This window comes from Paralichthys olivaceus, chromosome 19 (assembly GCF_024713975.1).
Source record: "Paralichthys olivaceus isolate ysfri-2021 chromosome 19, ASM2471397v2, whole genome shotgun sequence".
Taxonomy (NCBI): Eukaryota; Metazoa; Chordata; class Actinopteri; order Pleuronectiformes; family Paralichthyidae; genus Paralichthys; species Paralichthys olivaceus.
The window spans coordinates 7,922,468-7,977,310 of record NC_091111.1 but is presented as its reverse complement, the minus strand read 5'-3'; the positions used below and the strand labels follow the sequence as shown (position 1 = coordinate 7,977,310).

The following is a 54,843-nucleotide window of genomic DNA, read 5'->3' as shown; positions in this document are numbered from 1 at the left end:
CATACATACTTAATCACCACGCCTCAGGCAACGATCACACACTACTCAACTGCAGCTTTTACACATGATTTAGTTTTCAATTTACTAAGCTTGTGATACTTCTTATTCAGAGTTTAGGAGACATACACTGCAGCTGGTGTTTCTGCCTCACAACCTAACTTTAGAGGGCGAGATAGTTAGCTTAGCATAAAGACTCAAATAAGGACAAACTTTGTTGTGTTCAAAGGTAAGAAATCAGCCTAATATCACATCTAAGAAGCTGCTTTCAGACATGCACTGAACACAAGTGTCCAAGTCAGTTGCTACCGGCATATTCCTCCCAGCCCACGAGTAAAATGTCCAGAAAATTTGTATTGATGTCATTTCCAAAAATTCGACCACCAACCTGCCTCCTGTAAACTTTATATCGCCGCGAGAGAAGTGGCAGATAAAACATTTGCTTCCTGTGGCAAAGCAAATCGCAGCTTGGCTCTGTGTGAACTTTGACCAGCGATATTCACTTCACATTCACATATGTGTGACTGGGCCCTAAGCTCCTCATTTGTTGTTGGGTAAGAGAAACATATTGAGTTGTGGGGCACACAATCTATTTAAAACCAGAAACTTATACAGATCTAAACTGACAAAGAATAACATGTTAACTCATGAGCTTCAGCTTTGCGTTATTTCACACAGAGCCATACTAGCTTCCTTTCCTCATGCTAAGCTAAGCTCACATTTTCTGGCTATATCACATATTGAGCGTACAGTCATGTGAGTGGTATTGATCTCGTAATCTAACTCAAGAGAGAGAAGAAGCTTATTCCCAAACTATTCCCTTTGTGAAAGACTACAAATAGAAATTGCGTCGACCATAAAACTCTGTACAAGCATTGAAATAGAGGAATGTGGGAAGGTGGAGTTTTGTTGGAAATCTATGGCGCTGATCACCAAAGGAGAGCACAACCCTCTCGATCCGCTTAATAGAGGCACTAATGACGAGCCCCATTAGTTGAATGTATGCTTTTATCGCTCTGCCCTTAGATGACTGTAGCGTTTCATTAGACATGTCTGCCTCATATCTCACTTTGCACCCAGAGGAAACTGTGAAGGGATTAATTTTATGATGGACCCCCTGCCTCCTCCTGCCTCCTTCCTCCTCCTACTCCCTCCCTCCCTTCATCCCTCCCTCTACACTCAGCTCCCAGCCAGAGGGACCCAGGAGGAATAGTGTCTTTGTCGTCCTGCCGAGTTTTTTTCGGAGTTGAGGAACAAGAGGAGTTTAATCCTCATTGTCCAGGAGACTGCAGAGGGTGGTGGGGCTGGGGGGTGAGGGGGGTCCTTCGGCTGTAAAATGATCCAACTGGCCCCAGCTAATCCCCTCCTAACCCCCCCCACTATTGGGCCTGACCCCCCTCCCGGCCTTAATTCACGCCCCAGCCACTACCACAGTATCACACTTTATAAGAACACAGATCTGTAAAGAGATTGGACTGAATGTGCACTTTAAAAACACACGAAATGAAAAGGACGGTGACACAAATCGGACGGTGTGTGATCGTCTCGAGTTTTCCTCTGTTGCAGGAGAGAAACATCATTCTTAGTTATGCAGTGGGTGGTTTAAGTGGGGTATGTTTAAGTGGGATTCAACTTAATCACCTACACACGAGCTTATTAATGGAAGGAACCCATCTTCTACTCTGCATAGGGATCCTCCACTACAGAGGAGGTGTCTAATCAACTGGGATGAACACACACACACACACACACACACACCATTTTTTTAACCATGATAATGTGTGTATTGTGATTTATGCATGTGTGTCTATGTGTGTTAAAGTGACAGGAAAACAAGAAACAGCCTCACAATCATTACCATGAGTAGCCATCATGATGTATGTGTCCATGAAAAACCATGTGTGTGTGTGTGTGTGTGTGTGTGTGTGTGTGTGTGTGTGTGCGTGTGTGCGTGTGTGCCTGTGTGTTTGTGTGTGTAGGCCTATAAATGTGTGTATGAGAGAGGTGGGTTGACAAAAATGAAAACAAATAAATAGCCTGGTGTTATTGTTGTTCTCATTAGCTGTAGGATTAGGCAGGACAGGGCCGGACATCTATTTGACGTTAAGTCTTTCTCTAACAAGACGGATGCTCTACAAATCTTCTTTGAATTTTCCTACCTTCCACGTAGCCCTCCTCCCCTCCCTCCCTCCTTCTTGATCTCTCTCCCTCTCTCCCATTCTGTCTTTATTTCTCCTCTGTCTCTCTCTCCCCTCCTCTCTTTCTTTTTCTCCTGCACACCTCCCTGAGTGACAGCTCAATACCCGGCTCTCCCAGGCTTATCTAGCCTCAGCAGATGGTTGACTTGGATCACTGTTCATACGCCACGATCTGGGCCGGTGATAAAGACTGTTACAGAGGGAATATACGCTATCTCTCCATTGCTCGCTCTTTCTTCCTTTTTATTTCTCATCCCCTCATCTCACATTGATCTCCCCTGTTGTTTTCTCCCCCTCATTCGTCTCTTTTCAACTCTTTTGAGTCTCTCCATCTCTACCTGGACCTCGCCGCTCGTCTCCTTGTCACGTCCTCCACCTTTCTCAGCAGTGCTCTTTGTCCCATGCCACCCACTCCCCCCCTCAAACCTCCCGTCCGTTTCTCCTCATCTCCCTCCATCCCTCCATCCTCTGTGCATTGAATCTGGTGCTGCGTGATTGTCTCTGCCTCCCTGCTGGGCTGGCGCCTGTCTAAAGGGCCCCAGGACCCTCGCGCACTGAGGGAGCTCCAGCCATGCCAGAGATGCCCCTCTCTCCTCTCCTCTCCTCTCCTCTCCTCTCCTCTCCTCTTCCCCCCTCTCCTCTTCTCTCATCTAATCTACCTCTCCTCTCACCATTTATCTGATCTCTCTTCATCTCCACAGGATAGAAGAAAAGGTCAAACTGGGTCTTTTCTGCTCCTTTTCTGGTTTTCTGAAATCAAAGCTTCACATTAATAATAGATGTTGTCTGATTTTTTAATTTTACATACAGCTATAAAAGACGCCACTTATGTTACATATGTTTAAAACTAATTAACAATAAGTAAACAGCCAAACATCAAAGTGCTGCAGCCCAAAGCTTTACTCGACTCACATCTACTGTTTTCATGCGTTTCATTTACGCGATCACTGCATTTAAACAACTGAGGTACCCTTGACAGACTTGAAATGCCCATTTTATGTTCGCTTCACTTGTGCAGAGTGGTCATTTGATGTCCTCCGCCAAACAACAAAGCAAAGAGAGAGGGTATAGCTGCTACTCGTGGATGAAGAAAGGGGGGAACTGGGTGCTGCGGGTGCGATATGAATGAGAACATACAACTGAGCACCTTGTGAGGCAGCAGGGAAAAACACTGCACATACACAGGCCATGCATAAGATCTGCTCTGTGTGCCAATATGGTAGGGGATGGTGAACATGAGAAAAATCATATCATATATAATCTACCCACTGATTCTACAAAAAAAAATTCTGTCGGCATGTGGAATCTATATCTTGCAAACTGCTCATCTTATCGACTTCACACTTGTGTATTGTTGATGTACCAGGGAAGTGCAGTGTTTGAGTGACTTTGGTGCAATTTGAATACACAGGCGACCAGCTCTCTGTTGCAGTCTGTGGGGACTGGGAAGTGTACCTTCAGTCTGCAGGCCGAGCTGAAAAATTTTTTTTTTTGTCTTTGGACAAACTACAGCAACTAGGTCAAATCACGGGTCAAAATCACATTCAGATTTTGATTTCGAAACATTTCATGATATCAGACTCACACAGAAATTCACGGGTTCAGATGTGCATCATGCCAACCACATTCATAGAATCACTTTCTCCTCATCAATTTCACTACAAAGTAAAAACAAAAATGTTCGTTGTGTTGCTTTTATTTTGAAAAGTTGTGATCTTGAGTCTGAAGATTGTGTCTACACACCCATCTGAAATAGCCTACATGCATGACAGTTAAGTAACAGAATCAAATTTCTAAATGAGCCTCACACGTTAATAGTAATGAAGCTAATTCTGAATAAAAATATTGACTTTAAAATCTTCATTGTTGATAAGCCAGGTAGGATGAATGCATTTTTCTAACTTTACTCAATTTCAAAGCACACAAACAATAATAAGTGATAGTACATTGTAGAACTGTTTGAGGAGGACTCACTAATGACAAGGAATAATTCTGAAGTAGTTCTGGAGCTTTAACACAGGACAAGAGTTCATTCCAAACCAGCAGGTTTAGAAATGGACTCTACACAAATAAGAACAATGATGCCAGCACAGTGGTATAAGGAGCCGCCATGTGGTGGAAACCTCCTCTGCTGTGATTCGATGCTCTCTCTCTCTCTCTCGCTCTCCCTCTCCAGTCTCCAGACAATTTGCAGCCGTCTTAATCTGAACGGTGGAATCTGGCAACTACTCTGGAGCACCTGCATCCGTCCAGCCTGACCCGCTTTTGTTCTGGTCCGACCCCCTAACTTTAGCCCCTAATTAACCCAACAGAAACTAATTAAATGCAGCTCTAGTGGACCAGACGCCAGACTTTTAAAAAAAAGAAGGAGAAGAGGAGGGACACAGAGAAGTGAGCAGAGTGATGGGGAGCAATCTAATGTGACAGGCAAGAAGAAGGGGGTAAAAAAAAAAAAGGATAGCGATCCAAAGCTTGGCCTGCAACCACTGAGACAGAGATTCACATGAGGAGGGTATTTGGATTTCAGTGTCATCCTACATCCAAACTAGGTTTTTGTTTGAAAACACATCAACTCTGATCTGGATACGCCCGGCGTTCACACTACTCCACTAATGGAGAAGTTTGGAAACACTGCTTGAAAATCTGGGGCCGCATTTATGTCTAGACGGGAAGAAACTAGAGAAACATGGACGTAGACATTAGTCCCAACTACCAGTTTAGAATGCAACATGGATAAACAAATACAATTTAAATTCTGGATTTTATAATGATACAACTGCATGCATATGTCAGAGACGATCTTTAATTAGAACAATTCCTGTTATCACTGGCCAGGGGCATGTGAGTGGTCATGTGATAAGCGTTTTCAGGCTTGTTACTATAGACATGGATCAAAACTGATACTGAGCCAAAACTCTTGTGGACGGTGATTGTTCTCTTTTGACAATGGCGTTTTTCAAATGAAAATATGAATGTAGCCTCAGCCTGGGTTGTCCCAAGTGCTCTCCATACTGACCTTGTACTTCTCAACACGCTCTTTTTCTCAAGGTATTTTTGGGGTTGTTCCTCAGAAACGAGTTTGGATGCCAACTGCTGTAATCACAAGCACACCAGGTCACATGACGCAACCCACACCCTGGAGATATTTGGAAAAGAGAGAGACGAGAAGCAGTGTCGAATGAAAGGAAAAGGAGGAGGGGAAAATAAAAGGATGATGAGATGGCGGGCGGGGGGGGAGGTATAGAGAAAAGGTACAGGACGGGATTGTGCGAAAGAAGATATGTGAATATGGGTTCAAACCAGCCAAGTGTCTCTGGCAAGACACTGCTGCTCCTCGTCCCAGGCAGGCACGGCTCGCTAAGTGATAGAGGAAAGTAATTAAGAGAAGGCTGCTCAAGTAGATAGGCCTGTAAAGGAGATTTGAAGAGGGGGAACTGATTGTGCATGTCTGATTCCCGGTCTTCAGAGAGTTCTCAGCCCCAAGGCTTAGCTTTCAAAGAGCTGTCTTTCTCCCCCGTCTTTCTCTGCGTCTCCTGCGCTGTGACACGGCCTATATTTATAAACAACATATACATATATATATATATATATATGTCTATAGGAAATTCTCATGTGCTCATTGTAGCTGAAGGTAGAATAGAAAAGAGAAAACAGGAGGTATCAGCATTTCACTTAGTTATATCTATCTATGTATCTTTTTATCTATCCATCTATCTATGTGACCTTGTATACCATGTGAACCTTGAGTTCACCATGTGATCCACCTCTGAGTGCATGGAGCTGTTTGAGGATGTGATAGATCAACACTGCCACTTAGGATGAACTACACAACCCTGCAGATAAACTTTGAAATGAAGTGTAACTTTTGATTTACACATCAAGTCCCATCAATTAGTTTATTTGTTTTTATTTTATCACAGATGATATGATGAGCACTCAGAGGGTACAGGTTTCCCCTGTATCTCTGTTTCCTTCTTTTGGGAGCATCAGTAGAGGAAACCCATCTGTAGTTGGAAACAGCACCTTATCTTATATCTCAACTAAACTGAGTTTTTGGAGAAAAATATTATCAACATATCACCTCTACTAACCCAATGCAAAGCAGGATTTAAATTAACTGATTGGTGTTAAAGTATATGAAGTATCATGTAACTGTGGGAAGTAGTGGAGTGTAGTGCTGAGTCTGTGATCTGGATATTATTCAATGTAAACCTGCATTTACTCTGCAGGATGAAGCCGTGAACTGAGCAGAAAAAGGAAACTGATCTACTGGCGACATCTACTGGAGAAACTGAAGTAAAGATGAACACATGTCATCTTTCCACATACATTCTAAAACTGGCGCCCTCTGCGGGTGAAATACCTCCCAGCTCTTGAGTTAGAGTAAAGTTTAAAGCAGCACAAACGCAAAATTTTAAATCAATATACAGCTGAAAATTATGTAAAATTAGAATTGAAATTCTGCCAAGTATGTAGGCATTTAAAGTCATCTTTCAACTGAGCTGTCTTTGCCAGAATTAAATGATAACAGTGAGATGAAATTCTGAAATTTTGTAAAAGAAACAAACACATACAGGAATAATGTGAGCAAATACAAACGTGAAAGGTCACATGTCAATGTAAAAATCGTTGTTGCATGTATTTCCATTGATTTTGTTCCCACTCTTGATTTAGAGATCACGCTGTCCTGTTATGAGAAGAATACAGATACAAAATACAAATTAAAAATTATTAATTCAACGATGTTATTCAAGGAATTAGTAAATTTAAACTCCTCGCATCTGTCATGCGTTACACCACTGTCGTAAAACGTCTCGCGCTGCTGTTGCAATGGCGTTTGCTGCGACAGCGCTTTGCGGCAGCAGGGGAACCGAGGAGAAAGCAGCGACTGCCGTCGCCAGCGGAAACGTTGTCACCTCCGACCCCCTCGGATTTATGCAATATTCGGCGAACTGACGTGTATATGTTTGGTTTATCTCTTCGCCCTGTGGATGAGATCGTGTTCGACGTTTTCCAAGCGTGAATCTCCACCTTAATGCGGTGGGATGGCCACAGTGCCGACTGGGCCTAGTAACGCACTGCCTGCATCCGCGGCTGAAATTCCTCCTTTCCCCGGGGCTGGGAGCGTGGAGCCGGCGGGGGAGGACGGAGAACCGGCCTGCCACGGGGAGGGCTGTATACCCGCCGGTACAGGGAAGACGTCAGAGCCGGTAAGCGAAGTGAGAGGGTCGTTGAAGAAGAAACAGAAAAACATGCTAGCGCGAGCTAGCCCGGCGCCGCTGCACCTTAAAATGCAAGCCCGAGAGCAGCAGCAATTAAACGGCTTGGCGAGCCCCTCAGAGGACGCTAACAGCCACCAACACCCAGGAAACCGACCTGACAATCCGAGACCGTCCATGGACAACTGTGACAGCAGCAGCAGCGGCAGCAGTGAGGAGGCTCCGGCCGCTAGAAACAATAGTGAGCATTGCCAACACGAAGGCCACAGCCCCTTCTCCAAAAACGGCAGTCTCTCTCCCCTGGTTAACAATAGCGTGAACGGGATACCCGGTTTCTCAAGAACCGAGGAGACCCACGGTCACCTCGGGGACGAAGGGAAAGAGGAGTTCGACCACACGGAGCCGCCGAGACCGCCGAGCGACGAGCCGCCGGACGCTGCGGGGCCCGGCGGGGATGAGGGCACCGCTGACCCGGATCAGCAGCAGCCGCCGGCCGCAGAGCTGGCCCGGCTCGACCTGAACAGCTCTCCCGGTCGAGTGGAGGAGGAGAGTCACGGCATCCGATACGTCCGCTACGAGTCTGAGCTGCAGATGCCGTGGATCATGAGATTGATCACGAAGGACTTGTCTGAGCCTTATTCAATTTACACGTACAGGTACTTCATCCACAACTGGCCGCAGCTCTGCTTTCTGGTGAGTGTGACGCTGGAATCTGAAGACCATGTCTGTTTTCACTCTCTAACTTCGTTCACCAAGACACAAACAAGGGCCATCCCCTCCTGTTCCATGACTCTACAGGAGCTGGGTGTGAGCACATGCTCGTAGCTTCCCATCACCTGTCACCTCTCAGTGTGTGTTAGCCTATACAACAAACGCCTCTTATTCAAACACACGTGTTAAAGTCTCAGTGACAGCACATTGCTTTGTGTAGCCTAAGTATGTGTTGACAACCACATTTCTGCCACAGATCCGTCATAGGTTTGTGGTTTTTAGTTTGACTGAATCATACCAGTGTTCATCACTTCTGTCCAGTCATCTGTGTACAGCAAAGTAACCACAGTGTTTTACAATCCTTGTTTCAGTTTTTTAGTTTTGCTTTAGGAGGCATTTCCTCTTGTACCTGCAGTGTCCACTCACTTAGGGCTTTTCTACTTTTTTACAAACACCTTCAACAAAGAGTTTATCATCGGAGCCTCAAGGTCATAAACTTCCTAGTTCCAGTTTGTCTAGTACACTGCATGTGACACAAGAGGAAGTGCTATGAAATAAAGGTCAAAGGTCAGCTCAGAGACCCGGCAGAACAGTCACATTGACAGGAAATGTAGAGGAATTGTCGTTTGCTTTCAGCAAACTTTACTGTAGACATTCTGGAGACTAGTGTTGTCATGATACCAATATTATTCCTGATAACAGTAACTCATTTGCATTTTCAGAATGGTTCCTCAGTGAAAAACAAACAAAAAAGCAGGACAAGTTATGGAAGACAAGACATGGCAAAGAGAGAACCTCATTAAAATCTACTTTGACTAAATAGAAGACTAGAAAATCTATTCATTAGAGCACAGACCTGTGTCAAGGAGTCATCTGTGTTCAGTTTACTTTAGTGCACTACTTTAAATGTGCAGGTTAATAATCCTTGATTGAGCTTTATCAACATTAAGTTCCAGACTTTCAGTCAATTTAATGTTCAGTATTTTCATTTGTTTTGCATTGTTTTACATTATTTTATTTCTCATCGATATTGGTATGTTTTTAACAATAAATTACCACATTAAAAACATACATTTTAAAAGGATGGTATTCAGTAATCTAATCCATCCCCTATACTTGATTTGTGATATCTCTGAGAGCACTTTCTAGAAAGAATTAATAACAAAACTCACATGCTTTGGTAACAGTACCAGCACTGACTTTGAGTAAATGGATCAATCATGACTGACTCACAGTATATTTGAGGACAAGAGTATGATGTCATTCTGTTACCTCACATTCTCTGACCTGTCTCTGTTTTGCCAAGTTGGTTCCTTTGTTCTGCGTAGGTTTCTTTTACATATGGACCTTCATAGTGTCGAGGCACTTGTCCTGACTGTCAGCTCTGTCATCAACATAATTCCACATTTCACTTGCTTCGGTTTTTGGTATTAGCAACCATGCCTCTCATCTTATTGATAGCATTAAAGCTACGAATGGTTGAAACGCCTACTCTGTCTGCAGCGAGGGGAAGCAGAGAGCTAAACACACCCGTTTCACATTAAAGTAATTCATAGGAAATACAGCTGTTATTAAAACAAGGCATTCTTAAAGTAATGGAATAGAGCTTTGTACCATGTTTAATGCCAGCAGATTGCAATACTAGTCTGGTGTTGGTACACTGAGGAACACTACAGAAGACCTAAGTGCTGTGTGCTCGTGTGTTTGTCTTGCAGGCTATGGTGGAGCAGGAGTGTGTCGGAGCCATCGTATGTAAGCTTGACATGCACAAGAAGATGTTCCGTCGTGGCTACATCGCCATGCTGGCCGTGGATTCAAAACACAGAAGGAAAAGCATCGGTGAGTCTGAGTACAACTGAAATGCAGTACAAAAGATGGATGACATAATATCAAACATCTATTGTTTGTTTCATTATGTTGCAAATAACAATCTATTCTGGTAATTTTTCTCATTTGGATAATGCTTTGTGTTCGTTCTCACGGCACATATGCAGCCAGAATGCAGCAAACATTGAAGAAATTGAAAGCAACACATGGTAACTTGAACAGGACAAGGACCCTCTTTTTGGGCACATACTCGAAATATGGGCTACGTCTGACACAGCCCAGAAAATCTGTAAATTATGTGTCAGACTGCTTCACAATAGAGTCAAACACCACTAGCCTCTTTTTACCATCTACGCAAGAGTCAAGACAAACAGTAGAGACAGTCTGCAGTTGAGAGCAACAAAAGTTCCGACTCAGATGTTGCATGAGGCATTTGCCTGCAGCACAACATATGGCAAATAATCACAAAGATGGAAGCAGATAACAGCTGCTGTTTCAACTTACATCTGCTCAGACATGGCCCCAAATTAACATAGTCATGAAATGAGGGTTTCATGACTTGGTGGTAAAACTCGACCAAAGATGCACAATGTCAAGTAGAAAACACTTGAAGTTGAGTTGCAAAGATTATATCAAGAGAGACGCGCCAATGAAGAAGCATTTTAATGTTGTATAATTATTAGGTTATATTAGGATCAGAGAATTTGGTCATGTCACGCTGTTCTAATGCAGAACAAGTTGTGCGAAAGTATCGTTCATTCTTTATTTGACCACCAAATCTTTTCATGCAAATGTTCCATTTAAATAATATATACACTGTGTGCTGATGTCTAACACTTAGCTTTAAACTGAAGTGCCATTTTGTTTACCCTTGATCTTGCTTAGAACATCAGACGTCAAGTTAGACGAGCAGAAAAACCCAGTGCTATTCATGCTGAAGTCTGTGTTTTGTTGAAGTGAATGTTGTCAATGACTCAGATTCCTCTGTTTCAGGCACTAATCTGGTGAAGAAGGCCATCTATGCCATGGTGGAGGGAGACTGTGACGAGGTAATCTACGAAGACATATTGTGACTGAAGGACAGCTCATCCAATTTACATTCCATACTTTTTCAATACATATTTGAATAGGAAATGGTCTGTATTTATATATCTCTTTGATCAAAGCACAATTAACATTCACACACACACACACACACACACATTCATACAGTGCTAATAAACGCAGCACTTTTTCTTTAACACACCATTCATACACTGCTGGCACAGCCGTCAGGGGCAATTTGGGGTTCATTATCTTGTCCAAGGACACTTTGGAATGCAGACTAGAGCAGGGGATCGAACCACATCTGCTTAGAGAACCTCCTGCTGCGTTGTGCATGTGTGAAAGGCAAACTCTGGGTGAAATTCAATTGTAGCCAATTCTCTGGATTTTACCCACAGGTCATGTGTGGAAAAACTAGAAAACAATTATTTCTAATACTGAAAATGCATAAAATAACAACACATTGGAAAATGATTGATTGATCCTCAGCTCATGGTTTATAGCTTATTTTGTGCTCCCAAGTACTTGTAGGTGGATGATTAATTTCAGGTTTTTCAGGAGTTTGATTTTCCAACTGCTTTGCATGTAAATGCCTTTTAACTGATAATCAACCTTCCCTGAGTGCATCGGCAAAGAAAGCCTGTTAAACCTTATCTTCTTGATACTGCATTCCTAAGTAATTCCATATCTTAGACTGGAGTTCACTGTAATGGATCACCTATCTCAAGCATTTTATCATGTTCTGTTATTAATCTGTTTAAGTAGCTCTTTATTATGTTAATATTAAATAAATGCGACAATACAGCGCTGTAATAAAACCACAGACAAGACCAAAATGGAACCGATGACTTGTCTACAAACACCCTGGTCAGAATCTTTCTCAGTACACACAGCTTGGCTTTGTGGAAACACTATGGATACCTACTGTCTCTGCCTGTAGTTTACCTCGCTATTTCCTTATATTCTAAACCATAGGGATGTCATTCTGACTCTGATATTCCTTCATATCTGTCTGACTTGTCATATGTCTTAAATTTCAGTCATTATTCCTAAAAAGTCTTAAGTGAAATCTGCAAAATCTTAGTTAACTCGTGTTAAGGTGCAAAACCAACCTCTTCTGTGTCTCCCCAGGTTGTATTGGAGACTGAGATCACCAACAAATCAGCCCTGAAGCTGTATGAGAACTTGGGTTTTGTCAGAGACAAGCGGCTGTTCAGATACTACCTGAACGGAGTGGACGCGCTGCGGCTCAAACTGTGGCTTCGCTAAAGGAAAGAGGAGGGGACGGGGGTGGAGGGACGGGACAGCAGGTGCTGTTCACCTCCTACACGATCAGCTTGACAGCCTCAGCTCTGCCCTGGTCATTTCACTCTTTATATACACAAACACACACAATTCATACGCACACATACACACACACACACACCTGTGCACAACCCTGAGGAGTATGCACATAGGTATGCATAGACGTGCAGACACATCCTCTTTTTGTCCTTGACTTCTGAACAACTGTTGTTTAGGCAGAAATGGACTGAAATCCCACCTGATGTTTTCGTGAAGGGGCCCCTGATACTTTCTATGACGAGGAAGGGGCAAGTGAGGGCGGTCTCTGGGATGACCTTGAGTAGGGGGACTTCATGACCTTTTGACCTTCAAGCTCGAATGCCGCAGCGCTCAGAACAGGGGTTGTGAGGCAGCTCAGGTGAGGACGTGTGTCCGACTCAAAGGGGGACACAGCGCCGCACCAACTCCCTCTGCAGAACACAGGACAAGACTTAAAGGAAACAACACCATGTGAAACAAGGACGCAGGCCGCTACAACAGACTGGGAAGAAAATAATTGTTGAGTTTATTTTTGTGTTTCTTTTTTAACCTTGTAAGTATGACGGGGGATGGATAAAGCTATAGTATGACTGAGTGTTTGTACTTTATCATGGTTTTGGGGGTGGGGTGGGGGGTTGGGAGCAGGTAATTGGCTTTTTGTGTGTGTGTGTGTGTGTGTGTGTGCATGTGTACGTGGTGTGGTTGGTTTTTCGCTGTGAGCAAAAGAACACGTTTGTGTGACTGTGTGAGCGCATGTTTGGTTGGAGTTGTGCATACCATTGTGCGTTCTTGTTTCCCCATCCTGTCTCCATCACCCTCCAGGACTGAACGCCTGTAAAGATATGCATGCATTTATTTTAATGTGAGCGCAGGACTAAGTGTGAAGAGTGTGTGTTGATTAAACCCAGACTGAGGCCCACCCTCCTCCGACCCCTTCCTCTGTTTGGTGTAAGCATGTTGGTGCAGAGCAGTTGATCGAAAACAAATCACTCCATTAGCACCTCAAATGTTTGCCCGGCTGGTGGATCAGCCGCCTCTTTCGCTTCATCGTCTTTCCCCAAGTCTCTCCTTTTCAAACCGTGACGGAGTGTGGGTGACGAGCCTATTTTTTAATCCTCCTATTTTTGCAGATCAGAACTTGTTTTCCCTAAATGCACTGCCAGCTGCTGCAAAATTCCCAAAAAGGAAAAAAGTTTGTCTTTTCAAAGATGTTTCTTGCCAACAATGGTGCAGTCAAACTTTCCTAGCCGTCTCAGTTTACTCCTTTATAATAATCGTCTGTTTCTCCTCTTTGCAAGTGCCACTCTATCCATCAGAACTCTCAGCCACGACTGCTGCGGTCAGCCCGCTAAGAGGCGACACGCAGAGCAGCGTCGGCCCCCGCTTCTCGTCTGCCCTCAGCACCAGACGGGAGGCAAAGTGTTACATATGCTGGATTGCTGTTTGAGTATGCTGTGTGTGCGTGTGTGTTTATCTCTTGATTTAAAGAAAAAAGGAAACTAGACAAGTATTCTTAGCAGATTATATTTTATTCTTTTGTTCGCTTTCAGTTTATTTAGATATACTTCTATACACCTGTATAACCTCACGCTGCTGTAAGCGGCTGAGAACACAGTGCACTTCCCAGGTGCCCTAACTCGATGCACAACGAACCTCGCTAACATTTGAAGATCTCCCGCCCGGAGCATGTCGTAGATGCACCCGGACGTTTCAATCCACACCAATAATGGCAAAGAAACGTTGCTTCTGCCGCTTCTCGTTATTTTTATTTTTATCTTTCCTTGAAATTAAAATGAACAAAGGTCAGATGCACTTCTTTGGAAATTGCTGCAATGTGTGTCTGTATGAATGTGTCCTGTAATTTAACAACGGTGTGGATCTGTTCTGATAGACTTTTATTTCCCAACCTTCAGAGGCCCGCGTACAGGAAAATCAGAGCCTTTATGGTGCTGTGTTTTGTTCCACCCTAATTAGAACAGGAAGGAACAAAAGCATTTCTTCCTTTCCAGGATTTGAGTTTTCATACTAGGAAGGCAGGAGACCACGTGGTTCATAGTTAAGGGGAGAATAAACCCTAAATCTGCTTTGTTTTGCTTTGCCTTGTTGTTTCTTTCACATTTAAATTGTAAAACAACTTGCATCACAGGTTGGTAATGCAATTTCAGTTTACAAGCAGCATTTCAAATTATGCAATTGGACATCTGTGTGCTTTTATCCTTGCCTGCTTTATTCACAGTAGAAAGCACTCAAAGACACTGCCATGTAACACAACAGAAAAAAATCACAATACAATCTGCTACAAATATTAAACAAACAAAAATGTCCAGCTTTAGATGCTATAATGATTTAAAGACAGATTAGCTTGTCTCTATTAATGACACTACAAGATCATGTCCGTGTTGTGGGTTTATTTCCCCCTTTCAAATAGGAGATTTAATCCCAGGAGACCAGGACTGGAAGAGAGAGTAGATGGTTACAGAGTTGCCACCCACGTAACAGCCTGTGTCCAAGTTTGTGTGTGTGTGTGCATTTGGAACAATGGATCAGATGACCTATTTTCTTTTTTTTTTTCAGATTTGTATACGAGTGTTGTTCTATTCATCGTATTGAGAGCATTTTTTTTGTGAATCACCTGTTTGGGAAAGGGGACAGTTTGGGTTGATTTATCAGATTTTCAGAGTTTTATTTTTAATTTCTGTGCTACTTAGCCCATCCAGAGATGTAACCAGAACGATTAGCATAAGAAAATGACACTTATCATCTTTGCTGCTCATCCCACTCCCATTTTAGTAATCTACCAGTTTAAACTCCTCCTGATTTAATTCTGGAGGTTTAAATATTATCGTCCCTGTCGACAGTTGTGTCCCCATTCTTCTTTGTTCTTTTACTGTTCGGGCCTTGTCTTCTACTACTCTGACTACTCATGGAGCAACACGCTGGATAACACATGCATCCATCTTGTTCTTTCAAAACCAGCTGTCAGCATGAAGAGGTGTTTTAGATATTGAAGGAAAAGGTCTTTTTTTTTTTTTTTTTATCCTGTGAAACTATGGCAGTTCCATTGGGTATATGGGCATTACAGCCTGCTACAATGAGCCAAAGGGCTCTGTCTCAGTCAATGCAGGGCTTCATCATCACGACCATGTTTTACTCAAATCTCTCTTTCAATGACTCATCTGCATTCAGAATCGGTTTTGACTTGACATGCCAGTTAGGTGTTCACAAATGTCAGAGGTTTTTCCCCCTATTCCAGACTGCATCTGGAATCTGCTGTTCTATCCAGGTTGCTTATTCAAACAATAGTATTAACCCCACCTCTGTCCTCACCCAAGGCAACGTCTGCCATTCTCCATTTATTACATTAAATTGCCCCAGAAACCAGGTTATTAGTCAGATAATAACAGTTGTATAGGAAGTAGTCCTGCACCACAGAACGCTATGGTCCCCACAACCAACCAACCGACCACAGGGTCTTCCTGCAGTGTTTTCAGGGTGGCCAGCAACGCCTACACCACCATCCACCAACAAGTGTGCAAAGGGGAGAGCAAAAGTTTTTTTTGCATGTCAGATTTCTGTTTCCCCCTGTTCCTTCTTCCCTGTCCCCTCTCTTGATTTTGATCTGGAAATGTCCAATAGGTTTTATTTAATGTGGAAAAAGAACACAGAAATAAATTATTTGATTTTTTTAAATGCTGTAAACTGGGTTATCTCGTCTGCACTTTTTTCCCCCCAGTTTAGATCCTGTGAGATTACAAGATGCATTATAAGACAGATTCTGAATCAGACATCTAAAACATTGGTTTTATTTGATCACATCATGTTACATATCTACAGAGACAAAAAATGTCACTGTTTTACATCACACTTATCTTAAAACAGTATTATTGCATATAAACAGGCAGTTTAACATTAAGCATAGCACATGGCTCATGGAGTTACAGAAAATATATTTTCTTTGAACAAAAGACAAGAAATTTTGTTGATGCTGATGCTATTGAAAAATGTTTTGCATTATTTCTAAAGTCAAATCGTCCTCAGATTTTGGCCAAAAAGTAAGAATTCAAAACTTAATCTGAAAAGATCCCATCGCAGCAACGTGACTAAATCAAAGTCTCAGTTATCCGCTCTTGTCTTCATCCTATAAAAGAAAACACTTGTGCAAACTTCACTGGTTTAACTAAAAAAAGTCAACTTCGGCCTCAGTGTCTCCAACGTTTGTGCTTTTCCAGACAACAGAAATGGACATTGTGCACAGAGAGAAAAGAAGATAACGCACGTTGCAAAAGAATGAGTTTCATTATTCATAAAAATCTATTCTTTGCTACATACTTTTAGAATGATGGTACTGTGTGTGTGTGTGTGTGTGTGTGTGTGTGTCAAAGTAGTTTATGAACCAATGACTGAATGAACATTTACATTTCCACAAAGTTCACATTTAAACAATTTGCTAATGCAGATGAATTTCTTAAATCTATGGAAATCCTAATCTAAGAAATAGTTATTCATTCTCAGAAACACGCTTATTTTTTTCTTGCAGAGTTAAATTATAAGACTAACACCACTGTCGTATAGAAATATATGACACTAATGTTGGCAGCCAGGACACACTTAGCATTGCTTAGCTTAGCATAAAAGCTCTAAATTGGGAAAACAACTATCCTGGCTCAACTGCACAAAAAAAAAAAAAAAAACATATAAAAAAAATTAAGCGAGACAACTAACTTCGCTTGTTTTAGCTTAGCTTAGCATCACTGCTGGAAACCAGGAGAACAGCTAATGTGGTATGTTTTATTGGCAAAACAAATCAAGAAAAATGATTCTGCATGAACACTGTTTTAGATCTTGTTTGTTTAGCAGTCATCGATGGAACCACAGACAAACTCAGAAAGTCACGGCTCCCCTCTACCAGGTGGTTGTCACATAATCTCCATAAAGTGTCTCATTTCCTTTTTACACTTCATTTTTTTGTTCACATTAAATGAATAAGACATATCGTGTGTTGGTGAGCTGTAGACGTGCTGTAGGCCCATTTGGACAGAGCCTGGCTAGCTAGCTTTATGCTAAATTAAGCTAGCTGTAGCCGTCCTCTCATCCAACTCTTCTTTTTTTTTTCAAAAGTGCTAGCATGTGTAACTAAAAATGAACCTTTATTTACACCGACATGACAATATATTTACATTGTGTGTGTAATGTCACTCTTCTACAGCCCTTTTACTACTTGACAGAAAACCTGCTGGTTGGCGCCACTTTCACCAGCAACACTTTAATCCCACCGATACCCTGCAAATTCATTTTGTGTTCACAAGCAGCATTAGTATTTTTTTTTTTAAGTCAAAGTCCATCACACCAGCCCTGCCAAGCCATTAGAGTCAACGTCACCTGACAACATTCAAAAAAGTGCTCACATTGGTACTTTTAGGACGGGTGGGGGGTTTACAAAGCCGACCATTGTGCAGCCTGTGCAAATTGTGCCCTGTACTCAGTCACACTCTGTGGATCAGATGAGTCATAGCCAAACGGCCCGGGGTGATGGGAGATGCGGTAGTCATAGCAATGGTGATGTTCGCCGAGCCTCCGTTACATGAGTGTCGGGGAGTGGCCGCCGACAAAAAGGAGCCCCCCCAAAAAATGTCCGATCAGAATTCATCTTCGGAGCTGTCGGCCAGCAGCATGGCCTGGTCCTGGCGACTAGTGCCGGGCTCTCTGGGTTGCTGGGGAGGAAGAATAAACTTAACACTAAATTGAAAGCATCTTAAAAACACAATCATTAACAAAGGAGCAGTTTGTTGTAAGTGTGACCAAAATGTCCATCAGTGGCAGGTGAAACATAAAAACATATTTGTGTTTAATTCAAGTAGGGTATTGACCTCTGGCTGCCTGACCTTCCTCCTCTGGTGTTTGAAGCTGTTCCTCCTCTTGCGGTGAATCATCCTGATGCTGTAGAGGGCGCCGACAATTAGCAGGGCCCCTGTGATGCCGATGCCCACAGGGGCCAACATCCCAGACACATAGCCTGCCTGTTCACATTGAAAACACAGGTCAAAATGGAGCAAGGCGTAAACATAAACTAATCTAATCCAAATAGAGAAATGAATTTCCTTTATACAAATTAGTCACCAATTTGCTGGAGGAAGACTTATGATGCCTTTGTTGGTTAAGATTAACATAATTCTGTAATTCTGTAATGAAAATAATGTTAGATTGTCACTCAATACCTTACAACCTCAATTTCCTCAGACTGTTAACCACGATGTGATAAATTAGCAGGAAGTGAAATAGACAATATTGCCACCTTTATTCTAAATGTCTTAATGAGGGAAACTAACATTTTTAATGGGCAAGTTTTTTCATGGACAGCAGGGGGCAGTCTTACCTTTTCTCTGATCAGCTCTACCCAGCTCCGCACTGGGAGAAAAAAAGCCACAGATATAGCATGATAACATACGCAAATAATATTTTTCCTCTTTTGCAGGTAATTGCAGGTCATATTTCTGGTTATGTGTAGTCTGGTAGTTAGTAACAAGCAGCTCTATAAGATAAGGTTTAGAAATCATGTTGTCATACTCAGCCCCTGGTTGCGTTGAACCCAGACAGGAGGTGGAGGGATGAGGCCGTAGGGAGGCTGCGTTGCGAATGTTTTTGGTGTATCTGTCAGGTCCTCGTCGCTCTCTTTCTCCACCGATTCCTCAGAGTTCTCGTCCTCCTCGTGCTCATCTGTCTCCTCTGTGGAGGAACAAATTCATCTACTCAGCAGCCAAGAACAAAGGGTCACATTTGGGGGCTGGAAATAAGAATGCATTTTTTTAAAATGGCAATTTTTATATTAAATGGCTTCTCACCCTCAGACTCCATCTCCTCTAACCCTGATCTAGATTTGTGCACAGGCTGCTGGGCTGCCATGGTAACCGTTTTCATGGCGTGCTGGAAGGATGAAAGGGAGGGGCCAGTGGTGGGCAAATACCCTTCAAGGTTTGGCGTCCTCACAGCAACTGCATGTCCCACATCACAGAAAGAGACAGCAATAATAGAGGATGCTTGTAGACATTTTAACATTTCGCACTGTGTAAAAGGTTGAATCTAAGTGCAGGGTGCTATTAGACTTTCGACAAATGTAGAAATTGATTTGTTATATTTCAGCAATTCAGACATGCCTTCACAAATGCATCTACATCGTGCACAGTGTATCTTTAATATGCAAACCATGTTTAAGAAATGTTTTGGGATGAAAGCATGTGTTTTTTTCACTGCTGCCAGTTCACGTCAAAGTTCTGTAAAAAATTTACGCCAATGTAGTATATTAAAATCATAAAATATACCCAAAGATGGAAGACATGACAGCTCCCCAAACGTGAAGCCAAAGCACCTCAATCGTAGATGGCTTACGATCCATGTTAGTGGATGGAGTATGTGCAAAACTAAAAAGTCAAATTAAATGTGTATTTTAGTATAAAGTACTTTATGAAGCTCCGACCTCTACTACATTTTGCTTTGGAGTAATGTTCGAGTATACTGGATCTATATGAAACATGACTTCATAGCACATCATGTTGGGCTTTGATATTCATTTGTTCATTCTTATCAACCACATCCCCTCTCTCACCTCTCTCAGATCCATCCTCTGGCTCACTTGCAGCTAGCTGCTGTGAAACAGACGGAACCGAGGAGCCGATCGGTTCCTGGAGCTCGGCGCCGGATGTCTGCCACGCTGACGTCCAGTCTGGCATCAGCAGGGGTGGGGCATGCGAGGGGCCGTCGATGTCTGCCTCCACTGTGACCAGCTGGTCCAGGTCCACCTCTGACAAAGGCATTCCTCTGGTCGCCATGGCAGTGGGAGGCTGAGCGCTGCCAGGCACTGGTGTGACAACTGATGCTGCCGCTGCCCCCTCTGGTGTAACATCTTCAAAAGGCTCAAAGATGAGAGGGAGAGCCTCTGATGACATGGTGCCCTCTGTGGCTTCATCCTGAGACAGTGGCACTTCAGTGTCCGCTGCAATTAGAGGCATGAAGGTCATGATATACAGCAGGACAATTTCATTTTGAAAGGGCAGGATTGTTCAGACCTTCTGGTAAACATCAGTGAAATCCTGCAGCCGGTTCACATGGAACTCAGCGAACTAGGGCATATGAATAATGGCAAGTTGTGGGTCTTGCAGTTTCTGTACACCGTGCTGTGCTGACAGCTGGAATGAAAAATGTATTGCAGAGCAGCTACTATATTCAGCCCCATTAGTAATTATGACAGAATGCAGCTTTTTGAAACAGCTACCTCTTTAGACATGCTGTTTCCTCATTAAAGGCACTTGTACCCTGAGAGCTGAGTTCACAGTGCAGCTAAGACACAATGAAAGGAGGATTGGAAAATGGTTCTCTTTTGATAAGAGGCTACACCACACAGGGGGCTGTCACAGGAGAAAGTGGTACGGCATATCTTTCAGGCATTTCCTCCAAACCGAGACGTTTCTTAAGTCGGCTGAAAATTGCTTTTAAAGACTGAAATCCTTTTACATAATGCTGTTTGGGAATTCAGTTTTTTTTCGCAGCTTCTTTTTGGAAAGAAGATTCATCAAACGCACAATCCCCATACGGACGGCAGGAACACATATTGGCTCAGACAGACTCCTTTAATCCATTTCCCTCTCCTGCCTCACTGAATAAAAACACTCCTGCTCCTTTACAATAGGCTGCTGGGAGAATGAAGGGTGGGAAGGAAAGAGAGAAGGTTTGGAGGAGTGATATCTGCATATACAAATGTATATATATATATTTAGAGAGAGAGAGAGAGAGAGAGAGAGAGGCTGAATCCTCTGAGGACTTGCATAACACTGCCACCAACGTTTGCTGCCACTTGTGTGTGTCCTTTTCTTTCTGTTTTTCAGACTGAAGTCCGGAATAGAAAGTAATTAGACTGCCACAGGTCCCAGCTGGGGTTCAAAGTGGAGCGTGGAAAAGCGGGGGCCTTCCTCACCAGTCATCAAAAGCAATCTCTGCCACTAGACATGTCGTTTTCATTTCCACTGCACTTTTTTAATGAAGCCTCCTGAAACCCTGCAAAACCCTACAGGCCCGGAAAACGGCTTGTTGTGGAGGGAATTCTTACAGGGTGACACTGACTGCAGAGCATTCATCTTAGCGACACAGCTTTAAAGGCCCTCTGTGGCAGCTCATGTGGAATTAATCACCAGTAAGGGATTAGAGAAAGTTCTACCGCAATGCATATGTCCATGTCCCACTTTTATTTAATATTACATTTCTAACTTTAATGACTTACCTCCGCCAGGTCTCGCTGCCTCAGTCCACAGGCTTTCCGGTCCATCCTCTCTGGGCATCAGGTTTGGGCCGATCTCAGGTAACAAGGGGTCTGGGATTGAGGATGTCGTGGCTCCATCATGGCCCCAACCCGTGAGAGGTGTGGAGAGAAGGACCGAAGGAGGGATGGGACTGTGGGAGGTCAGTTTCTGGACCTGTGTTGAAGGGTATGGAGGTTCTGTAAAAGAGGGCGAGCTCGTTTCGGGGTCTTTTTCCTGGCGGGAGTCTTCTCCATCAGGGAGTCCTGTTCCGTCCACCCCACCTTGGTTGTTTTGTTGGCTGTATGAAGACTCCAGCAGAGGTGGCACTGTAGAGGAAGCCAGATTTCCACCTGGACTTAATCTTGAAGAACTCATGTCTTCTATCAGCTGCTTTTTCCCACCTGTTGAAGGTGATGTCTTCTCATCGATTACAGACATGTTGTCCTGGGTGCTCTCTGACTCCCCAGGCAGAACTGACGCTGCCTGTCTCTCACCGTCTTCCATTTCAGATGAGCTCACGTCCTTCTTTACCTTTCTCTTTTGGCTCCATGCCGCTCCACCAGCCTTCCTCGTCCCAGATTTTCCATCAAGACTGTCCCTGTTTTCTGTCTGCCTCACCGGTGCTATCCCCTGAGGTTGTCCATTCGGGTCAGCCCCTCCTCCTGCACCTACATTCAGTACCAGGCCATTAACATACTCTCTGTCTAAGGGTTTAGACTTTACATCCACACCCGTGCTGTGTGTTGATCTGACTGTTCTTGTTGACTTACACTCCCCATCACAGTGGCTGTCCTGTGTGGGGATGAAGCTGGGGAGGTGGACCGGCGTTCCATAGACACAGAGGCAAATCCCGGCCAGGAGGAGGCGATGGAGCATCCCAGACATCAGCATTTCTGTCTTGTCTCAGCACCTGCAGAGAGTGGATGCAAAAATCAAGACAAATGCTAACAAGTTGAACTGAGGTGTGAGCAGTCCCCGTGTGCAACTTCTACGCTTTGTCAGACACATGGACAGAGAGAGGGAGACAAAGCAGAGGTGGGGGTGCCCGGAGAGGAAGATAGGTGACATGGCACATTACAGATGTGTGCAGCTGCAGATTAAAGGACTGGAATCAGAATTTTGGATGAAATTCCTTTTAATCTCAGACTCTTGTGTTAAAATTGCTTAAAGAGAAAAGACATGCACACACACACACACACACATAGAGAGAGAGGGGGAGAGTGACAAAAGAGTGTGAATCTGACACAGCAATCCTCTGCACATCATCACACTTGAATAGCACCAGGCTGCCTATCCTCTGCGATGCTGCACAGATGGAACCATTGATGTTACACGTGTTTACATTGCACACATCTGCATCTCCCTCACAACAGACCAATGTGCATACAGGATGTATACTTGACTATAAATAGCACCTTAAATCAGATTAGGGGGGAAACTGACTCCACCGTGTGGCGCATTTGTTTCTCCACGTGATCTAACACCGATAATCACCTGATAATCGATCACTGCTGTGTGAGAATGAGGAGGAACAACGCGTCTGGTGTTGACAGGGTGACACCCCGAGTCCTACGAGCGTCTGAGAAGTCATGTTGCAGCCGTGATGATGCACAGTCCAACAATGTCATACACTTCACTCCATGCGCATCCCCGAAACCACCATGCAACCATCACAGTTCGTACACCCAATCAAGCACATGCAATCTAATAACCAATTACATAAGCGCTAATAGCATATGGATGGTAAACACATTTATATTGCAGTGTTGATCCGATCTGACTGCAAACACATGAGTCAATCACAGCCTTATGGCACCCGCCTAAATCCCATCATATCCATGCACTGAGAGCAAGATTTACTTGGTAACAATGGAAGTCGCATATGGCTAAAAATAAAAAATAAATGCCTTTACCTTCCAGACTTGGTGTCGGATCGCTGAGCCTGCAGGACGCACATCAGCCTCACATGCACCGAGAGAGGAGAGGAGAGGAGAACAGGCTGGAGGATGAGGACGAGAATAAGGAGAGCAGGCTGGAGGATGAGGAGGAGGATGAGGCTGGTTGTTGTGCAGCTCAGCGTCACTGACTGGAAGTCTCCGGGTTCTTCTCTCCGGTATTTTGTGTCCGCCTGCTTCTTCTCCAGCGCTGCCTCCAAATGGCTCAAATCTGCAGGATTTACTCAAACTGACGACTTCACCCACTGGTTTATCAGCAGTGCCCTTCACTGCATCGATTTAATAAACAGCAGCTCATTTTCATCTGCTTTATTTTTGTCTTTAATGTTGTTCCCCAAAAGGTCACTTCAGGCTCCTCATACTGAACAGAAAGTTACTTAAGAGCAGGGAGACCATGCAATTTATGAGTATATATAAATCACCTAGAAAATATCTTTGACTGATACTTAAGCAGATATTATGTTAACCTTTTTTTCAAATTAACATAATACCAAATCGATTTAATTGTAATCATACTTGTTACAATTTTGATATTTCATTAGACTTAGAATTATTATAAAATATTATCTTTACTTGCATGTCTGCATGAATTGTTGGAAAAAGTTTACAATTTCAAGTGGCTACATGTCTACATAATATACATGGTGCATAATGGTTTACTATTTGTGAAACTAAACAAGCAAACATTCTTTTTGTAATATTTACATTGTGATTCATGCACGTGCAAGGTAAGTGTATCTGAGATCTTTCTGTCAACATGTGAACTTGAAAGTGCACAAATGAATAATCAATCAGTATTAATCACAACTAATAATATGTATTTGTCTTTAGTTTTAAATGTACTACTACATGATCTGAAGTGTATGCCACTCTCAGACTGTCTCCCAAAAAAAACCCACTAAAAATTGTTGAATTGAATGGTCATGGTCTGACGTACTGTAATTGTACAGACAATGATATGATGATGTTGCTTGTTGATGTTGCTTGTATTTGCATCAGAGAAACTGAACTCTTTACAGGTATAATACATTCAACAAGGGCCTTCCACAGGCAGCATGGCTGAACAGCAGTGGGGTTTGATTTGAGTAGACTGAAAAAGTTCCAGTGACCCCATGTGGCAGGACAATGAGGTTACACCAGGTTAGACCATCAGCATTCATGGTATTACCACTGTGTTAGGTGGAAATAAAATGTTTCTAAATGTGTCCCCAATATTTATGACAGACAATAATAGAAACATCCTAAACTAATGTATCAGACTTACTGTAAAAACACATTTCTCATTATTTGTAAGTGTCACAGAATATATGTTTATAACTAAAAAATCACTTAATGTATATGAAATGTACCTGATAAAATAAGTGGGTTACCCACTAGTTGTCATTTTATTGACAATATATCATTGACTGTCAGAAATATTGTATAGTTTTTTTGGGGTGGTAAGATTATTTAAATAATTAGTTTTTATCAAATCAGACGTTTTATATTTTTGCTGTTGGGATTTGTATTTTGATCAGGCGCTCATCCATGACGTCATTGCGTTTCTGAAGACCCAACCCAACCCAACAGGAAGACAACAGATTTTTGTTGGGATGCAGATTTGCGGCTGTCGGCGTTGATTTGCAGCTCACGTTATTTTTATACCTAATAATAAAATGCCATTATTTGATGGGCTGGGCAGCGGAGGAGAGAAGACTGCTATCGTCATTGATTTAGGAGCAGCATACACAAAGTGAGTGTCAGCCGTTAGCACGCCTTGTTAGCGGTTAGCACAAATTGCTAACCTAGCTCTGTGTTTCATTTCTCAACCACCCGTGTCTTGGCATGTAACCTCTAATACATACGATAAAGCTCATTAACACACGATGCTTAATAGTTTATAATTGCAGTAAATGCTTTAGCGGGGTTAGCTAGTGAGCCACACAGCCAGTGCTAACTGGGACATGTCAGGTTGTAGCTAGTGTTAGCTGCTGTCAAAGTAGGGCTAAGAGAAAATCTAGAACATAAAAACAACTGTACCCAACGTTAGGAGCATCACGAGCTGCTAATGTTTCTGAACATCCTGCATGTTCGTATTCGACCAATTCTCAGGCAATAGGTTCTGTTACAGCTGATGTTTATCAGGTCACAGGTAATGAGAGGCGTTTTATATTGTTGGTAAAATGAAAAACATTCCATGTAACTGGACAAACTGTGGGTCAGCTCTGAATGGGGTTCAGCTTTGAGACCACATTACTGCAATTCGTCCACCGTGAGAAGAAATTGACTTGTGGTGAAGTGACCTGCAGTAGATGGTCTAATCTGAGCACCTGTTAATCTGATCATTGCCTGAGACTGTAAGTGACTTCACTAGTCATCGTACCTCACAGATCTGCACTCCTTTGGGGTATTTGCACTGAGCACATGACATTTACCATAACTGCTATAAAGATTTTTTTTTTATCTCCCCTTGGTTAATATAGTTTCAGTGCCATATTAAAATGTTTGAATACAAGTTTTGTCAAAGTGGTTTTGACTATGGATGAGGAAGTGGCCTGAGGCAGATCACATGGAGATCAAGAGGAAAGTTCTCTATAAATAATGTAATAATAAAAGTCTTTGTCTGCAGTTGCTTTCCCACATTTGACACTGAGCTGCTCTCTGTTTTTATTTATATTTATTTATATAACTGTACTGACGGAATTTTTCGCCTTTATTACTCCAATGAAAATCATTCCATTCCTCTAAGTAAAGTAATGCAATGTTGGTGTCCATCATATTTATAATTGTTTGGTTTGTGAGCTGTTCAGTAGCAAAATGTTTATATTGTAGTATGTGTTGGAGCTTTAATCTAAATAGTATATTTAAGGGAAAGTTCATAAATCTAAATAATAATATAAAGTGATATAAAAGTGTATCCTCTGCATGTCAGCAGCTCATTTAACAGCTGTTTTTCTTTGCAGATGTGGCTTTGCAGGGGAAACGGGGCCCAGGTTCATAATTCCGAGCGAGATCCGGAAACCAGGACAGCAACAGGTGAGACACAGCTGTGCTTTACTGAGTGTGATCATTTAGAAGGAAACTGCCAGATATGTTAATATGTTGTGTGGTTTTCTCTCTTTCAGGCTGTCAAGGTGGTTCAGTACAACATCAACACAGAAGAGCTTTATGTCATACTCAAAGAGTTTATCCACATACTGTATTTCAGGTGAGACTCCTGCATTTGCTAACTATTGTAAGAAAGTTATTAATATATGCACAGCAACTAAACAAATAAAACATGCTGTGTAGTCATATACTGTGTTTTAATACAATAATGAATTAGTACATTATTGTAGGTTTGGACCTAATAAGGTCGAACATTTGTGACATTATGCAGAACATGCAACTTTCATTAAAATCAATGTTTGCCATCTTGTCCGTCTCAATTAGACACCTGCTGGTGAACCCTCGCGACAGAAGAGTCGTCATCATCGAGTCCATCCTCTGCCCTTCTCACTTCAGAGAGACTCTCACCAAGGTTTTCTTCAAACAGTTTGAGGTAGAACAAGCAAACACATGAAATATACAGATCTTGTTTGGACGAGGTGTTAATATGGCATATATTCTGTATTATTTATGTGCCAAACTTATTTTCATCCAGGGTATTTTTTTCTTTTAAGATCTTTCAATAAACTCTTACTGTAAATGGAAAAATAACCCCCAATATTTTTTAATGTTAAGATATATTGAGAATCCACTTGTAGTGCAGTGGATAAAACTGTTTTTAAATCATGAGCATTACATTTCAGAGTTTAAAAGTTGTAAAGGACAGAAACAGACAAATCACGCAAATGTTTTTACAACACTCCTTCAATTTGAAGGTTCAGTGTGATAGATTTAATGGCATCTAATGGTGAAGTTGTATATTGCAACCATCTGGAAACCCCTCACCTTCCCTTTAAAAGTGTGTAGGAGAGATTTTTACATTACCTCAAGGGTGGCCTTGAGGTAATGTAAAAATATTAACAGTTCTCTATAGAGTCAATATTTGGTTTGTCTTACCTGGGCTACTGTAGAAAAGGGGTGTTTCATGGCAGACTTTAAAAGAGGACCTGCCATCACTCAGGTAATGAAAACACAATGTTTCTGGTGATTATACACAAATGAAAATATAATTATAAACATTGTCCTCAATTCCTGTTGATAGATCCTCCTGAATCCTACACACTGAGTAAGTTCCTAATGATAATAGGGAACTGCAGTATGTAGTGAATATGGTTTAGCTCTGTGTTTGATGGTGTTTTCCAGGTGCCCTCTGTGCTGTTTGCCCCGAGTCACCTTATGGCCATCATGACTTTGGGTATCAACTCTGGCCTGGTGATGGACTGTGGCCACACAGAGACACTGGTGCTGCCTGTATCCTTTTCCTGTTATCTTGTAATCACTGAATTACTGACTTAAAGAAATACCCCACACAGAATATAACACTTACCAGTAGGTACATGATACAAATGATATCAGATTAATATTTTTCTGATATGTTATGATAAATATCTCTCTCTCTCTCTCTCTCAGCTGTTTGTAACTGACTATTGGTAGAGTGCTGATGTATTCATATATTTTACTTTTTTATTTTTACTAATTCAGATTTTTTACACACATAACAACATGTAATATATCATTTTGTAATCTTTACTTTGGGGTCTTACCTTAACTGTGAGATCAGGTGTATGAGTGCACTCCCATTCTGCCAGCCTGGGAGGCTCTGCCTTTGGGAGGGAAAGCCATTCATAAGTAAGTAGCTGGAAGTGATTGAAGAGGAAAAACAGACTTTGCATGTCGCTGTTTTTCTTTTTACACACTTGGCTAAAAAGACAAACAGTCGCTCTCATGTGTGACGATTGAAAATGTTATGTAGCTTTTTGTGCTTCTTTTCTGTCATAACCACAGTTGTCTGTATTGTAGAGAATTAGACGGCCTTCTCGTGGAGCTGTGCACGGTGGACACAGACACCACCACTGGGCAGAGTGTACCAGCCATCATCGGTAAATAGAGAAAAACACCACACACCATCTGTCGCTGTCTTCTGCTCATTTGTTTTACTACTCAGAACGACAAGACAATATAATGGCTTTGACCCATTATTCATTATTGACTATTAATAAGAGGAACTTGTGTCTGTGTGACATTGGAATAAATCCCTTTCACGATATGTGACTTATATATACGTTTATATACTTGCAGCTACTTCCTTTAGAGTTTTCTCTCCACATTTTGTGTTGATACTGAATCATAGGGTTGAGCTGTGAGATCCACAGCTGTGGCCCAGTGAGAGAACCTACTCACACATACATCAGTAATGAAAACCAACAGCAGGTTGACTCACTGGACTGGACGCTGTTGAAAGAACTGCGTTTTTTGAAATAAGTTCAGATGGACTGAGATCTCTGTTATTAACGTAAATCTGGAAATATGTTGCACAAAATCAAACCGTGCAGGATTTTGAAGTTGTCCAAATGACAATAAAAATAAAATAACCCCAAAAAGCTTGTTTCGCAACAGTGTTGGTTTCCCCCCAGGAGAATCATAGTTTCTATGACCTGGATTTGTTTTACACCAAACAATCTGACTCGATATTGGTTATTTGCTTTACCTTCTCCAAACGCTGATACAGTCTCTTTTACTTTATTTTCCCCAGGGACCATCCAGGAGGAGACTGTGGAGGATATCAAAGGTTGGTCTGACAGATTTTTTGTCTGTAGGAGGGGCACCTCTCATTTTACTCCTGTGAGGGATCGCGCTTCTTTTTTATTGCCAACAATATCCGCATTTTTATAAAGACAACCAAAAAAATCTGACTGTTCTGCTTCACCATTCATCCGCTAGATTATTATAAATGAGGTCAAGAAATAAACTGACCACATAGATCACTCATGTTGGTTCTCTTCAATAAAAGCAGACAGACTAATTTGTTTTCAGGAAACTGGGGCAGGCTCCAGCCCTTTATGGTTTCACAAGAATAGATTCATGTTTAGTCTCATTTAGTGTCTGTCTGCAAGAAAATTCCCTAGAGACAATTGTGGTTGAATTCTTTTCGCTGTTTTTTGAAGAATGACCAGCGGATTGTTTTTATTTCAATTACATTTTTTGATTTCTTTAATTTCGGTGTGTTTCATTGTGCGAATCAAATACATAATTTACGTGGATTCTGCTGCCAACTTCCCACATGATGTAATTTAAGCTTTGATTGAGGAATAATGTCCAGTTTGTATCATTACAACCTTTTAATATATTTTCAGTCATTAACATGGCTTATAGTCATTAGGTGTTAAATCATAATTAGCTTCCCATCGTTACTCACTGGTTTTGTTTTGTTCCCTGTAGTGAGAACATGTTTCGTCAGTGACTTGCAGAGAGGACTCAATATCCAACAAGCCAAATTTAACCTGGATGGAACAGCAGAGGTGAATGACATGTTTTTAACAGGATCCCTCAGTTAGCTTCAACCTGTAAAAGTATGTTTGTATTCAGAAACTCATTTGTATAATTTTCTAAAAAATATTCTTTCTGTTGAATGTGTTTGTAGCGTCCAGCTCCTCCTCCAGATGTTGATTATCCTCTGGATGGGGAGAAGATCCTGCACATTAAAGGATCAATCAGGTACTTTATCAGTATATGTGCTTTAAATCTGCTCTAGCAGTTCTTGTAAAAATGTTGTACTAAACTAAAAACTAAAAAGTTAAACCTCAACAAATTTACATTTCATCTTATTAATATATTTTAGTGTGGGCTATGTTTGGATTTGTTTTAATTTCATTTTAGGTTTATGTCCCTTCAGTTAAATGATTTTATGTGAGTCTTTGCTGAACATCTCCTTGTGTCTCGTGAACTCTTCTCTTTTTAGGGACTCTGTGATGGAGATCTTGTTTGAACAGGACAACGAGGAGAAGAGTGTGGCCTCATTGATACTTGATGCTCTGGTCAAGGTATAGAAAATGATTAATTCTGTATGTAATTGATATGCAGGAGAGTAGGATGTTGTATTTGTCCTTGTCCTCTCAACTACTTTAACCTTAAGAACAATTTAAATTTTACAGTTCCAGCTTCAATTAGACTTGATAATAAATCTGTCCACATAGGAATCCTACTTTCTTACTTAAACAAACCTTAACACCTTTTGAATAAGACGCTTCACCTGTCTTGGTGCCTGCATGTTGTTGCAATATTGTATGTTCTAACATGGCCTGTTTCACCATCCATTTTGCTGTGGTTGCTGCCTTATTTCATTTAGGTTTTGCATTATTTAAATTCCCTTTTTACATGATATCAGTTTAAATGAATATCTTAATATCTCCCTTTAAACAAAACAAACTAGTTCTTTACCACATGGTACAAATGCAATTAGGACGTGTCTAAATTCATGTTCACTAGTTTAACAGAGAACAGGGACATGATTCAGAACTGTTGCAATGAGTCTCTTTTGGCATAATGTGCACCAATCATAGGGCCATCTCTCATTCCCTTTAGTATCTGCAGTTTTAAAATAACAGTGAAATACTGCACCATTGATTTCAGAACAGGGTTTTGTTGGATCTGACCACAGCTCACTGTAAGACCAGCAGGCCCTTGGTCACACAGATGGGCGCTAATGCACTCGCTATTCAAACAATGTTTGCACCATGTGGGAAAAAAACAACTCCACTGGTCTGCAACTATTTTGCGCATGGTGTAAGAAATGGCCCACAGTGTCTCTGTCAGGAGAAAAGCAGGGACCCTGTTTTTCTCTCTATCAGAGCTTTACCCTGAAAGTTTGAGATTTTTATCATCCGTGACTCCACAGTTTACAGTAGTTTTCGTATGGAACAGCCAAATCTGATTCGACAAACACAATTTTAGTTGATTACAGTCTTTCTCTTAATATTATAAACCAGTGGAGTTGAGCATACAATTTGACTTAGTGCCGTTGCTATGGCGACACCCGGCTGTGGCCATCCCTTGAATCCGGGAGCCTTTTTTTTTTTTTCTTCGTGTGGGGATAAAGTCAGACCAGGACAGCAGCCTAATTAATCTCTTACCGTACAGCCGCAGCCGACATCTCACAGTCTGAAACAGCAGTATGTGCACTACTCTGCTCGGGATGTACAGAAACACGGCACCGCAGCTCCCCTGAGGTTTCAGTCGAGCTCTACACACAGAGGGCAGCACTGCAGTAACGTTATCCACAGCAACTCTCATCCATCACATTACGTTTTAGTCTGCACCTGTCCTGATAACCAGAAAGTGTTTTTCTCCTACACCACTGATATGGCAGAGTAAAGTGGTTGGTGATTGTCTAAACGGTTTTCTTTACTGATATGTATTAAGGTGTAAAATGAATGAATAAAATAAATAATCCATCTTCTCTTTTCACCTACACAAAAGGGATCTAGATGGAGAAGACAGATTCTTCATTGCAATTCCCCCTTAAAATACAAAGTGATTCTTGCAGGGGATTTTATTCGGTAAATGTGTGTGTGTGTTTTCTTTAGTGCCCCATCGACACCCGTAAAGTGCTCTCTGAGAACCTGGTGGTGATCGGAGGCACGGCCATGCTGCCGGGCTTCCTGCACCGTCTGCTGGCAGAAATACGCCTTCTGGTGGAAAAACCCAAGTACTGCAACGTGCTGGCCAGCAAGAGCTTCCGAATACACGCCCCGCCTGCTAAGCCCAACTGCACCGCCTGGCTCGGAGGTCAGATATGAGATTTTATTTCTGCCCCTGCCAAAGAGGTTATGTTTTCATCTGCGTTTGTTTGTCTCTCTGTTAGTTAGCAGGATCACACTCCTTAAAGGTTCAGTGTGTAGAATTTACTGACATCTAGAAGTTGCATGTGGATATTCCTTTTCTCACCCTCCCCTTCCAAACATGAAAGAGAACCTGTGGTGAACTTCAGTTGTCATGAAAACTTAAAAGGTTTTAGTTTGTCCAGTTTTGACGACTGTAAAAAAATATGGCAGCCTCCACAGAGAGGACCCCCCCCCCCCCCCCCATGTAATTATAATTTTTAAATATAAAGGGAAAGAATTCTATGGGAAAGAAAACAGTTCATACAGTTTAGATGAAACGCACCAGTGAAAATATCCCGAGGATTATTTTATATTCAATTTCTCCCAAAAATCCCTTTCATCTAAATCTGACACACTGAACCTTTAAGAGGTTACTACGTGACTTGGTGGAAGAATGTGTTATGGGTCAGGGAAGAAGCCATTAAACTTTGGTGCAGATCAGCATCAGGGAACAGATCCAGGAATTTATTTTCTTTAACATTGTGAGATGGCGTCTTTCATTGATTTCTCAGAGAATAATTGTTGGTTCTTGATTTGAAAGACTTGGCATGATTAGGGGACTGATATTTATGATTATGAGCAATTTAATTTTCCTTGGCTTTATAAGGGGACTCTCCTTGGCGGTGGTATGCACTCTCTTGTGTAACCTTCTATTTTTTATTGTATTGATTTATTACTACCTAATAAAGTGAAGACTTTCAGTCAGAGAAAATATTTGCTTCAGCTTGAACACACAAACATAATTTCAGAAGATTTTGTGAAAATATTGTTTGTGACGTCTTTTGAATCATTTGTAAATCCGTCTCTTATCGTTCTCTGCTCAACAGGTGCGATCTTCGGGGCCCTTCAGGACGTCCTGGGGAGCAGGTCGGTGTCACGGGACTACTACAACCAAACAGGTCGCATCCCAGACTGGTGCTGCCTGAGCTCCCCTCCACCTGAGTCTCTGTATGAAGCAGGAAAGACCCCTCCTCCACTAATGAAGAGAGCCTTCTCAACAGAGAAGTAGAACATGCTGCAAAATAACTGTACAAATGTACTCTCCCTCTGCCTGATAGATCTTTAAATGTAACATCCCAACAAATATCTTGTCAGTTTGTTAAATACACAAACAGCTCTAAATGTTTGTAATGTCCAGTAGTCACACCTAAGTTTTTGTGTGCAGAGATTGTGGACTGGTTGATGGTCAGGCGAGCAGGTTTTTGACAGAACCCAATGGGGTTTAGGCGATTACAAGAAGTATCATGTGTTCTGTTGAAGTCTGTTTGAACAAGCCAGTGAAGATGTATGTATTTACTCTTAATCTCACTGAAATTTGTTCTGGTTTTTGTTGAAAAACATAATACAACAGAAATGTTTTAAAACCCTACAACCAGGTCAGGTTTTAGTTTCCATGTTTGAAGTTGTTGCTAAACACTTGAAAAACATTCCAGTGTCATGGTCAAATGCGGAAATCTCACTCTGAAGATAAAACCTGTTTGATTTATTTATTTGAATTGGCAGTGTAAAGTCATTTAAACACAGTAGAGGCCCTGCACCACTCTCACAAAGACAGTTAAAGGAAGGTACATTGAAAGTGTAAATTTTCCTGCTCCAGCAGATGCATCAGAGCAAACAAGGGGCTCCGGGTGCTGTCGGTCCAGAGAAACTGGTTTAACCCAGATAAATAATTAAAGCACTTGTGTGTATGTTGATCATTGTTGTGAACAAACTGTTAAAAACATCTTTCAAACAATGTCATGTTGCTCTGTTTACCCTCAAATACAGCTGTTGCAACTAATAAATATTCAGAATTTAATCAAACATGCATTTCACTGATTTTGATCCACAACCATTTCATAAAGAAACAGACAGAACAACGTCAGTGGTTTGTGTTCGGAGGTTCCCAGCATCGTTTTGACTGTGAATACAACAACAACAACAACAAATGAATGCACATCCAGTGACTCACTATATCCAGTAAAATTAGCTATTCCCTCTTCACAGCTACAGGTTAGGTTAACCAAACTAAATAACAAGTTTGTTTTTATCACAATGTAGACTGTTCTTTTCTTTTTTCAGCCCAGACATTGTGTGCTCTGTGTGCGCGGGTGTGTGTCCATCTCAGAATGGAGTTGCATCTGTTTGGCCCTTTGGGTCACATCCATCGCTCAACCCGGCTACTGTGGGCTTGGGAACCAGTAGCAATACTACCCATAATGCATCTGCAGCACAACGCTGGCAAACAACAGTCTGGGAAAAAGGAAACAGTTTGGATCGTGATCACAGGCCGGAAAATAGACATAAAAGGAATGGAGAACAAACACAGATAGTAGGTGTATATGTGCTTGTCTTATCTCTCCAGTCAGATGGTCATCATATTTTTAATCATATTTTGCGATGAACTGTTGTCAGTTTAATGTGGTAGAAAGAACAACCTTGTTTCCCTCTCTTTTATTTCCTTCTATGGAGTCTCTTTCAACTCTAGAGTTTAGAAAGGAAAATTAGCTTTCTGTTTACTCGCATTAACACTGATATTGACTTTATAGAGTGAGGGCCTCCTTCCTTTGGATACAGGGACATTTTGTTTGCGTTATCAAAGACTTATTCAGACTGTTTCTTCATCATATAATTAAAGACAGCCATGGCCTCGCCTCTATCTTAGGATGTAAAGCTGCAGAGCCCCACCTGCTGCCTCCGCTCCAGCTGAGGGAGACCCCATCCTCCCTCAGTGGGGACTGGGACTGAAGCAGCGGTGTGGTTCCCAGACCAAGACATCTGCAGCTGTCCGTCTGACCTCTGGCTGTCAGACTGGGACCCGGAGCAGGAAGGGGACTCCCCTGGAATTGGGTGAGTCACAGTCTGTGAGGAGCGTTTGCCAACAGGAAAGAAAAAGCTCACACACCCAAATCTGTCAGAGATCATATGCTGTTGGAGGAAGATTTACACAATTGTATGAACTTGTATGAATCTTTGATCTTGCATTAGATTAAATGGAGACTGGTAGATTTACGTGTGCAAAGGTGTTACGTTCCCCCCCATCTCTCTGTTTGTCTTAGTTGTGTCTTGTATTGCACTTGTAACATCAGGATCATTGCAGGATGCAGATTTTTCCCACATGAGCCCAAATTCGTCCTTCATCGATGCCTGAAAAGAGCAAGAGGATAATCTGTTGAGATGTAAGTCATCATCCATCTTTGTTTTCTCCTCCGTATAGAGGTTGTTCATCAGATACACAACGGCCCAATTATCCCGTAAATAACACTGGCTGTGAAAATACATCTGATCCTAATAAATGGAAGGGCACCCTGGTTTGTGTTGCATCAGAGGAGGAGAATTGTAGTGTGGATGCAGCTGTAGGTCAATCTAGAAAGTGAACATAATCAAGAATCAACGTTAAATGAAAGTAAATCAAAAGCATCTGCGCACCACAACAAGCCAGCCATTGTGTAACAGCTACAACAATCAAGACGCGTTTGCAGCTCTCACACCAGATATACAGTGATGATACAGTCATCAGCGGTGAGCGTGTGATTGTGCATAAACACGACAAAACTCCACTGAGACTTTCCTCTTCTTCTAACAGCATCAGAGAACCTTAGGTCTGCTGCGGCTTCGATGCCAAACCTAAGCAGGCAGAGCTCCAGGAGCCGAGTTGTGCATAAACACCAGAGAAGTAGCAACCACATCCAGAGAGAAACCAGAGCAGCTGTGTGACGGCACAGATCCAGGGAGGTCGGACACCACCAGTTAGAGTTTCTGTATCATCATCAGGACTAAAGAACAGCAACACTTACCAGACCATACCAGCGTGTATCCCCAGAATATATTGATAGTGTCGACTATTATATGGTTATTGATTGATTATTGATTATTATTTCTGGATATAAGTATGTCTAACTTTGTGTGACAGACAAACAGAATATGGCAGCTTGTATCATTTCTGTTGACTTCATGTCCATCCTGAGCTAAATTACATTTACTGACTCAAAACTGTTCAGTCCACCACAGCAGGCATCAAATCCACTTTTACTTTCAAGGATCCATTGTTTTTGTTCATGTCTCTGTGTAAGGCAGACAAAAGACAGACTTGATGTTCGCTGTCATGTTTCTTAATGAATGGTCAATAATAGAATTTGGCTTTTAGGCTTCCAGTGTAAATTTAAACAAAAGATACATCAGATTGATAGATGTTGTTATTGTGTGGAAATGAAGTGGTAAACTGTTCACCACAATGTCATCAAATCGTTTAGACATGAAACCACAGCATGGTTGAGCTTCATCAGAACAGCCAGAGTGAAACATTTAATATATGACAAAGCATTGATCTGTATCGGTTATTGATTATCACGCAGATAGAAATAAGTGTTTGCGTGACAGCTCATCTCAGCTTGGCTCTTGCGCACAGCAGAGGGGCGCGCAAATCCAAACACTCTCTCTCTCTCTCTCTCTCCCTCTCTCCCTCTCTCTCTCCCTCTCTCCTCTTTTTCCCCCACTCTTTCACTTCTTTCTGACCGGACACGACAGGAGGTCACTTCTCCATCCAGCCAGGATGATGCAGTTTATTTTCACCGGAGTCTCGCATCTTGTCCTGGTTCTCCTGGTTCTCCTGGTTCAGCTAACGGTGCCTGCTCAGGTAATCCAGACAAACACCAGCACATAGCCTGCCCCTTATTTCTAATGTCGCAAATGACATTTATTGTGTTTGAGGAAACAAATTAGCCATTCAATGTTTACGCCTATTGTTTTGGAATTGAATTAGAAATCAAACGAGAGACGTTAAAGAAAGAATCACGTGTGTCTTTTTTTAAAATAAAGAGTTGTCTATTATTTTCTCCAAATGTGACTCCTCTTAACTTCTCTGCTTCACGTGAAGAAACTAAGAGGAGTCACATCAGGGCTCTGTGCGTTTTTACGCACAGTCTCTGTCTCTGATTGGCTGAGTTCCACCCTATACATTCCATCTAAATTCAGTGGTTTGACAATCTGCATGTTTCCAGTCATGTGTAACCAGATGCAACAGCTGCACGTGACTGGTCCAGAAATGTAAAAGTAAACTGACTGCAGTGTTCAGCCTCCTAACCTCAAACATCATGTTGTTCACTTAAACTAAAGCATGTTGCATGTCTGTAAGTAAATAACAGAGACCTGCACACTTCGTGTTACCTTTCACAGCAGGTGGAGTTATTGGTGAAGTTTTTTAGTCAGTCCACTTCTAGGACCGGCTTGAGTTTTGAATCAGATGACTTTTGTGGTGAACTGCTTTATGGGCCCTGCTGAAGAGTTTCTCCCTCACATGAGCAATTGTGGTTTGGAGACTGTGTGGCTCCAGGTCGTGTTACCTCAGATGTGAGGAGCGTATAAAACTCCACATCTGGTTCTCTGGTTCATGCACAGGTGCTTCCTCAGGCCGTATCACTCAGCAGGGAGCCGACTGCTCAGAGAACATGCATTGTGGTGTGTGGAGGGTTGTCGTGAGCTGGCTAGAAACTGTAGAGGTGGTTCTAATATGGTGTAGAAGAACGTGAGATGTTTCTCATGCATGGTGCAGTCCAGAACGCCTCTTATAGATCCACATGGTGTTTATGGAGATTTGAGTCACAGCAACAGATCATGTGTGGAAATCTGTACTTGTGCTTAACAGAGAAGACTGGGAATAACTGAGCGTGACAGCTCAAATATCAGCACACACTGAAGTCAGATCCTGGTTTGAGTCCAGCTTGTGTCACAACCTGTCAAGCCCCTGCAGCCACTGTCTAATGAAAGTTATACATTTCACACACAAAAGATTTCCAAGATGATCACATAGACATATGTGATAAAAATGCATCCGACCTTTAGAAGAGAATGACAAAGGAAACCTAAGGGAAGAAAAATGTATATCTCATATCTTACATTCCCTTTGGAAGCTTCGTGTACGTTAGAACATCAGAGGAACAAAAGAACAATGAGAGAAGAGACAAGAATTTTCCACATTCATTTTTATCAAACCAATAATCAGTCTTAGACACGTTAATGTTATTGTTCACACATGTCTCCAGCACTTCTAAGGTCTATGAGTTTGTGCTGTATTTGGCAGAAGTACAGTGAAATTCATTTAACATAAGAATTTTACCAGAGAAAACTAATTTGGAAGCTTCACGTAAGTCACATCATTAGACCAGCAAAAGACAAAAGAAAGGGGAGACAATAGTTTTTTGTTTGTTTGTCCACTTCATCAAAACAATAATCCGATTTAGACAGAGTTATATTATCGTTACGGAGTTTATCGTGTCCAACTTTAAGGCATTTCCCCATCACACTGAATTGTTCACACATGTCAGCCTGTGCTTAAGCTCATTGCAGCTGCTGTTATCCATCTGCTTCTTTTGCTGGATGATGCAGCACATTGAAGGACTCTGGGCTTGTGTTGTGTTTGGCAGATATACAGTAGAGCTACATGGAAATAAACATGACTATCCCATATTTAAACCTGTTTATATAGAATACTAAGTCTTGAATTTCCATGTAAGTTACAATATTGGAGGAACAAATGGACAAAGACACATTTGTTCACTTGAGCAAACCAATAATCAGTGTGGAGCTTGTAATGTCCAAAATAAAGGCATTTGCCCATCCCACCATATTGTCGATGTGTGTCTGCCTGTTCCATGCTCATGAATTATAGTGGAATTCACAAAGAATCCCAGAATAAAAACTTGTTTTCCAACCTAGGCATTAGAAAACAACGTTTCCACCACAGTTTCTAGGCTGAGAGGAAAACAGGAGAGAGTTGGGGAGTCCGAAAGAGATAGAAGAAAAAAAGAGAGAAAGAGCCAAGATCCACAACAGTTTCTGCTTAATTTGTTGTTTAAAAAAAACGCTGCCATTGTGAGTTTAGAGGCTGGGTTGTGAGAACATTACAAAGTTCAAGCTGAGTTACGACTAACTTCAGTGCTGCCTTTGTGTTAAACTGTGTTTATTGTGTGTAAAACTCCCACGAGACGAGACAGCGGCTATTGTTTGCTGTTATTCTTTGCATTCTTTGAAGGTTCTATTTTCTTCTTGTAATTCTGACCCTTCCAGTGTTGAGAAACAAATGTGCTTTTTGTGGTTGCCTGTCTCATTTTACTGCCTTTTTTTGTGCTGAATTGCAAACAACCCTCACACCATGCTGCACCACAGCACCCCTGGATCATGTGATGTGTGTGCAGTGTCTTATCTCTACCACAAGATGGCACTCTGCCACTGTTGTTGTAACCACTCACTGTGTCAGTTTCCTTCAGGTTAAATTGTGTCTACTTTTTAATGTATTTAGCAGATTTGAAAGAGTTTTTCTTCTGTGTCATTTTGCAGATTAAAACTATTTTCATCTTATTTTTCTCTGTATTTTTGCAAATTTTAAATGTATTTTTATTTATTTTTCTATATATATATTTGTGGATAGAAATTAAATTGTTATGTATTTCGCCAATTTGAAAGAAAATAAATATTTAAAGTATTTTTTCAGATTTTAAATAATTTTATTTTTCCATGTATTTTTGCAGATTCCACCTCCACCAGACGATAAGGCCCCCAGAGGTAAATGTTTTGAACAGACTTTCCCTACCTGATGCAAATGATTTAAAAGCTATTCTCATCTTGCCCTCTAGGGATGATGTTCCAGGAGGTGCTGGCGAAGAGCATGTGTCACCCTATGGAGCAGCTGGTGGATGTGGAGCAGGAGTTCCCTGAAGGCATTGGATACATCTACATGCCTGCTTGTGTGTCACTATGGCGATGCTCTGGTTGCTGTGGGGACGAGAACCTGGAGTGTCACCCCACCCACGAACGTAACATCACTGTACAGGTGGAGAAAGATCTCGAAACACAAATGCCTAAAGGGAGATCTTCCTGTTTAGTTTCAGTTTTTCCTTTCCTATGTTCCTCAGATGATAAGAATTGCTCCGAAGATATCCAGTGACCACGTGGAACTGACCTTTGTGGAGCATCAGAAATGTGACTGCAGGTAAATGAGCGATCGGAGGAGAGTGGGGACGGCTGCAACACTTTCTGTCTGCTAGTGAAAATGATTATATATATGACATATTATCCACAGTATTTATTTGACTTGAAGAAAACAAATGTTTCAACTGACCCCAACCCTTTGAACAGCTGCAGCACACATCTGGTTTATTAAACATATTAGAGACAAATTTCACTGTTTCACTTGAGTTTTTGGTCTCAATAAGAACCGTAAATTGAAAATATAAAATTGGTTATGGCAAAAATTATATTATCGTGTTATTTATTTATTCATTAGTACTTATTGGATATCAGATATTGAGTGTCAGAAGTCAGGCAAACATTGTTTTAAACTGAGTTAGCTTTGATTCATAGTTATCAAAGGTCAGGTATGTACGACAAAATATAACTCGTGAAAAAATGACTTTCATGCTTTCTCAATAAACTGCCAGCTGTGTCCCTGGTGGGGAAGATCCACCTGAGTGTACCCAGTTTGAGTGACATCACTCTAACTTGTTTATCTGTTGTAACTGTCCCCAGTCTCCCAATTATTCAAAAAAACATCACATGCCATTTGAGATCTGTATGACTCAGTTGTTTTTTCTGTTTTTTCCTTGTTTTTAGAGCCCGTCAGACACTTCTAAAATATAAAAGGTCAGTATAGGAACATTTTATTTATCAGACTTGAAAACATGATTGTCCTCATTGCAATCAGCTCTTTCTCCACAGCAGCAGCGATGAGACCGGCAGGATTAAACCTCGGAGGAGGAAACTCAAGAAGACAGGGACCAGCTGCGGCAAGTAAGAGATGGATTGCCCCCCTGTGGGACTCACATACACAGTTTCATAATGTTTGGACATTTACGGTAACATTTGAGTGTTTGTAGCACAGCAATCCAAGGCTGCTGAGAGCTCACACCAAGGACAGAATGTGTAAAAGTTCCATCCTAAAATAAACAGATTCACATAATCAGAAAAAAGAATCTCATAAACGTGTTGTCTTGACTGTATCAGGTAGATAAGTCATGCACAGACATGCAAACACTGTGTATATTTAATCAAATTTACATTAAAACTATTCAACGTGAATCTTATTCACTGGAGTGGGACTTCAACAACAGCAGCGCTCAGCTCTGGCCTTCAAATTCAATCTGACCAAACTCTAACTGCAGCTACATATCTACAGATCGACCTTAAAGCAAGAACTTTCTGTACTTTTAGCTCAAACTGTTCCGTTCCATCTTCACTCTGCAGACACAACAAGGAGTTATATGTGCCGTGAGTTTGGTATTTGGAAAAGGTCAAAAGCAGCACGTGTCAGAGGTAATCTCTCTGGAATAATCTCTTTCCTTTCTTTCTCTCTAAAATTGTTACGGAACCAATATTGAATTATTGTACAGCGAAGATATACTTCAAAGACGAGACGCCCAAAGTAAATACTGATAAGTCCACACATGAAACTCAGTTTACTTGTCAGTGAGAAAGTAAGTACTACTTAGTCTGTGAAAACACTTTTTGAATGTCTCCTGTGGTTTTAAGGGAAGCTGTGTATAAACTCAGAAAATGACCCTATAGATGTTTATAACAGAAAACCTGTGTTACATACTTGAGGTGTGGGAGTTGAAGGGTTTCGGTGTGGGCGGTAAAAATCCTAGACTGTGTATAAAGATGGACGACATGTCTCCACCTCCGACATGTCTCCACCTCAATTCTTATCATTCTGTATTGAAGCAGTTTCCCACATGTCGGTTGACTTTTCTCAACTCTATCTTACATCATTATTCATATTCCCATATGGATGTTGAAACTGCTTTTGGTCAATGTCATCATCCCTCCTGTCCACAATGGCTGCAAAAAGACCTTTCTTCATTTCCCCTGTGTGGAAACACAGAGCTGACATTTTTAAGATTATCACACTTTTGGAAAAAATCAATTTTATGGTTAGAAAAACAATTTTTATCTGGACAAAGGGGTGAAACAGAAAGAAAAAGATATGTTTGCAAAAATAATTGGCTTAGTGTGGACATACGCTGATGCAATTCCAGTCCAAGTGATGAGGGACATGTGGGACAAAAAAAAGCATTTCAATGCCACAGTAAGAAAACACTAATAATAATTGCGTTCTTTAAATAGCACTTTTCATTACAAGTAACAAAGTGCTCTACAACAATAAAATAATAAGAAGAAAATAACATCGAATTCACGAACAATCTGAGTTCAGAAAATTTTTTATAAAGTTAGTCATATAGACATTATACGATCAAAGCTTTTTATATAACATAATAATTGTAACTTACTGTAATAATAGGTTAGCCCTATTATTAAGAAATCTCTCCCTTGTGTTTTTATCTCTTCACCGCAACTCAGCACAAAAACACTGTCTCTGGACACACAATGCCATTTTGCACAGATTTTGTTTCCCATAACTTTGTAACCACATCATGAAAATACCTATTAACAGGCACTGTGTAATTAAATAGTATTCCAATGCATGTGAGCATGTAAGTAATGTTTTGAGACAGGTTTGAAAAAAATATGGGCCTATCCTTTAACCATTCATTCAGGATCCCTATTATCAACTCAGTCATTGAAGCACATAATCTTTTCCTCCTTGGGGAACGAGGAACAATGGGTTATTTGAAGTAGATGCGATCTATCTGGCAACAACTAGGTCAACTGTTTGGAGCGGTGGCGATCAGGTTTCACTGTGCCCTGCTGTGGAGTCATTCTGGGTAAGGGTTGTTTTAGGTTAAAGTCTGTTGCACGTCTGTTATCAGTGGAGATCCTGTGTGGCCGTGTAGTTCTGGAAGCTGTCTGGTTAAACAGCCGCACCGTGCCTCGCCTTGACTCCTGTTCCTAACCCATAGTTTATGCTACATGCTTATTATCTCATTACCCCTCCACCGTGTGTTTAGCAGTCAAAGGACCACACCGTTTTTTATTTCTCCCAGCAGATTCAAAAAGACCAAATTCAATGAGAGGAGTACTAAACTAAAACTAAAGTGGAGTTTAACTTCCTTCATGAAACCTGATGCACATGCAGGCTCTTTAGAAGTTGTTGTGATGGCGGTCTTGTGGTGTTGATGTCTAAATTTCACTGTTGATAGTGGCAGACAGCAGACACAGACCATTTGACTACAACAGAGTTCCTCTTGTAACAACTTTAGAATGAATATTCAAGCTTTTACTTTGGGTTTTCAGGAGGACATTGTGTTTTTTTCACTGAGAAAACCACTTCACACACATATTCTATCCTGGAGTGACCCCTGACCCCCACAGACCCCTGATCCTGAGCCCTGTTGGTCTTTTCTGTAATCCATCCGTAGGTGTCAAAAACATCACATTGTTCTGCTGAGACTGCTTTCTTTTTTTTTTTTTTGTGCTTTTTTTTGGGTCTCTTCAATTGGATGCATGTTGGAAAAGTTTGTAATATTACCTGTAGAGAACTACTGAATCCAGACTGGGTGGAAATGACTGAGGTATATTTCTATATTTGCTACATGTGTTATCAAATATTTGAACAAGATTGCCTCTTAATATCTAACTAAGAACAAATAATGAAAATGTGATCATTAATAATCAATTTCCAGTTTGTTCTCAGAGTCAGGTTTGTACATTTGTCATGTTCTTGTTTCTCGTTGAATGGCCACAACCCTTAGAAGCAATGAAAAAGCTACAGGAAACTGTAGCTCATGAAAATGTTGTTATATTAAATGAATCAATTGCTCTGTTTTTTTTTACTTTCCAGGTGCCAGTTTCCTCAGAACAACTGATTCACAACAGTTTTATTCGGAGGACGGACTTTGACGTGGCAATCTGCAGCACATCTATGAAATAAATCTGTTTTTACATCATAACTTTGTTTTCTACTTTATGAGTAATTACAGTCTATTTGCACTCGTTTGGTTCTGACTGCTGTTTTTACATGTCACTTACACAAATCAATGTCAATTTTTCATTTCAAAAATGTGGCTGCTTTTTTGTGAAGTTTTAAAATTAAAAAAGGGTGACAGACACATAATCTGCAGAGATAATGGGTGTAATGCTTCAAGCTTACTATTCACTAGGCAGAAGGATGAAGGTCTCCATCCACCTCAAGAGATCACTGATTAGCTGTCACATCAATGTGTCAGACCCTCCTCTTCTGCAATGACTCATGTAGTTATATTTGACGTAAAGCTATTCTTTTCTGTCACAAGTCATATATGAGTCCGTGTATATGTAGCGTCCTATTTTTGCAGAAGTGTTTTGATGAACAATGAATCCACTCTTGTTTTAACAGGGATCGTGATAAGATTGAGAAAATGGAACACAATCCAAACACATAAAGAGTTTCTGTGTTATCAACATTTGCGTTTATGGATTGTTGGGGTCTGTGTGTGACGCCACAGTGAGTGTGAGGTGGCTTTATCTGGAAGGGCTGTGTAGTAAGCACATTGTCAACAGAGCACAAGGAGTCACTGTTATCCATTGATTGGTATTGCAATCACAGCCTCGTGAGATGATAGAGACGAGGTGAGACTCAAGAGAAAACCCTTAAAATATGGTATTTTGAAATGATCAGGCTTAAATAATTTACATTTTGAACAAGTGATCACCATTTACTTCAATTGTACTGGATTTGGCTGCAACGCTGTTTACACCTGAAACTCCAAATGTGATTTGTGCACTCTAACACTTGACCCACCCCTCCATCGGCATAGCGGTGAGTAGACAGAGTGAATTTAAATCTTTTTGGTGAATGATCCCTTTCACCTCACAACTTTATTATTGACGTTAAAGGTTCACTGTGTAGAATTTAATGAAATCTAGTGGCGAAGTTGCATGTTGCAGCTGAACACCCCTCACCTCACCTTCCCCTTCCAAACATGAGAGAACCTGTTGCCTTCACTTGTCATAAAAACTCAAAAGGTGTTTAGTTTGTACAGTCTGTAGAGAGGACCCTCTAAGTATGTTAAAAAAGGGCTCATTCTAAAGAAAACAACAATTGCACAATTTATATTCCATTTCTGCCAATAGATCCCTTTCACCTAAATCTCCCACACTGCACCTTTATAATCGTGCAAAGTCAGCAGTCATGGTGCATTTATATCCAGCATGTGATCACTGTCCCTTCTCTCTCTGGGCATGTATTCACTTTCCACCTCCTGCTCACCACAGTCTGCATACCTGCACGTGAGCGCTTTGTCCTGTTATTGTTTGCTGCCTCCTCAGCGCAGGTTAGCCGCGGGGCCGACGAGTCTGTTATGCAACACGGAACATTACGCTCGAACCCTGTCGTCACAGGATTCCCTGAGTGTCGGTGCTGTGTGTCGGTGGTGTGTGTATCGTACAGTACAACACACACTCCCCGCTCGGTGAACACGATGTCCTCAAACTGCCACACATCCAGGCAGCCTCACGTTTTTCAGCTGCTGCCCTCGCCGGCCAATCACCGGCCGCGGTACCCAGCGGGTGGGCGGGCGGAGCGGCCCAAATGCGTGACGTACGCGCTACTCCAGACTAAGCCACGCCCCTGACTTCCAAATACGGCAGGGCGGCTGTGAAGGAACACGCTGCCCCAGAACATCGCTTCTATCGCCGCACGGGAGCTGGAGGTGAAGTCAGCGGGTCCCCGGAGGTGCTCAGTAGCTTTGTGAACGTTTCGACGCCTTTGGAGGACGATCGAACTGCAGCCATCGCCGACGGAAGTCCCCGTGCGCCCGCACTTGACCTCGCAGACAGGGGAGGGGCCGCGTGTCTCGTGTATAGTACCGTGGAACACAGAGTTCCAGCTTCTGGAGAACACACGTTGACGGGACGCAGACTGCACCTCGTCCCTGGCTACAAGCTAACATCTCCTCGGTGATTGAGGACAGCGTCGTTGGAGCAGCGTTCATTTCCATGTAGGTGTTTTCTTTCATGTGTATGATCTGTGTCCTGCTGGTTTGTTTCCTCTGTGAGACGTTCGCTTGCATTCAAACGCTGCTAACCTTACTGGATCATACTAACTATACGTCCATGTTGTTTGCAGTCTTTTTATTTATACCTAGCTAGGTCACAGTGTAGCCACCACGGCATGTTTATTCTATGTGTCATTATTTTTAAGCACAGAGCGGAAAGTACAGTGTACAGTTCAAAGCGTCAATATCCGGGTTGGCTCCAGCTTTTGTTGTCGGGATCAAAATACCACGATGTACCAGAGTAGTGCAGCGTTTGTTTAAAAACGAGGCTAAATATTCAGCTAGTTGATATTAGCATGCCTCACTTGTCTGCTTCATTTAACCGGAACTGTCTTGTAAAGTCAGAAACACGTGAATGAAGCACACAGTCTGTGGTGTTGTCACACCAGGGGGTGGCGTGTGTCTTCTGTAGTTCCGTAAAGTTGGAAACATAAATTCCCAGATTGGAACTTCCAGGATCAGTAAATCATAAGCGAGATGTTAGAACACAAACAACAACTCTCTCCCACTGTAGAGAGGTGGACAATCCTGTTTTCATGAAGACGAGCTGGACAAATAACATTGATCTCTATGTACAGCTGGAAGAACAGACTGTGGGGCCTTCTACAAAGTGCAACAACGTTAAGGAGTCTTTTGCATAATTTTGGGAAATTATTCATTAACTTCACTCTTTTACTGTGTAGTCTCACCACAACCGTGTCACACTGCAATACTTGGTTTGGAAAAGTAGGCTTTTACATAGTTTCTGTGATTTGAGACCAGTGATATGTGTCCAGCTCGGCTCGTCTTGATGAAAATAGGCTTGTAGCCCATTGTCTACCTCACTGTGGGAAAGAGCGGTTGTTTTTGTCAGAACAGTGTTTCACTTATGTCTTATTGTTATCGGGAAGGTCCAATCTGTGACCACATTTCCAACTCTACCCAACTGTTTTCTGTCTCAGGATTAAAATATCCACTATAAACTGTGATATCATGATGTACACATGCTGCACACATGCTGCCCTGCCCTAACTGAGCATGTCAACTAACATCCTTAGGCCATCCTGTAGGTACTCAGTAATATGCTCAAAGAAACATTTTAATGTCTTTGATTTATGTGAAATAGTTTTTCGGATGCCAACAAAATAATAATGGTCCAAAACCAGCGAAGCGTTAATATCTGGTCTTTGTGTTAAAATTATATCAAATATGTAACTAGATGATATTTAATTGTGGCGGTAAAGGCCTGTCTACTGTAATTCTGTATGTGGGTTTGACCGGTCATCCATTCAACGCCTGCAGCTCGTCCAAAATGCTGCTGCTCGCCTCCTGACAGGAAAGAAAAAGTTACAGGATGGATTTTCAAATATGTTGTTATTCATTTTTAAGTCTCCTACTGGATTGGCACCGCCATACCTAGCTGAACTCCTAAATGTTCCCACTCCAGCTAGAGAGCTGAGGTCAGCCACCCAGCTGCTCCTGGATTTGCTAAAACTAGGATCATAGCCAAATGTGATCGAGCCTTTGCAGTAGCAGTCCCAAATTTGTGGCACAGCCTACCACTCCATATTAGATCTGCCCCTCTCTCGCACAAATCATTGTTAAAGACACATCTCTTCTCTTTGGAGAATCCAGGAGAATTTATTTGATATCATTAGTATTTTTGATGTATTATGTATTGCTGTTTTCTGGTTGTACTTTTACTTTGTAAAACACTTTGGTCAACCAAGTGGTTATGTGCTTCCCAGCTCTAACTGAGTAAGTCAGTCAACACCCTAAGTGTTTGTATGTGTATCAGTACACAGCCCCATGTTTTGTAACTGGGATGAAACAAGAGTCTCATTAATCTTCTTTTATTCCCAAATTTAGCCTTTGATCTGCTGATGTGGTTTTTGTGAGAGTTTTTCGAGCCAAGGACATCGTGGGAACAACAACAAAAACAACAACAGAGGAGATGAGCACCAAGAGGAAGATAGAGAGTCACTCGAGGTTAGCGAGCAGACCGCGCATCATGAAGTCTGGAGGCCCCCACGCTGATTCGGAGAGGGACTCTGGATTCTCAGGTGTGAATTTTCTCTTGCCGCATTGCTATGTACTTTTACTTTAGGTGTCACTCAAATTAACCTCAGTTAATCTACTTCCTTGCCTATAGATGCAAGCTCAGAGTATATGAGCACAATGGACACCACAGACTCTGAGGATTCACCCCGCCCCGTTGTGCAGCAGGGACCAAAGACGCCTGGCTCCCGGGTGGCTGTGGTAGGAGGCTCCTACTCCAACCTCTCTCGCATGATCATCATGAACAATGTCCTCCTGAAACAGGTACAAACATTAATTCTATAAAGATAAATCCTGAAACTTTAATGTTATGTGTGGAGTTCTGTTTCTGCTCAGAGTTTCAACCCTCAATCTTTTACCATCTGGTTGTTCCTATAATCAGTCCCCAGCAGGGAAGTTTTGGTTACTGTGTTTAACTTGAATGTGTGGCTACACAATCCACCCACAGCTGCCAGGAATGTGTTACCAAAAAAGACATTTAAAATAGACTCAAGACAACTAGCACACCAACACATTCAGATTTTATGACAGTAATAAAATCAGAAAAGCATACTGATACTGGTTTGCAAAAGTGAATTCAGTGCCAACACAAAGAGATGAAAGCAAAAATTTGACTTGGTATGTAATGTAGTTTGTAGTTTTAATTGTGATCTAAATGAAACTGTGTCTATGTTAGATTGGGTTCTGGAGCCTTTACTGAGTTTATCGACAGGAAATGATTGGAATTCTTGCTAATGGATAAAGTTCAAGTTTATAATTGCTGGGTTCACACACAACAGGAATGTGATGGGTGTCTTCAAAGCTCTCAATTTTGACTGTGTTGCCTTTGCAGCCTGGAGACAACCCTCCTGCTCTAAAGCCTTGGGGTTTTAGTCCCGCGGTGGAAGTGGTTCAGCCCGTGGTCCAGCAGCCTCAGGTAGTGTTCCTCCAGCCTGTGGTCTCTCGTCAAGCTTCTCCTGCCTCTAAAGAGACAACCTCCAGACACAAACGCCCTAAGAAGTATCTTCCAATCCTGAAGTCCTACCCCAAGATTGCTCCACATCCCGGAGACAGCTCCTCTTCCTCAGGGAGAGGATCTGCGTCCTTGTCTTCACCTCCCTCCTCCTCCTCCTCCTCGTCCTACTCTTCTTCTTCTTCTTCTTATTCCTCTTCCTCCTCTACGGGGTCAAATAGAGGTAACAGTCTGACCTCCAAGCACCGTGAACACAGTCAAAGAGACAAACATCCAAAAAGTGTGTGTGGTAGTGTTAATAGCTCTGGCTCCATCATTACCAGTCTTCCTGGTTCCCGCAGCACCATCTCTTCCTGTCCCCAGAACCGACTTACTTTCCCCACATCAGAATCCAGCGCCAGCAGTAGTCCTGCCAGTGAGAGGCCTTCCTCAGCTTTTAGCCAATCAGATGTTACCACCTCCCTTTCGATCACTCAGACCACTGATTCCAAACACCAGACCCTCTCTTTTCCACGGATGGATGCTCAGGAGAACATTATCCTGGGAGAAAGTGACCTAAGTGACAATGAAACTGATTCAAGGAGGAAGCGCTTCTGCAACACCTACAACATTCTGAGCAAATCTGGCCTGCTCGACATTACTCTTCGTACCAAGGAGCTCCTCAGGCAGAATCGACGCACCCAGAACGACCTAGACCGGCTGAAAGAACACACAGACCTCTTCTTTCAGGCCCTGTGGAGCGGCGACACAAGCATTTGTATAAAGCTGCAGGCCAACCTTCAGGAGGAGGACCGAGCGCAAGAGGGGGAGAGAGCTGCTCAGACCAGCTTAAAGGCAGATTAAACCTAGGCTAGTGCAAGACAGTGAACTTTTAGACTGGGATGGGGGAGGGAAGGCCAGGGTTGGGGGGGGGGGCATCACAGCGTGCAGAGACAGATGGACCGGAAGTAATGTGCTCCACAATATATATATCCACCCCAGATTCTCTCACACAGACAGTGTGCTGTGGCCTACATTGTGATTGTCGCCTGCCCAAGGGTGGTGCAGATGAAGACTTTTTGTGGCCTCACAGCTTCTGATAAAAGTTCCCATCAAACTCAACAATATCTTTGCAAATGATACTATGTCTCTTTTAAAATGTTTCTTTGCTGAACCTGATGGTGTCAGTCAAATGTATTTGTGCTTGTAGAAAGAGAAAAGATTCAGGTAAATAATTTGCAAACGATTTGCTTGGTCAATCTCTATCAACTCATTTGCTGAGGCTCTTTCGATAGCTTAAAACTCAGTGATGGTCAATCACTCGCATAAAACTTTGTTACCAACTGTCGACTAAATGTGTCAGGGAACAAAGGAAAGAACCACAGCACACTGCTCTGACACGCCGAGCCTGATTAACAACTCCGACACTGAAACTGCTGCACAGAAATATCTTGCTCATTGGCAATCAGGACCCAGAACAATAGGATTGGATCTAAGGTATGAAGGGAAGAACAAGTTAACTTTTTTTAAATATCAAAAGCACAACAGAGGCTCAGAATCTGAAAATGAGATTGATTAAAACACCATGACAAGTCAATCTGACAACAAAATGAATTAGTTTGATGTTTCTGATTAACAGTTCTGCATCCATGCTTTTCTTCATGCTATGTTACACATAATACAAGATAACTTGGTGCCGCAGTTACTAATCATGCACAATCTCTGATTACCACAGGCCTAAGGGATGAATGTGTTCAGGCATTCTGCCAGTCAGCATCTTCTAACATGTGCCTAACGTGTCTTTCAGTTCCTGTTGTGTTTTAAAAACTTGATGTGAAAGATTTAGCCCGCCCGGTCGACAGTTTCAAATTCAGCACTCCCATCATGTTGATGGCAGCTGTGATACAAGGCAAACTGGCTCTGAGTAAAGCTCCTCACAGCCTTTTAAATGCTTCCCTGATGACATCTTGTTATCTTCCTGTAGCTCAACCATTGACTTGTGTAAATATTCCTGTTTTTGGTTTTTTTAAACATATATATGTATATACGCATTGGTGTAATTTAATGTGACATGTATGAAATAATTGTGAGACCAGTTGTTGTGCATAAACTTCAGGCCTTTTATTCAACAAAAAGTCCAACAGTTACATTATCTAAATCAGGAACAGTTGTGTTTATTATTGCATATTTGTACGTTTCTAAATTATGGCCTTATCATCCAAATCCTGTGTCTGTCACAGACCTTTGCATTTGCACTAAAATGATGGAGGAGAAGCTCTGAAGCTTTTTCTGGGCAGAATTAAATGGCAGCTATGGAAAATAATTATTTGCAAGTGCATTGTGAGTTATCATCAGCACATTACCAGTAAGTACATACTGCTCCTATAGTACTGTCATACATTAGATTATACGATGAGATTTTACTATTACTAGCAGTTTTCTCAATATTAAACATTGTTTATCAAATATCTGTTTATTAAACTATGAAATATTTGTGTCGATTATATGCTTGTTGTGCTTATGTTGATTTAAAATAAGTCACAAGGGAACGTTCTATTCAACTTCCGCCATTTTAACCCATGTCCATCTGAACATCAGTACATTTGTTGTCGTGTGTTCTGTGACTTAATGTTATGAGGTGTCACACACACAATATCTCAGAAACAACCTCTTTATAATTTAATAATTGTTTTTTAGTTTGTTCTGTTTTTGTAGGAACTAAACGCACATGCAATTATAGCCTTTTATTTTGTTAACCGAATGACACAGCAGCAATGTTTTATTCAGTTGTTTTTCTGATTAAATCATCGACCAGACGGATCAAGGCGGATAATGTGTTCTTCTTTTTCCACAGACAACACTAAATTAATCAGTATTTTTTGGTTTTCAGATGCTCCCAGACCAGATTCAGTTTTCGGGGTCACTGTCCTGCTGGAAACTCGCTCTGTGTTTAACATCCAGGCGTCTTTCTGATAGTTTGAGGTTTCATTGAAGATGTTTGAGGTCATCTTACATTATTTTCCACACTGCACCAGCTCCACTGTTGACAAAACCGCCCCAGATGTATTTTTTCTTCTCAGGTTGAATGACACAATATCTTCTCACGTTACTGCAGCCAGATGATTAACCACTAATGTTTTCCTGTGAGTGGGAAACTTAACTGGAGCTTTTAGTTTATGGTGGAGTTTCATGCAGAGGTTTTTTCTTCTCCTTTTCATAGTCGTCACTCAGTTCACAATCTTTCTTATCGTTTACATCCACGTTTTTTGTGATTCCAGGATTTCATCCGACAGAACCAACTAGAATGCAACAGTTTTTATTTTCTCCTGAGCTTTACGCCACTGCTCCAAATATTTTGTTCTTGAGATACAGAGTAGTCTGGGTTATTAGGATCTTCAGGCCCCTAGTGAAATTCATTCTCTCCCAATTCTCTGTTCTGAAATGAACCATTCTGAGTGAGGAGCTGCTGAGTGGCTGTTTGTGCAGATCTAGATGTTTCCAGTAGCTCAGTAATAAAAAACAAGATGTTGAGGCCTTGTCATAGGGACATTGTTGACGTTTACTTTGACACATGAGGAAAAAGCAACACAACCTTTTTACTTTTCATCTGGTTGAGCTCTGCCATTGTATTAGACGTCCTTCATGCCGGCCTTATTGAGACACACGAGCCAGGACTGCTGGCACTATTTTTTATATTTTCTTGAGAATTGTAAAGTTTATTTTCTTTATTTCTCGGACCAATAACACAAAGCACACATTGACCTAAACTTCCGAAGTTTTACCTCACGCAGATCAATTCCTCCTCAATCAGATGCGTTATTCTTAGGGCTGATATTATACTCTGTTAAACGCTTCGCTGTAGAGTCTTTAAATCTTGCAAACGATGTGTCGGCCTTCTGCTAAAATTAAATCTTGCTGTTATGACCCTGGTTCGGTGCCAATGGAAAAAATGATGGTACTATATCATTCAAAAGCTCAGTGAGGTTTTGGCTGAAAATAGCGTAACAATGCTGATCACGCTCATCTTTTTTAAGAGCTTCTCTCGTCTGCTGCTGCCATCAGCGTTCATCACCGGAGCACATTTATTTATCAGTAGTAGTTGTAATCATGTCAGTGTGATCTGTCAAGTTAGACTTTGTTTACATGGATCAACACTTGAGTGGTTTCTCTTTCTTGGATCATGCCAGTGTGATTGACTATTTGTTGACTTAAATGCATCAAACCATAATTGTCTCTGATGCTGCCATTATATACAATACATGCTGTGTCATGGACTGTTATCGCTGTTGTTGATAATCAAGTTATTTTCTGTCTTGATGTCAAGTTTGTAAAAGAGGAGTAAAGACTAGTTTTGCGTGTAATCTTGTAACACTGGATTTGTGTTTGAAAAGGATTCTGACAATTTTATCACAATGTTTCAGTAGAGCAGAAGCAACCATGGAAAATATTAGCTCGACCTATTTCTATGTTGTTCACCAAAGGAACTGTGTTAGGAAACCGTGCTGGATTCTTCTAATGGAATTAAACATTGCAGACTGAATGTAGTGCGGCTTGCTGGGAAACTTTTTTTGTCTATTCTAAAAGCGTAAATGCAGAACGTTGCTAAAGTTCTCACGGGACTTGGAAAACATCTGTTTCAAGTCTTTCAGTCTAAAACCTCTGAAGACACAAGACTTGTAATAATGACACTTCTGCAATAAACTACATTGTACATTTTAATTTACGGACTCATTGCTTGTTTAATAAATGTCTTTCCAAAGAAACTTCTTCATTGTTTTTATTAACGGTACCATTTCTTCATTGTCCGACTTGAGTTCAGATACTTTAAGTTTACATGGGGAGGAAGAGCATGACGTTTTTTGTTGGATACAGATGAGAAAGAGGATGACTGACAAATTTATTCAAGGGGTTTTCCACACACTTCTCTCATCACAGTGAGAAAGAACAAGGAAATGACCAGATATCTGCTCTTCCAGCACAATGTGTAAACTGAACAATGTTTGGACTTTTCATACAATTTATATTTCAGTGTGAATAGAGAATGCATCCTTTACTCTGCAGTTAAATTTTATTTAAAAGTTTAATTATTTTTTAGATAGAACTGAATCTGCATATCTTCTAAATACCCCTAAACTGTAATACATATGGTGCAATCTTGATTACTAATTATTATTGATAATGAATATTTAATATAATAATAACATTTGTAACACATGTAGACATTTTACCTTGCATACATGCAATAATATACCCAATGATATCAGTGCCAATAAAGGACTATATTATCCTATCTTATCTTAAATTGGACTATTTGATCTGTGTAGTGTATCTGACCTTAATACAGCATATAGCTTGATAAATAATTGACCACAGATGAAGATCTCTGAAGAAATATTCCCCAGTGGTTTGTCTCAGGTTCCCAAGAACCCACCTCCCCCTTCTATTGACTGTGCTTTTATTTTCCAGTGTTTATTACAGTCACTTTATGAAGGGCCTCTGGTTTTCGGCCCCTTGACCTCATGACCGTCCCTCCCTCTCCACTTCTTTGTGCTTATCAATGTTCTAAAAGTGTTACTGTATGGAGCTGTAATGCAGACAATGGGCCCCTGTCCATAGACATGTCA

The 54,843-nt window shown here is 41.6% G+C and overlaps 5 protein-coding genes across 9 annotated transcripts; 4 read left to right on the top strand and 1 right to left on the bottom strand.

Moving 5' to 3' along the window:
* Nucleotides 1–6,995: 6,995 nt before the first annotated feature.
* naa30 (N-alpha-acetyltransferase 30, NatC catalytic subunit) lies at nt 6,996–16,018 on the top strand. Its single transcript, XM_020091839.2, has 4 exons — nt 6,996–8,107; nt 9,841–9,964; nt 10,946–11,001; nt 12,128–16,018. Exons 1-4 carry the CDS (start codon nt 7,241–7,243, stop codon nt 12,263–12,265), a joined length of 1,185 nt encoding a protein of 394 aa, XP_019947398.1. The 5' UTR covers nt 6,996–7,240; the 3' UTR covers nt 12,266–16,018.
* An 88-nt stretch (nt 16,019–16,106) lies between these two features.
* armh4 (armadillo like helical domain containing 4) lies at nt 16,107–23,834 on the bottom strand. Of its 2 annotated transcripts, none has more exons than XM_020091690.2 (8): nt 23,520–23,834; nt 21,588–22,516; nt 19,920–20,306; nt 19,159–19,308; nt 18,884–19,042; nt 18,693–18,724; nt 18,202–18,336; nt 16,107–18,030 (listed from the first exon to the last, which is right to left on the bottom strand). In XM_020091690.2, exons 2-8 carry the CDS (start codon nt 22,495–22,497, stop codon nt 17,956–17,958), a joined length of 1,848 nt encoding a protein of 615 aa, XP_019947249.1. In that variant the 5' UTR covers nt 22,498–22,516; nt 23,520–23,834; the 3' UTR covers nt 16,107–17,955. The 2 variants fall into 2 exon arrangements, with proteins under 2 accessions (XP_019947249.1, XP_019947248.1); XM_020091689.2 differs by having other exon boundaries at nt 18,187–18,336; nt 23,520–23,830.
* Nucleotides 23,835–25,095: 1,261 nt separating this feature from the next.
* Nucleotides 25,096–34,150, top strand: actr10 (actin related protein 10). Its single transcript, XM_020091465.2, has 13 exons — nt 25,096–25,293; nt 26,504–26,576; nt 26,666–26,748; nt 26,973–27,081; nt 27,831–27,938; nt 28,249–28,316; nt 28,488–28,567; nt 29,221–29,256; nt 29,907–29,986; nt 30,109–30,182; nt 30,427–30,508; nt 32,051–32,252; nt 33,175–34,150. Exons 1-13 carry the CDS (start codon nt 25,217–25,219, stop codon nt 33,354–33,356), a joined length of 1,254 nt encoding a protein of 417 aa, XP_019947024.1. The 5' UTR covers nt 25,096–25,216; the 3' UTR covers nt 33,357–34,150.
* A 2,622-nt stretch (nt 34,151–36,772) lies between these two features.
* On the top strand, nt 36,773–44,166 carry LOC109632425 (snake venom vascular endothelial growth factor toxin HF-like). Of its 4 annotated transcripts, none has more exons than XM_020091686.2 (7): nt 36,773–36,962; nt 39,853–39,886; nt 39,958–40,154; nt 40,237–40,313; nt 40,934–40,963; nt 41,042–41,110; nt 41,564–41,735. In XM_020091686.2, the coding sequence occupies exons 1-7, from the start codon at nt 36,879–36,881 to the stop codon at nt 41,589–41,591; spliced, it is 519 nt and encodes a 172-aa protein (XP_019947245.2). In that variant the 5' UTR covers nt 36,773–36,878; the 3' UTR covers nt 41,592–41,735. The 4 variants fall into 4 exon arrangements, with proteins under 4 accessions (XP_019947245.2, XP_019947246.2, XP_019947243.2 ...); XM_020091687.2 differs by lacking the exon at nt 41,564–41,735 and adding an exon at nt 44,058–44,166 and having other exon boundaries at nt 36,774–36,962; XM_020091684.2 differs by having other exon boundaries at nt 36,777–36,962; nt 41,039–41,110; nt 41,564–41,733.
* A 1,652-nt stretch (nt 44,167–45,818) lies between these two features.
* cipcb (CLOCK-interacting pacemaker b) lies at nt 45,819–53,580 on the top strand. The gene is made up of 4 exons (XM_020091932.2): nt 45,819–46,194; nt 48,100–48,293; nt 48,383–48,552; nt 49,121–53,580. Exons 2-4 carry the CDS (start codon nt 48,185–48,187, stop codon nt 50,081–50,083), a joined length of 1,242 nt encoding a protein of 413 aa, XP_019947491.2. The 5' UTR covers nt 45,819–46,194; nt 48,100–48,184; the 3' UTR covers nt 50,084–53,580.
* The last annotated feature ends 1,263 nt before the right edge of the window (nt 53,581–54,843 follow it).

Bases quoted from the DNA above. Each gene is read 5' to 3' on its own strand.
- LOC109632425 (XM_020091684.2), top strand. From the start codon at position 36,879: ATGATGCAGTTTATTTTCACCGGAGTCTCGCATCTTGTCCTGGTTCTC. The intron at 40,155-40,236 runs GTGGAGAAAGAT...TATGTTCCTCAG, and splicing joins AACGTAACATCACTGTACAG to ATGATAAGAATTGCTCCGAA. The intron at 40,964-41,038 runs GTCAGTATAGGA...CTTTCTCCACAG, and splicing joins ACACTTCTAAAATATAAAAG to CAGCAGCGATGAGACCGGCA.
- cipcb (XM_020091932.2), top strand. From the start codon at position 48,185: ATGAGCACCAAGAGGAAGATAGAGAGTCACTCGAGGTTAGCGAGCAGA. The intron at 48,294-48,382 runs GTGTGAATTTTC...CCTTGCCTATAG, and splicing joins GAGGGACTCTGGATTCTCAG to ATGCAAGCTCAGAGTATATG. The intron at 48,553-49,120 runs GTACAAACATTA...TTGCCTTTGCAG, and splicing joins ACAATGTCCTCCTGAAACAG to CCTGGAGACAACCCTCCTGC.
- actr10 (XM_020091465.2), top strand. From the start codon at position 25,217: ATGCCATTATTTGATGGGCTGGGCAGCGGAGGAGAGAAGACTGCTATC. The intron at 28,568-29,220 runs GTAAATAGAGAA...TATTTTCCCCAG, and splicing joins GAGTGTACCAGCCATCATCG to GGACCATCCAGGAGGAGACT. The intron at 30,183-30,426 runs GTACTTTATCAG...TTCTCTTTTTAG, and splicing joins CACATTAAAGGATCAATCAG to GGACTCTGTGATGGAGATCT.
- naa30 (XM_020091839.2), top strand. From the start codon at position 7,241: ATGGCCACAGTGCCGACTGGGCCTAGTAACGCACTGCCTGCATCCGCG. The intron at 8,108-9,840 runs GTGAGTGTGACG...TTTGTCTTGCAG, and splicing joins GGCCGCAGCTCTGCTTTCTG to GCTATGGTGGAGCAGGAGTG. The intron at 9,965-10,945 runs GTGAGTCTGAGT...CCTCTGTTTCAG, and splicing joins ACACAGAAGGAAAAGCATCG to GCACTAATCTGGTGAAGAAG.
- armh4 (XM_020091689.2), bottom strand. From the start codon at position 22,497: ATGCTGATGTCTGGGATGCTCCATCGCCTCCTCCTGGCCGGGATTTGC. The intron at 19,309-19,919 runs GTGAGAGAGGGG...TGGGACATGCAG, and splicing joins AGAGGATGGATCTGAGAGAG to TTGCTGTGAGGACGCCAAAC. The intron at 18,337-18,692 runs GTAAGACTGCCC...CAATGTGAACAG, and splicing joins TAGAGCTGATCAGAGAAAAG to GCAGGCTATGTGTCTGGGAT.